Source organism: Uloborus diversus, chromosome 1, assembly GCF_026930045.1.
Source record: "Uloborus diversus isolate 005 chromosome 1, Udiv.v.3.1, whole genome shotgun sequence".
In the NCBI taxonomy this organism is placed as follows: Eukaryota; Metazoa; Arthropoda; class Arachnida; order Araneae; family Uloboridae; genus Uloborus; species Uloborus diversus.
Window position 1 is genome coordinate 172,639,551 of NC_072731.1, and position 72,089 is coordinate 172,711,639.

The following is a 72,089-nucleotide window of genomic DNA, read 5'->3' on the forward strand; positions in this document are numbered from 1 at the left end:
TTAATTTAATTAACCATCTCTTACAGCAGCATTTAGTTGGAATGGACGGTATGCAAAATATTTTTTTGAACATATTATCGTAGAACAAAATGAAAAATGTTTCACCAAAAAAGAATTTACTTTATTCCTTTTATTCTCAGTTGAAAGGTCTCGCCAAATTTGTTTAGGGTTATAGTTTTAGTATTGTGCGAGCAAAGTAGCCTTGGCGAGATTTCGCGTTTTTAGTTAAACCATTTTTAATTTTTATCATAGTGGAATAAAATGGTAGTAAGATTACAGAATTCGATAAGTAAAAAGAAATAATGGTCAATCAACTGAAAAGAAAACTACCACCATACATCCGTAAGAATTCTGTAGATGATTTGCATAACTTGACATAATTAAATCGTAACTCAGAAATTAGAAAAATCGAAACAGAAAAATTTTAAATTAACCGATTTGGGAATTCGAGAGAAATAACTCAGCAACAAATGCAAAACAATAAGCGCTAGCCAAGCAAGGCAAAGAAGTATCATCTTCTTTCGATAATAATTTGTAATGTCATATTGAATTTTCTAGCATTAATTGTTGTTCTTGTCAGGCCACAATTATTATTTAGTTTTATCAAGTATTGATAAATATCGAATTCAACATCGTGGAAATAGCTGCTTAGAACTACGAACTACGTAGTTTGCATTAATCTTTGACGTTTGGTAATGCTTCTTGAATTCTCATTTCTTTCTACGTGGGCCAGAATATCCACAAGACTTTGAAAATTAATTTAAAAAGAATAAGGCGAAAAATATCATACATACGAACAAAAATAACAACACTTTTAGCATTTTCTTCGTTACCCACATGCGTTTGTTTTAGTTTTTAAGTCGGCCATTAGACAGTGACTGCAGTGCCCCCTGTAGTTCGTTGGAGTTGCGAATTGAAATATTTACATTTACACTAAAAAGAATGAAATAAAAAAATTTTGAAAAAAAAAAAATAGAACCGACTCCAAAATTGCTCTAAAAAGTGAAAAATAATTTTATTCTTTAAACACCATCGATCACACTTTTAAACATAATTTTTGAAGTTGGCGCAAAAACGATAGATAAGATCATTCACAGCCATAACTCAACTACAACTATAAATTTAACCAGGCCTAGTTTCTTCACTACCACATACATTATGCATTGATGACAGCATATTTGAGTAACGATATAAATGTTTCGTTCCTAACTTTTGGATGATTTTCTGAAAAAAATATGAACGAAGCATCGCTACACTAGATTTTACTTTTTGTTTTTGCGCCAACTTCAAAAATTATGTTTAAAAGTATTATCGATGGTGTTTAAAGAATAAAATTATTTTTCACTTTTTAGAGCAATTTTGGAGGTTGGTTCTATTTTTTTTTTTTTTTTCAAAATTTTTTTTTATGTTCACTATTTTACGAATATGATGACAGACGATATTCAGTCGTCTGTGATGAAGGAACTTTTCAATCCTCTGTCCTTGCTTAGTTTCAGTTTCCAATTATTATATTATTTCGAAAACTTTATTTTATCTAGCAATTTATTTAAAGTAATAAAAATTCGTGTTCATTACTCATTAAAAATGTGATGATCTGTTGATTTTAGCTGTTATCAGAGAAAAACTTTTGCTTTTCAGAAGATAAAGATTTAAAAAGTGTTATCGTCTGGAAAACAATTATATTTTTCATGGATGTATATTATCAGTGTTTGATAAACATTATCTGATGAATAATACGTCATTGCATCAAATCAGCTAATTTTTTTTTTCCACCGGAAAGGCATGTTTCAGATTTTACTGTCCATTTCATCTGTAAACATAGGAATTAAGGCATAATTATTTGCAGTATTAGTTTGATTTCATCGTCCATAGATTGAATGAAAAAAATATTTGTTTGCTTTTATGCCCGAAGTAGCATTCGATTCCATGAAAGATTTGTGTTTTAAAAATAATTATTTTAAATGATGGCAAACAATATTCCAAGGATTGTATTTAAAATACTTATCATTGGGGATGCAAGTAAGTATTTCTTTAATTCATTTCTATTATTGAAGGTTAGTTGGGATAAAAAAAAACAGAAGGGGGGGGGGGGGAGGTACATTGAAACAAACTCTATAACTATATTTGAGATAATTTTTGAGACTGAACTGTTAATGAGTGAAGACTACATATCATATAGTAAATATTCTAATAGTGCCGTATATTTCCACAGTTGTATAAAAGTCATTCTTTTTACCTGACTGCGCGTGCGCGACGCAAAGGAAGGTAATGTGTTCATGAGTCTATGTATGTATGTTTGTTTGTTTCTCTGTGGCGTTGTAAAGGATAAACGCCTAGACCAATGATGTATCTTCCGTCAATCGATTTGTCTTAACCTTGGGAGTGTCACTAAACACATATTTGTAATCAACATTCACCATATCAACTGTCAGTCGCCATTTGGTCAGTTTGGGATCGTGTCGCAGGCTACCTGCGTGCGACAAAGCGTTTACAAATGCGGGTGGCGTTTTCGCTGCCTGAATTTTTTGTTTTACTAAGTTTCATAATTCGATTTTCATCTCTAAACATTTATGTTGCATTTGTTTTTGTCGTGATTCCGGGAACTGAGTTTTGCGACAAGTGTTTTCGTGACTGGCTTTTTAATTTTACGAGAAAGATTTGTCTGACGACGTTTCCGAGCTCGCGTCATCATGAGTTACAGACTGTTTATGTAGCTGTGGTTGACTTAAGTTCGCGCATTTTTGCGAAAGGTCAAGCATATGTATCTTTAAGCCGAGTTGGGTTCTTAGAGGGAATAATAAAATCAGCAGTTTAGACCACCGCAAGTTACTTAATAATTCTCACGATACAAATTATTTCGATGAAATGACAAGATTGAGAAATTTACCAACTGATAATCATAATAACTAAATCAATGAAAATTAAGTAAAAAGTGTTAAAATAATAACTGAAAAGGTAAAACTATAAGCCCTGTAGTTTGGAATGTTATTAAGTACTACTGAATAACTACACCACTGAAATAGTTTTATAATCGATACACACATAAGTCAAATCATAAATTCAAAAGCAAAATAGAAATATCAACAATCGGGGCCCATTCCTTTTTGACCCATCAAGGAACCCCGTAAACTTTGAATGTGCCCCGACTGTTGATCCTTCTATTTTGCTTTTGAATTTATGATTTGTCTTATGTGTGTATCCGTTATAAAACTATTTCAATGATGTAGTTATTCAGTAGTACTTAATAACATTCCAAATACTACTGGGCTTGTATTTTTTTCTTTAATTTTTTTTTGGTTTTTACGCAGTCAGGTTTTTTGTTCTTATTTAATAATTATTTTTTATTTGAAGATGACACTAAAAAAAAGTTGCTTCTTTCAGTTTAGTGTCTTACATTTTCCTTTCCAGTAAGCTTACGAATTTCGAGGTAACTGGTTCCAACTGGTTTTAATTGTCACGTGGGAGGTTACTAAAAACATTTATTTGTGAGTTTTCGACTTTCCAGTTATTTTTAATTTGACAATCTTCCATTTATACCATAATTTCAGTAGTCTAGAGTATTAAAAGCAAAGATGATTTTAATTTTTTGGAAAGTTAAATATTGATGGAAAATATTTTGCATAAATTCAGGGCATAAGTAAATTTTTCGTAGGACTTCTCTTTTCAAATGATTTCAGATTACATTTAGAGGATTTGGTTTGTCGCATGCAACCTACGGGCCGCAGATTGAGTATAGTTGGTATAGAACTTCTTATACTTTTAAACTGATTGTTGTGCAGTGCAATTATCTTCCTACATCAACCTCATGGGGAAATAAGTGTGGTGTTTTCATTTATCCCCCAGTCTCTGCAGCAGATGGAAACATTATTTCGTTCTCTAACAAAGTCATAATTTCAAATTTTTCATACTCAGTTACTCTCAGAGAGTGTAGTCTCAGACACAATTCACAAAATTTTATCTCTCAATAAATCCAGAAGAACGAGGAGGATCTAAAGCTGAAACATATAAATTATGTTTCCTGTTACTGAAACTAATTCTTCTGTGGGTGAAGTTCCGTTTATTATTAAAATGAGTTAAATCATCTGTTTACTTACATTACAAAAGTTATATACTCTCTTTGAGTAGAATGACCACAAAAATCTTTAATTTATTTTTCAACGAAAATTACACACGTTTGCGACAACATTTCCAGCAGTAAATTCTTCAATGACTAAGGGTGAAGTTAACTGTCAGAAAGTCGTATAATAAACAAAACTTTATTTTCGTAAAACCAAGATGGTTTCCTTCGGAAATTAATGTGAAAAAAAAAAAAAAAAAAAAAAGAAAAGAAAAAAAAAAAAAACAAGAAAAACAAGAAAAAAAAAAAAAAAAAAACGAAGCATCATTTTTTCTTTTATAACTTAAAGTTGGAGTCACGGTAGCAGTTTAAAAGTCAAGGAAGTGTATTTTAAATTGTTACCAGCATATTATATATATATATATATATATATATATATATATATATATATATATATATATGTATATATATATATATATATATATATATATATATATATATATATATATATATATATATATATATATATATATATATATATATATATATTATCTCTTGGTTATTTACAACTGATCAAGGTTTTTCTTTTGATAGTTAGTTTACCAATCAGTGCTAAAATATTTTTGTATAGTTTATCAGTATCATTAATTATATTTAAATTAGCAGATTTTTCTCAATACGTTACTTTTGTTCCACATTTTGTTGCAATATATATATATTAAATCATAATAGGATGGACTTTGCCCAGAAACCACTTCTTCTATAAACCTTTCAAAAAGGTAGTTTTAAAACACGAACTTTTAACCGCAAAGATGTGTAAAAATGTAACATTAGCGACAAAATTAAAAAATAATATTTCGTTTCGAATGAAGGTAGCTCGATTTCCTGGACAATTTGAAATTAGTCTGTGATCAATCAAGGAAATCGGTCTCTTTCATTTTTTTCAATAGGGCACAACCTGGGAATTTGCACTTATGGAGAAAGCTCATTTTCTATGCATTGATAAAATCACGCCCTTTTTTTTCTACATGAAAAATGCATAAAATATGAATAAATTTAATAATTTAAGTTTTTTTTTGTTGCAATTTTGTTGAAGTTTTGTTATAATGAAGCAATAATTTGTTAACCTGAAGTGATTGCATTACATATACTTTCCCGATAATCGAAAATACTTTTTCAACCGGTTATAGTATTTAGACAGAAGAATACGATAAGTTTTTCTTAATAACATAAACGTGTTACATTTCACAAGTAAAAATTTTGAGCTCCCTTTTCACTTCAGATTCATGACAAAAAATCAAAAGAAATAAATGTAGCCATGAATAATACGTGTATTGGTTAAAAAAAGCTACATACCACAATCACTGAATAATTGATAAAAACAACAATCAGTGGTGACTTCTATGTTTTATTTTATTTGATTCGATTAAAGACGTTGAGACATGTTCCAAATGAAGTGTTTATGACGTTGTTCCTGCATCCCAAATGAATTTCATGCCAAAAACCTTTTTCTTTTAAAATTGCCCCCCTTCATATTTACTGCACCAATAAATAAAGCAATACTATAACAATAATAATAAAAAAAAACACTCAACAAGAAAGAATTTTAGTTACTTTGCTTAAAAACGCACCCTGGTCATAGGGGTGCACGTTTTATGTATGAAGAGTAGCTTAAATCGCAACAGCGCCACATATCGCACCCCGGCAAAGAAACAGAAATAACTCAGGAAAAAAAAAAGTATCATTTTTTTTTTTACCGGGGGGCAATATGTTCGAAGAGGTTTCGTAAACATGTTCAAGGTTCAAGACACTGGAATTGTTATACACTGAACGCAAAACACTTCAAAAGGAGCAGATCACGAAAATGACTCTGCATGTATGTCTAGTGGAAATGGGGGTGTTAATCATTGAGCATTTTTTTTTCCTTTTGAAGTTTGGGAAAGAAAAGGCGAACACTGCCGTGGAAACAAAAGGGAAATGTCGGAGGGGTTTTTAACGGTTTAAATGTTTTCAGCGGAAACTAAACGAGCAAGCTTTTGCTCGTTTTTATTGCAATGAAGCTCAAGTACAATAGATGACCAAAATGCAAAACAATGGAAACTGAAAAATTTACAGATTCTGCCCTTTACATTCCCACGGCAGAATACCCTTCAATTGTTTTGGACAAAATACACATAGTGACCATAAAACAACAGCATTCTTAAAACACAGATATTGCAAGAAGAGGAAAATACTATATGCTTGCAATATTTGGTGCTTTGATTAAGGTACTTGTTAATTTCTTATTCAAAGTGGTTCATAGTTGGAGCAACAACTTCTAGTTGCGATGAAGTACGCCCAGATGACACGTAAGTTGTTGGAAGAGTGCCAAATCGGAAAAATATGAGAAGAACAGCAAAAAGTATAATTTTCATTGCATCTTGCCTTTAACACTTGTTCACAAGTTCACAAGTATATATATATATATATATATATATATATATATATATATATATATATATATATATATATATATATATATATATATATATATATATATATATATATATATATATATATATATATATATATATATATATATATATATATATATATATATATATATATATATATGAAGTGTGTGTGTGTGTATATTTGTTAAAACAGTCTTTTTCTTTTCCAGATGTTGGAAAAAGTTGTGTACTACATCGTTATGCAGAGGAAAATTTTATTGGTAAGTAATCATTTCTTGCTCAGGAAAGTGTTAATCAATCCAAGGAGAAAATCTCTCTCTCTCTCTCTCTTTTATATATATATATATATATATATATATATATATATATATATATATATATATATATATATATATATATATATATAAATATCGTGCCTCGATGTTTGTTCGGGGTAAACTCAGAAACTACTCAACTGATTTCTATCAAATTTCATACCTATGTGTCATTTGGTCCAATTTAAGAGATAGGATAGTTATTATTATTTTTTTATTGCAAATTAAACATTAATTATACAATAATAGTGTGAATTAATTGTTTAGTTCTAAAAGTTCTTAATAGTTGGCGGTGTAAGTTAATTAATCGACACAACCTTATCATCGTTTGACCTCTACACTGTAAAAAAAAATGCCGAAACGTTACTGATTATTTCCAAAGAATATTTAAGGATTTTACAGGTTTTTATCCACTTCTTGAGAAAATCAAGTACATTCATCAAAAGTTTCCTGAATTGCTACAAGTTTCACAAATGCAGACTTCTCACTGTTGTGAAAAATATTTTTCGCCACCAGTACAAAGATTAGCTGGGCGTATTTAATAGGTGTATCGGCTTCATCTCGATAATGATCCGCCCATATTGGCTAAACTCCCAATGCAGGCGAGTATGTTTTTGGGTTGTATCAAAATAATGAGTAAAAGATGCTTTAAATCCAACTACTGCGCCATAGCAACGCGTTCCTGTATCAGCTAATAATAAATTTAAAAACAAGTAAAGAAATCCACAATTAAAATGTTTGAAAAAGTTTTGTATATGATACCGCAGTCACAACACAGAGGGACGCTAAATATGCTCGTGGTCAGCTATGGGTGCCTCATGGGGCGCTGGACCAGGGATTGCTCGTCTTCTGGTTCTAGATCAAACAATCAGAGCTGTCTTAAATGTCCCATCCGACTGGTTAAACCACAAATAGTGGTAGGTACGGGGAACCCTGGAGCGAAAAGCTGAAAAGTCACAACACAGATTAAATATCTTAAGTGTATTTTGCTTGCGTTCATATTTATTTATTAAATAGGTCCTGAGGCTGGCTATTGTTACATAATTACTTTTTTTTTGTTGGAAAATTCTTAAATTACGGAAAACTTTTCTGCTCCATCGAAATCAAGAATCGTTGCCATTCTTTATTTCGATGGAAACAAAAGAGGTCTCATTTTCTATTTCGTCGAAAGAATTGAAATAATACTATGCATTTCATTGAAAACTATTTTCCTTAATTTTAGTTTGGAGCTTTAAAACTTGACTATACTGTACAGGAAAAAGTAGTATCAAACGGATAAAATTCTGATTTGTAACTCCTTTTTTATGAGAATATCAATTAAACGATGTTTCTTGTATTGAGGGGAATATGGAAGTTCCTGCCACATAATTTGTTTGTCTACTTTCAAGGAAAATAGGAAGATTAAATACAATCATCGTTGAAGTTAAGCAAAATATATATTTCCATTTTCTTTACAAAGAAACAAACTACATTCATTAAAGAAAAAAACATATTTTTTTTTTAAACCAGACCTAAAGACAATATGTTGTAGGTTCGAAAAAAATTTAAAACTCATTTTCATCAGCATGAACATTTTTCCTTTTGTCTGACTATGAGCACACATAGTCAAAACAAAATACATTAAAAAAGTTTTCATATCTAGTTTAAACGCCACTGGAAAATTAGAACATTAAAACTCTTAAATATTTTTAATGTATTTTTTTCCGAGTAAAGCACATTTTAAAGGAATAGGGTTTGGTGGGGTAAAGTGGTCATAAAATCGTAGGTTTTCAACTTTGGTGGATAATAAATACAACAAAATATTAAAACACTTCAACTTTTTTTGTTGTTATTTTACATTGCATTATTAAAGAACACAGTACATTGAAGTTTAGAAAAAAAATATATTGATTTAATTAGTTTTTTAATTTTCTTTTCCCTTTGTATTTATGACCACTTATACCCCATGGGATTGGGGGGAAAGTGGTCACAGCATGGGGTAAAGTGGTCATAGTTAAAAATAAATGCAAAACCATATTAAATAACCCTAATGTTTGTATATTTCAGTTATTTTTATGATTACAAGTATATGCACTAATATATGCGTGTATTCACGAGTATATACTTGTCGTGTAAACATGAGTAATCACGTTCATATATGAGTAGATACCGTGCATACCTGATACGTGTATAGCAGACGTATATACACATATATGTACAAGTGTACATGCGGGTACATACATAAGTGTACATAAATGTATATACGGGTTATACATTTATGTACACTTATACACGAGTTAATTCGTGGATGCATCCAGTGCGTGTTTGTACGTGTCTACTCTCGTAGATACATGTATATATGGAAGCACGAGTATATACGTATGTATACGTGTAAACACAATTATATTCCTGAAAAAACGTATAATACGTACATTTATGTGTATACGGCAGTATATATATGTATTCACGAGTATATACGCTTATATACATGAATGCCTACAGAGTGAATCCAAGCTCTTGCGCAAAAATCTAAGGGGTGTGAGAGGTGAGGATAAAAAGCAAAGAATAATAAGGAGCTTATGGTCGCTGACGCGCTACATGCACACAAAACCAGAAACTCAATGGATGCAAAACAGGTCACAAATTTTTTACACTAAGATGATTTTACTCAAAATTTTAGTTTTTAAGAAATATTTAGAGCACTTGTTAAAAGTTACGACCCGTAGTAGTTCTAATACACGCATCGCAACCAAGGCTCAGCGACGGATGAAAGTTTTTCAAAAGTCGCGTTATTAAAACAGAGAGTGCTTTGTGATTGCGACGCATGTATTACAGCTGCAGGCCGCAAATTTCTTCAATCACTTTAAAACTTTCTTACGACCTAAAATGTTGTGCAAAATTGTCTTAGTGTAACAAATTTGTGACCTGTTTTGCATCCATCAGTCTTTGGCTTTGCGTGCCAATGTAGCGCATCAGCATTGTATTTGTGACCATATGTTCTTTACGATTCTTACTTCTTATCCTAACCTCTTACACCTTTTAAAAATTTTCCCAAGAGTTTAAACTCACCCTGTATACTTGTATGTCATATGCTTGTATGTAAGTGTCTACCCGAGTACGTACGTGTATATACGTGTCTACCTGAGTATATAAGTGTTCGTATACATACAAGTAAAAGCAAGTATATACGTGTATAATCGAATGTATAACTGCATAGATAAAAAATGCCCATATCAGATACCCATATACGTATTTATTGGTGCATTTATGTGAATACGTTTATATACGCGCCTACACGAGTATATGCGTATGCATACGTATATACTCGTATATTTAACCCATTTACTGTAAAAAAAAATACATATTAAGTGAAATTAATATTTAATTTATACATATATGCTTTATAAATAAGTTTTAAGTGACATTAGAAGAACAATATTCGTTAAGCCTAATATTATGACCACTTTACCCCATCTTACAGAAATTGTTCTAAAAAATGATCTAAAATATATTCAGCTAACTGTTAATGAGTAAGCGAGCTTAAGACATGTAGGAAGCTTCCTGTGCCCTCAATCTGTTCATAATTCTAACAAAAAAAATTTCCCAAAGAAGTTAAAAGAGGTGTTTAGATTTTTAAGATTTTCATATTTACACAAAATATTTTTTTTTACCAAATAAAATTTTTCCAGTTTTGAAATTTTGTATTCAAAATGTAGTTTCTAACTTCCCAAACCTAAAATAAAATTTTCACATTCATTTCCAATCTATAGTCACTTATTTGACGTATGACCACTTTACCCCAATGACCACTTTCCCCCCACCAGACCCTAATAATTTTACTAATATTTTTACTTCTATATACAATTCCTTCATGCATGAAGCACCTAAATATATTAGTTTATAATTATTTTCAAGAAGTATGATTTTTTCGTGTTACAGAAACTATACAGCCAACAGTTGGTGTGGATTACCGACCAGTGTATAAAACATGTAAAGGGAGAAAGACGAAATTGATGATATGGGATACTGCAGGTCAAGAAAAGTTTAAGTCCATTACTATGTCGTAAGTACAGACGAATTATTTAATCAAGAAATTAGTCACGTGTATAAGGTGTTTTTGTAGAAGAAAGAGATAACAATAGTGTTAACTGAAAATAGTTTGCAAGGTAATATATTATTTTAGGTTAAAGGGTGGACCAACCAATGAATGAACACTACCCAGTGAATAAACACCTCGTATTTTTTGTAAAAAAAATTAAGTTTTAAAACTTTTTTCAAAGATGAATTGGAAATAGTAACTCCCTTTTATCCATCTTTAGAAAGAAAACGACTAGACAATGCTGTGTGCCTACTGACTGGGGTGTTCATTCATTGGGTCGGACCACTTTTTTTCATTTCAATCTCTCAAAAAGTTTTATGCAGAACTATGAAAATTCTGGAAATTTTTTTTTCAAATAACTACATGCATAATTAATGCCATTTTATTGTCATGTGAAAATTTGATGATTATATTTCTTTCTTTTGCGAAAAAGTAATTTCGTGATCTGTGTAAAACCCAATCCGTCTCAACACCAGTGGATCCTGAACTTAATTCATGCAACTATATGCAGGATAAAACTGTTGAAGGACGATTGAAACATGATTAGATCTTGATTAAATATGTGTCAGATATTTGATGGTGACCTCCTTTAATTTCATGTTAGATTTTGGTTATCATTGACAATCTTTGTTATCTATACTTTTCAGAAATGTAGATATTAAAAAATGCAAAAGAGATTAACGATAAAGATAAGCCAAATGTTTTTACACTCATTGTTGTACTTATTGTTGGTTGCAAAATATGGCATAACCAGAACTACGAGTACATAAAATAAATCCAGATCGTAAGAGGATGTAAAAATGTTTTTTCCTTTCAAATATCATAAAACTTATTAGGAATATGAAAAATTTCATAACTTCGTAATATAATGCAAAGTCACTGGTTTTCAACTTGGTTTACTTATCACGCGGAAGGTTACTAAAACATTTGTTTAGGAATTTCACCATACCGGCTATTTTTGGTGTGCAATTTTGGTGCTTCCGTTCACCCTACAAATACTGCACTTCGGAGTAAATGGAAACAACTACGTTTTTCATTCTTCTTATTCTTTGGAAGATTAAATTTTTATGAATTTGACACTTTTGCGTGTGTTTTACAAAACTTCAGCGTATAATTTAACCGTTTGCATATTTATTATTTTAATCGATTAATTAATGTTAGTACATTTGTTGGATTTAGCTTGTCGCAATTGACACACTGGCCACAGATTCAGTATCGTTAGTGTAGAACTTCCTGAGCTTCTTAACTGATTGTCTATAGAGTGATTATCTATCTTCATCTACCTCATCTTTATCTTCTTTACTAATAATAAAGTTGAAAGTCTCTCTGTCTGGATCTCTCTCTGTCCGGATCTCTGTCTGTCAGGATCTCTATGACGCGCATAGCGCCTAGACCGTTCTGCCGATTTTCATGAAATTTGGCACAGAATTAGTTTGTAGCATGGAGGTGTCCACCTCAAAGCGATTTTTCGAAAATTCGATTTTGTTCTTTTTCCATTCCAATTTTAAGAACATTTTCCCGAGCAAAATTATCATAAGATGGACGAGTAAATTACCAAGTTATCATAACGTGGAACCGTAACATTGGCAAGCCGATTGGCGAGAAATTCATCATACATTATTTGTAAATATACAGGCGAACCAAAAGACATTTTAATTTTCTACTACGGGCAAAGCCGCGAGGGTGCCACTTGTAATTACATAAAATTCCTCTTTTCCTTTCCTCAAAATGCTTATCATCTTTTTTTTGTTAATTTCATTCATTCATGATAATTTTTTTTCGAACTTTAAAGTCAGCAATTTTGTCTAATATTTAAGCACACAAAAAAATTTTTCTCACAAATGCAATTTCTAATTTAAATAGGTAAAAAACAAATAAACGTTCGAATAAAGTAAGAAGGGTAAATGCCTAATTATGAGCATGGTTGAGAGATTTTTAAATTTGTGCTAATACTTAGAAATTTCACTTTTACAGCTGTGAAATTTTCATTAATTTTTATCTATTTTTTGCATTTATTTTTAGACATAAATTGGAAGACACTGGTTTGATCAGTCATGGTCACACTCGCATAGTAATGTGAATACAAAAAAAAAAAAAAAAAAAAAAAAAAAAAAAAAAAAAACTATTAATACTTTTGTATTATAATCAGTTCTAAATAATAGTTCGAGGTAAGAATTGCCAAAAAAGTAATTATGGTCATGTGTGCCCATTAGGGTGGTTCAAAAATACATGTAAAAAAAAGTTCTCCTATATAACGGGCCATCCCTCAATATTTTTAGACTTGTAGATAGTAATATACTGGAAAAAATTTAGCTTCCGATTTCAACTGAAAGAGGGTGCTCAACCTCCTCCCGCAAACTTTAAACGTATGGGGAGGGAGGTAAAAAAGTTACATTGAACTGAAAAAACAATGCTTAAGTGCATATTATAATATACGCTAGTTGGGCAGTAAATGGGATGTTTTCATTTTTACCTTGGTCTCTGAGGTCAAAGAAAACATGATCTGATTTGCTAACAAACAACTATAAAGTCAAACTTTTCATACCCAGTTGCTCTCAGAGTGTGTAGTCTTGGACACAATGCATAAAATTTTATCTCTCAGTTTATCCCGAAGAAAAGGAAAACCTAATAGTCTAAGATCCCATTAGGTTTGGCTTACCCTCATCGAGTTTCCTAAAATTGTTACCATAATGAAGAGTAAAAATTGTAAATAAAACGTGAAAGAAAGAATTTCTACCTCTTTCACGTGAACTAATTAGGGTTGCCAGAGGTTGAAAAGTGCCTAAAAATGAGTAATTTACCCTCATCGAGTTTCCGACAATCGTTATCATAAATGAAGAGTAAAAGAGGGAAATAAAACGCTAAACTAAGGTGGTCTACCTTTTTCGGCTCCCTAATAAAGGTTGTCAGGGGATAAAAGGTTTTCAATGAGGGAGATAATTTATTCCTCATCGAGTTTCCGGAAGTTATTGTTACAAATGAAGAGTAAAAGTTGTAACTAAAACACAAAAGTAAGGTTGCCTACCTTTTTCCGTCCCCTAACCAGGGTTGCAAGAGGCTTAAAAGTGCCCAAAAATGGGTAATTTACCCCCATTGAGTTTTCAAAAATTGTTGTCATAAATGAAGAGTAAAAGCTGGAAAGAAAACGTTAAATTAAGGTTGCCTACCTTTTTCCGGTCCCTAACCAGAATTGTCTCATCGAGTTTCCACATAAGCTACATAAAGAAATGTAGGTAGAAAAATTACAAAATCGATGGTATAGGGTTGCCTAAGCAAAAGTGCTTCAATCATAGGGTTGCTGCTATTCAAAGTTTCAATACTGAAACTTCGAACAACGGCAGCCCTGTGATTGGAACACTTTTTACGTTTTATTTACAACTTTTACTCTTCATCTATGGTAACAGTTTTTGGAAACTTGATGAGGGTAGGTCAAGTCTAGTGGGATCTCGCCCTATAAAGTTGAAGCATTGAAGTTTTGTTACTTCAACCTAAGTAGCAGAAACAGTGCGACGCTGCGTCCCATATTAAGAAAGTTTGCAGACCATTTCTTAGTTAGGGAAGGAAAAACCTAACATTTTTAATGAAAATACTCTTAGTTTCTGCTAATGAAGATTTGTACCGGATTTGCTGAGATACAATACACAGGTTTTTAGTTCTAGTAATAGTATCTTGTTTTAAGTATTTCTCGATCTATCTTGATTTTATAATCTTCAAATACAAAGTTGAAAAGATAATAGTTATGGAAACTCATAACTGCTTAATATTAAAAGCGTTAGTTTGTACACATGTTATACGTGTGTGTGGCGAGGGGGGGGGGGGGGTGAGGGATGTAATTGAGCTTTTTCCACCCTCCTCCTTTAAATCTTAAAATTATGAACAATTTAAAGAGATTGGAAGCGATCTTAGTTAATAGAAGTAGAATGTCAGCATTGTTTCATCTAAAACATACGGCCAAAAAACATTGTTTGTAATGAGTTGTTTAAAATATGATATTTATTTCTAGATTTTACCACGGAGCGCACGGTGCTCTTCTAACATACGATGTAACTCAAAGGCATACTCTCTACAACCTTCCTAAATGGCTGTCAGAGCTCAAGAGAATATGTGGAAACATACCTATTATAATCAGTAAGTTTTTAACTTTTCCCATTTTACAATTTCGATCCGGAAATGTGCAGCACTTCAACAGGGCTGTATGAAGCTACATTCTACCCATATTACTGTGCGTAGCATCTTTATTTATATCATATTTTCCTAAACTAGAGTTTATTGTTCGATTATGGTTTAGGGCAGCTTTGCAGAAATTACTTGTAGTACGTACATCATCGGCACTTTGTGGCCCTAGATTCTTATGTATGTGTGGCTAAATTCTGCATGTAATGTGCACTTAAAATCCAAGTTGTATTTTAGTTTTTCGTAAACGTATAACGAAAGAAAACAGTAAGTTTAAAGATTTATGGTCTTTTATTAGTTCAGCATTTTTTTTTTCATATAATTTACTACCTAGCAGTAAGTGACAGTAAGAAGTAATTTATTTCCCAGTTATCCGACTGTACTTTCTGGAAAGGAAAAGGAGGGACAGAGAGAAAGGCAGTAAATTCGAAGTTTAATGAAATTGAGAGATATGGTAGAATTAATGTGTTTAAAATACAATTGTTTGTTTTAGGTTCTGTAATATGGTCTGTCTCTCCCCTTAGCAGTAAATAATGTGGTTCAACTTTTAGTCCTTCAATGGGATTTGTCAACATTCAATAACCAGAAACATTATTGATGCAGTAAAATAATAATAATAAAAATAAATAAGAAATAAATAAAAGAAAAAAAAACAAGCACACAACAACAAAGAAAAAAAAAGTGGAAAAAGTTTAGAATAAATTGAAAAACAAATATGCAAACGTTCACAATTCAATAATTTTCTCCTATTTTTCTTGTTTATCTAATTCAAGAAGATGCTTGAGCTCCAAATCATTCATTACCAATTTACAATGAATTGATAAATTAATAGATAAAGTTAAACACGAATTATCGAGTGTGAAGCGAATATTATTTTTCTTTTAATTTTAACTTGTTAGGCTACAAAATTTCTGCGAATAACGTTTATCATGAGTTTTGTTTCGTAATAGCGGCAGAATATTTAGTGATAAATATAATAAAGTGCTATCGTTAAATTTCTGCTTAAAAATAATAATAATAAAAAAATCCATAAGATACTTTTGGGAATCAAATGTAATTCTTCAAAATGATACAATTCCTTGTATTGTTTTTGGGTCAAAATAAATGAGAAAATGACTAGATTTTTTTAAAACTATTCTGTTTCTTAATAATCAATATACTTCAGAAAAAAAAGAAATGTAAAAAAGTTCAAGGAAAAACATGTAGAAGCAATTAAATTCTAAAATTAAAAAAAAAAAAACAATCAAATATCTGCCGGTAGTTTAACAAATTAGTCACGCTTTCCTTGCTTAGTAATTATGCTCACCAATCCGCGAAGATCTTACTTAATTCGAGAAGATTTAAATCGTCTGTTAGAAAAAATTGGACTGAAATACCCGTTAAAGTTAGAACAAAGTGTAATTAATTCACCCCTTTCTGTACGAAAGATAATTTAAGTTAAGAGCTCATTACAATTAAAACATAATGAAAATCTCGCCCTCAAAAAAAGAACTTGATAAAAATACGAAAGATAAAATTATTTTTAAAAAAAATGCTTCAAACATCACTTCTTCGGAATCCAAACTAACTTCTATCAAATGTCGCTACTATAGTTGCTAAAGTGCTCTCGAGTAAAGCAAAAACAGCTAGTTTGTAGAGTTTCAATAGTTGTTTTCAAATTCGGGTTCTCAAGTTACATTTTACTCTTCAACTCCAAGCTTGAATAGAGTTCAGCCTAGGTTTACCGCTTAATTGAAAACTCCTATATCTACTGTTATAATTAATAGAACTCGACCGATGGTTCAAAAGTTTAGCCATCGGCATCGGCATTGGTGGCCGATGCTAACTTGGATAAAACATCGGCTTATCGGCTTTGAAAAACACCTCAATGCCGATGTATTGCCGATGTTTTTGGGAAAATTAAAAAAAAAAAAAATCTAACCTTTAGTGATCTATTATTTATTGCTTAGTTAAAAGTAAGTACAGCTTCGGGCTCGAAATCGGACAGCAACAGAACCAATATCGTAAACGCGGGCTACTTTGGCCCAGATTTTTTTTCTCATTCTTTTCCCAATACTTTTATAATTATTCATATTTCCAAGCTGTGGAGACTTGTTTTACGCATCTAGAGGTCTCTTTTTTAATTTAATTTTTGAATAGTGATCAATTTATTTCCGAGTATTTTTACTCTTTATTAGTGTTTTTAATTTAGGACAATGTTACCCTTGCGTTTGGGTTACTTTGGCCCAAAGTGGTTTTCTCTATTTAAAACCTCTGTAGAACTAACTAGAGTCAAAGAAATACGATTGTTCATACGAAAAACTATTTATTGGAATGAAAAATACATTTAAAAGAAGTTTGAGTCACACATATTTGTTTTAAGGAAAATCATTATTATTATTATTTTAATATGTGTGAGCATACCCAGCTATTGTCTCAGAAATTACCGATGGAAAACAGTCATCTTTTCATCAGTTTTGGAGGTTGAATAATTTTACTAAGACACCACCATTCGTTAAACAAAAGATTCTAAAATTTCGGTCACTTCCAAAATTTTTTGGTGCATTCCATTTGCTCTCAACATTCGCTCTTTCTTTTCTCGCATCAACATCTAGTTCAGCTTGAACTAGATGTTGATGCTGAGTTCATTCCATTCTACAATAACAAAATACCATTAACATTCCAACAACTTTAACAATATTTGTAATATGTAGATGCAACTGTGTAAACCTTTTTCTAAACCTCCTGCAACTTTTAATTCCTCTTCATCTTCCACTATGAAAGCAATGTAACTGAGCCCTAATGAATTGAGTCTGCAATCTCCCTATTTATCCGTTGCTGCATATTCCAGGTTTTTTCTTGTGTTTTTCCTGTTTAGAGTCTTAATTTTAGCTATTCTTTACTTTTCCAAATCTCTCTGGTGGATGTTTTCAAGTTTTTATGCGGGGCTGAATTAGGTCGTAATTTTTAGGTAAAGAGATATGTTGTCATTGTCAATTTTTAAAAAGAAAACCTAAACAAAAATGAGGTGTGCAACTATACTACGGCATCGAGTATTAGATAGTACTCGTAAATAGGTACTTAAAAAACTCTTAGCTGATGTAGAACTGCTTCTACATGGAGAAGTTTGAGAGGTTATGAAGGCACATGTTAGCACAAGGAATGCAGAAACACTATTGTTGCTTCTTGAGAAGAACTATAGAACTGTTTGGTGGGGGGGGGGGGAGGGGTTAAGGAGCCCTTCAACAGAAATTTAAAAATACTGAAGTCCTAAAAAGAAGGTTTAGAATGATGTTGGTGGCGGAAGGGGTTTAAGGGGTGCCCCTCCCTCGGAAATCTTCGTAAAGTGAAGTCTTAAAAATATGATTGTAGGCCCCACCCCCAGCTTTGGTATCAAATGCAGAGAAGTGGAGTTCAGGTACTAGTCCGGAGCAGTTTTCGGAAATTGAAGTTCTAAAAACGCAGTTTTAGAGGATCATCGCTGATATTAGTAGAGCTCGCCCTCCATAGGAAGTTTTTCAAAATAGAAGTTTTTAAAATGCGATTGTTAACTATTTGCCAACATTAAAGGAAGGGATTGGGTTCAATATGAATCTCGTGCAGAAGTCTTTCGAAATAGAAACTTCAAAACACAACTTTAAACGGTATCCAGAGATGTAATGAACTCCTAAAATAATTTTAGAAGAGCTTTAATGATGTTTAAAGGTGTAATTTGGGGACGCTCCCAGGATTTTTTTTTTTAATTGAAGGCTTATAAACGTGATTGTAGGCTATATTTTGGAAGGAGCCAAAAGGAGTTCAGGGAGTCTCCTATACCAGTTTTTAGAAATTGAACTTCCAAAAACACAATTTTAGACTTTTTTTGGAAGAGAGGGCAGTATGGGGATTTGTCCCGGAAATTTTGCTAAATTGTAGTCTTGAAAACGCGGTTGCAGGCCATGGATGGTAACTTTAGAGGAAGGGGTGGAATTTAAGTACTCAATCAGTTCCAAAAATGTAATTTCAAGCCACGATTGGGGCCACTAAGGGAAGGATTGAGTTCAAAAAACTGCTTCTCTGGGCCCTCGTTTGCTAGAGTTCTATTTTTATTTATTTTCGATAAAAATTTTGTGAGGAAAATTTCGTTAAGGTTTTTCTTTTCCAAGAACATTTAAAAGTTATGTTTTTGATAGTAGTATTTTAGATTTCCATACTAATATTTTTATTTGTTAAAATTCAATAAATATCTAGCTTTTAACTACTAGTGCAATGGAGTGACTCTTCATTGCAAGCTTTTAAATTCCAATCTTTCTCTTTTATCTTTTCTTCTGTTAAAAATTTTTTTCTGCGACCCTTGTATTTTTCTCTACTCTGCTGTAAAATTCGAGATAACAATTTCATTAAAAATATAAGAAATATAAATATTTCAGAGGCCTTAGCTATCAAATTTATTTATCCATTCGTTTTTTTTAAGATATGATTTGCCATCGGTTTCTTCAACGTACTGAATATTATTTTGTTACTTAAAAAATGTTTGAAGCCTATATTTCGGCGGTCCTTAGTTTGGCTTTTCCATCGACCTTTTGAAACAGAAAATAATCGACCATCGGCCATCGACCCGTATTTGAACCATCGGCCAACAATTGACATCGGCCCATCGGCCAAAAATTGACATCGGTCGAGCCCTAATAATTAAAAGAGAAAATTGAAACGAACTTTATTATTATGCAGAAAAAAAGGCTCTTTTGAATGACATATATAATGTGAAGGGATGCGGAAACTTTCATTTCTTTGTTATTCTCAGGTGAAATTTTAGCTTAAAAAATACCCCAAGGTGAAAATTCCCGGGATCAAAAGTTATTTTATACCAAATTTCAAGGCTGTAGGTGCTACAGGATTTTACACATGTGGAACATTTACAGACACAATTTCAATTTCTCTGATGTTAGATTTCTTACACATGCATAGAGAAAATTATATAAACACTTAAGTGTTATTTTGCTATTATTATTAATTTTTTCCTTCTATAAAAAGCAAAATACTTTTTCTTCAGTTGGTAATAAATGGGATTTAAGGTCAAAGGATCGAATTCCAAAAGAAGAAATTGAAGCATTTATCGAAGAGCTGGGCTATACCCAACGACATTTCCTGACAAGTGCTTATACATCAGAAAACATCGAGGAGGTACGTAGCAACTAATTCCAAAAAAGAAAAAAAAAAAAAAGAAAAAGAATGAAAATCTGTTTTTTTTTTGTCCCCCCAAGCCCCTTCACTATATTAAATATCCGCAATCAAAGATTGCAGTTAAGTTTTGAAACTTTTTTTTGGTTTTTTTTTTTTTTCCTTTCGAATTTCTAGGCTTTACAACCGGTTGCTCTTTGTTAATAAAAAATTATACTTTCGTATGAATGGGCGCTTAGTTTTCAGTTTTATTCGTACTAGATTGAACAGAAATCAACTGTAATATTTCAAACTTTTAACATAATAAATAAAGCAATCATTAAAATTAAATAAACTAAGCAATATTAAATGTGCGCAGTTGTAGTATTAAGTAGAAAATACTATTAACAGATTGAAACATTTAAAAGGGTAACTTTTTATTTTAAAGCATTCAAATGAAGATTTTTAAAAAAATGAAAAAAGAAAAACTTTTAATGAACCCATTTAAATGTCTTTGGTATGAGAAATTTCTAAGTTTGATCTATTAGTAATTCGTAACTCAAGTGCAGCAGTCTCTATCTAATGGCTACTGATAGAAGTAACCATGACCGATACATTTACGTTACCTGTCTAATGAGACATCTGCCTTGTCCACGCCAAATTGAAATGTTTACCTTTTTTGACTAATTTCCTAAACCACAAGGTGGCGTTCTGTTCAAGAAAAAGCATACATAATTAAAGGTAACCACCCCGCCCCAGGCTTTTCAGCTTGAAGTTTTGCTGGGTCCAGTCGTAAAAGTTGGATAGAGCCTAAATCCGAAAATAATTTGAAAACTTTACAACCATTTTTGGTTACATTAATATTTTTCACATTAGATTTTGTAGTTTCAAATTACAGATTCTTATTCATCACTAAAGAAGTTCTATGCTATATATATATATGTATGCTATATATATATATATATATATATATATATATATATATATATATATATAGTATTTTTTTTTTCATGACGAAATCTACTTTTTATGCATATTTCATTGTTTTTTACATGATTCTTAAGTAGAGGTTTTACATTAAATTTCACTCCTAATTTTTAAAAATCGACGGACTATTATAGCCGTTGCATAACTATACAAAAGCCATTTCTCTAGTTGTTTTTCTCTTCTTTGAATTCGTTGCGTGAGATTTGATAGCAGACACAAATTAAAAATATGCGAAAACAAGCTACGTTAAATAACATGCTAATGCACACTGTGCTTGTAATTTCTTTTTACTTTGCAATTTTCATCATTTGATTAGCGCACAGCTACTTGAAATACATTGAAATATAATTCTAACTCGTTTTTATATTTTTTTTGTATAAAGTAGCTCACTATATAATAAGTTGATAATTTTTTCAGTCATTTGAAGCTCTTACATCTATATTGATGGACAGTCTTAAAATAGTAAATATGGATGGAGAAGAGAAAATTATTTTAAGAAGTCAAAAGAAAACTTTTTCTTGTTCTTGCTGACGACGTTGGGTGTAGAAAACTATTAGTTACTATTCGGTATAGCTAACTAGTTGTTAAATTTTGCGACTATTTCTGTCATTGTATAAAACTTATCATCATGGAAAACTCATCAATGTATTTATATAGCTCATATTAGCCTTATATTTATTTACATGTGATCAATGTAATTTCTTCTCGGAGAAAGTACTGAATGTATTATTGAATGAAATTAATATGATATACCTAATATTATGTCTTTGATTTTTTGAAAATGATGTATATGTATTTGAAAATATTGAGTGTATTTTATTTTGTTTCAATACTTTCCCGCTCTCTTTGGTGATAATTAATAAATGAAAAAATCTATGTATAATCAAGAAAACGTGAATTTAACTTTGACTAGTTTAATGAAGTTACTCTCTTTAAGAATGCATTGCAAATGCAATATTTCTTTCTTCATTTTTCAAAGAACAATTTATTATTTATTATTAATAATTTGTAATTTGTTAAACTTACAAATTCCAAAACCCAATTAAGTAGTCGGGAATAGAAAGAGAAAGCATTAGATCGTCTTAAATTTAAATTTGGATGCTGATTACTTATTGCTCTAAAATTATATTTAACTATTACTCATTAATCCAATCAAGAACAATAATCTCATCTCAGTAACGCAAGTCAAAGAAAGGAAAAATAAAGAATTAAAAATGGCAACGAAACTTAGGTGACAAAATACCGGAAACTCAATTTTTAGTTTAAATAACTATAGAATGAAAAAAAGAACAAAATAAGTAAATTCCGGATTTTGTCCTACGTTTTAAAGCAATTTATTATTAATTTGTAGGACAGAGCATGAGACTGGAAAAACTACACCACCATTAACCCACATCGTAAGATTTTTAACGCATTTTTTTTAAATCCAGTTTCATTTATATTTAAACATTGCATGTAATAACCTTTGCTTTTATTTTAAAAACATACAGGATGGTTCAAAAGTCTGTAGAGTTTTCAAAACTTTTATTGAACTTTTACAGTGAAATGAAGCGGTTTGCACAGAAATGCTAAGACACATGGGGGATATTTCCTTATAATGAAAAGTGCCCAAAAGGTGGCACAGAAGTTGAATTAATGGACCCTTTATCTTTGACGAACTTCTTTGTAAAGCATTTCAAACAGTTTTGTCACAGGTGAAATATATAATGCGCTATTTAAAAAAATAAAGTCATCTTCTTAACATTTGTGCAGAATGGAGCTCCTCCGCTCATAGCCACTCCTGTTACGACACTTTTAAAGGAAAGAAATGTCCTTAGTCGACGTTTTTTAAATAAATGGTATCCATGGTCTCCTGATCGTACACCTTGTGGCTTCTGGTTGTGAGACTATTTAGATTCACCTGTTTATAGATATTAGTTTACTTCTTCGGCTGAATTAAAAGAAACAACATGCTATCATGTGTCTGGTATATCCTCTAAAATTCCATTTAAGACTGAGCAAGGTGTTGTCTACCGCCAAATGACTGTACTTCTCAGTGATTGGAAACACATTTAATAGTCGTTATATTCAAACTTTTATCGAAAAAAATGAGCTGTACGGTTACATTATTACATTAGTTCAGCTCCAGTGCCACTTTTTGAGCAAAACTAAAACTGATATATGTATAAAAAATCATTAAAAACAAAAATCTTTAGGTTTTATTTTTCTGTAGTAGTTAAATAATTATAAGGCTTTAAAAAGTCAATTGTCTTTCGATCATTGTGTATTTTGACAGCATTATGTATTTTGATTCAACAAGTTCTGTTAAATCATTCTGAATTGTTACTGTTTCTAAAAGAGGTCTTTGTTTCACTACTACAAATAAAAGTCGATGGTTAATAAGAAACATGATAAATGTACAGAGAAATAGTTTATATTACAGATCATTGCATTAATAAAATGAATCTAACGTGAAATGTAGGAATTAATTGAAATAGCTCTAATACTCATGATGCATCTTAATTTATTACTAAAGGTATTTTCGGAAAAATAATAGCTTATTTTCATGAAAATTAAGGGAAAAAAATGTTATGAAAATAAAAGAAGTTGGGCATATTGTGTTGTTTCTAATATCTGTACAATGCACATTTCCATATGAATATAGACAAACAATTCCAAAACCGTTCCACATAAATATACACTAAAGTATATTACATGCATAAAACGCATGTTTTTTTTTAACATTCTGAATGCATTTCAAGCTCTAAAGTGTTTAAACAACATGTGCTTTTGTGTCTGATGATTCAAAGCGGTTGCAACATGACTTTTTCTGTTGGGGAGGATTTGGTTTCAGAAAAAATGTTCGAACGTCATAGGCAGAGTCGTTGCTTCTCTCAAATAACCTCGAGCTCTCGTCAGGTTCTTCTACTTTGCGTCTGTCTTCCAGCATCATAGAAGCCATTTTTTGAAAAACCTGATTGTAGAACAAAAAATATAATGTAAAATTTATTACACCCTTTACACAGATATTTTATACAATAACTCGCGGTGTAATACTTCGATAAATGAATATTGATATCATGGCTTTTGCCATGTAGTTGCTGTGGGTTTTAGAGGAGACAGACAAGGCTAGACATTTTATTCTTGGTTAGCTTCTGGTCACATTAGGTTCCCTAAGATTCTACCATGGCACTGAATTTTTCTCGAGATGTATGAAGTGCAATGAAAGTGAGGCCACAGCGGTGCACTTTATCTATTGTGTTGTCTTATCGCATGAGGACATTCTAGATAGACATGGTTTGGTGTTGGAGAGATTGAACGAGAATAGATTTATGAATCTGATCTGATTTCAGATCAGTGAGGGTAAGCAAGAAGCAAAAGATAAATATATTTGTCCCCACTTCATAAGGCTCTGGCGCCTTCCTCCATAAGTTTCCTTGCAGCCCAATAAAGTTTACCCTTGATAAAGTTGTCTGAGGTAAAATTTTTAAAGCTAGAGAGTGCATAGCAGCTCGTTAAATGTAAAAGGTTCAACACTTCCTCTGATGAACACAATGGGCAGCTACTGTTACTTGCTATAACGATATGATGTAGGCGTCCATGAAGAAAGTCATGACCTGTTGTTAATCTGAAAGTTATGACAAAAATTGCACTTGATAAGTCCTTTGGAGCAGGAGAAAGGAACAGGTCCAATACCCTTCCATCAATATCTCCATTTAAAAGCCGCGTAAATTTCTGCTTCAAGATCTCTCTCATTAACTTTTTAGTCTGAGACCAAAATTAGTGAAAGGATAATGCGAAAATCAGTTTTTGTAATTCAAAATCAATTTTGGTATATTGTAAATACTGGGGATATATTGAAGAACTATCCTCTAGCTAGCGGTGATAGCGTTGGAACAGTATAGTTTTATCTCCTCAACAAAAAAGCAATCGTGAAGAGAAGGCAAGATAGTAGCCATGAGCTTTCATAAATATTAAAACGAGAATGCAAATTACATTAAATGTATTAACCCAGATTAAATTCATAAGCCTTATTGGTGCTGATCGCACATCTGTAATAGTGTAGGCTATCATTTCGGTTACACACGAGTTAAAAATTGGCTGTTACGATGGAAATGGAGATTGTCTTCTGAAAATGGGGGTGTTTCTGTATTTGATGCTTTTATCGCTACCACACAGAAACTAAATTGCCTCTGTTTAACAACAAACTTTCAGAGAAACACAAAAGTAAAGCAACCAATTGGCTGAAAGATGGACTGCAAAACTCGCCAAATATTTGCATGATTGGAACCCGAAATGCGTTCATGTTCCTTAGAAAAAAAAAAGGAAAACAAAAACCGCATCATTATAATGCTCAGTTTAATATATCTTTGGATTGGGGACTTGAAATGACACCACCACAAAAGGTCTTTGGTCTTAGTTACAGTCTTGGACATCTTCATTGATTGGATTGCTGTTTTTTGTCCAACATCAGTATTCAGCAAGTTTCTATTTTGCGCCAAGTTAGCGAGGAACTATTAGACGTGAGCAATCTCAAAATTCGTTTCGAAATTGAAATGTCATTAGAATGCTGGCAATATATCAATAACATTGTTCAAAATTTGTTCTAACAGTGACAATGTGTAAAAAAAAAAATACTTACATACTGTAACAATAAAAATGTAAAAGTAGTATCAGTGCTTTTAGTAATTAACAGTAATAATAATACGTAAAAAGTAATAATGAAAATAAAAATGGTATAAGAAAAATCTAACGAAATTCAAAATTTTTCGGACGAAGTGAGAGTTTTTATAGTTTTACTGTGCAACACTTCTCGAATATTGCGCAAGGGGAATCAATACGTTAAAATAATTGAAACAAAGAAATTCATTTAAAGGAAAAGAAATAGGGAAAATTTTAGGGAAAAAACGAATGTGAACATTTTTTAAAATAAAAAATTAAGAATCAATGCAAACAAATATTCATAGTTTATGATCAAAACAATTCTCTAGCAAAAAGTTAAACCACTATAAATGACTTTTATACTGACGTAGTTACGAACTGATTTTATTTTATAATGTGAAACAGTATTTAAGGTAAGTTATTGTACGTTTTAATTAAATGTATAAATAATGACATTTTGGAAAACATTATGAGCTCTACTTCCGACTTACTTCTGTAACGTTCTTGTTGTCTAGAGCACTTGTTTGATAGAAATAGAGCCGATTTTCTTCAGCAAAGTCTTGAGCTAATTCTTCTAACACTTCGTATTGGGAAAGATCGTCTGTTTTGTTGCCTACTGCCCTTATAGTAAAAAAACGAAGCATAATTACTTATTTCACTTTAAAAATGTTGTTATTTGAAAAAAAATATTGTTCAACTACTCTTGTGTTTCTCCATCTATTTCTTGTCATAACCAGGAGAAAACATAAGCTCGAAAAAATTAAACCAAAAGTTTCATTGATCTTTAATGTAACGTGGACAATGTAATGCAAAAAGACAATTAAATGCTCAGAAGGTTAAGAAAACGTTTTGTTGATGTTTAATGTAATTTGACCTGGGTAATTCCTAACGATAAGTAAATAGCAATATTATCAAGAAATAGTTTTATTAATCATTAATGTAACTTGAACTAGGTAATTTCTAAAGACAAGTAAATCTCAAGAAGATCAAGAAAAAGTTTTATTGATCTTTAATGTAACGTCGACTAGGTAATTCTTAAAGACAAGTAAATGACAAAAACATCACGAAAAGTTTTATTGATTTTTAATGAAACGTGGATCGGTAAATTTCTAAAGACAAGTAAATGGCATTGCAATCAGAAATTGTTTTATTGATCTTTAGTGAAACGTGAAATAGATAATTCCTAAAGACAAGTAAATGGCAATATTATCAGAAATAGTTTTATTGATCTTTAGTGTAAGGAGAACTAGATAATTCCTAAAGACAAGTAAATGGCAATATTATCGGAAATAGTTTTATCGATCTTTAGTGAAACGTGAAATAGATAATTCCTAAAGACAAGTAAATGGCAATATTATCAGAAATAGTTTTATTGATCTCTAGTGTAACGTGAACTAGATAATTCCTAAAGACAAGTAAATTGCAAAAAGATGTAAGGTGGACTGTGTAATTCCTAGCATTTAGAATTATTAAGCGTTTCTTGTTTAGTGTAGAAAGTAAGTTTAGGTGCTACTGTTTTTTTAAAATTACTTTCTTATTTGCAAAAGCTACCAAATAATTAAGATACCAAGTAAAATATTTCAATTGATTCGTGATAGTAAAACCTTACTCACCTAAGAAAATTGGGATACCAGACAAAGTACTGTTCACCTCTTTCAGCCACCACGGCACTTCATCGAACGTTATTTTTTTGGTTACATCATACATTATGATTGCACCATGGGATGCACGGAAGAACCTGTAAAATGCTTTAAATCAAACAAATCAATCTTTACAGACATTACAGTGGTTGATTCATTTAACTACTAATTCAACTTACCGGCGCCCACTGTACTATTTTTTTCCCATTACAGAATTCAAAGGATATATTCTATTTTTACAGAATTCAGGAAAAAATTAAAATGAGAAAAATCCTTGGAAACATATACTTATACCATTAATATAATATTTAACAAAATATGATTTTATTTTTCATGCAATCAAAAAAGTTTGTTTACTAGCACAAACTGCACACGGTGATATCTCAAAAACAATGTTTAAAAAAATGGCAAGGTCAAATAAGTTCATATCTTTTTTACCAAACTAATACTAATCACATTAACTCATAATTCGAAAGAGTAAAAGTTTTATTTCAGCTATTTTTATATTAAAAACTGCTGTTTGCCCTTATGCCATTCACACGTAAGTAAAAACTTTTGCTGTATAAGCCCTAACTACAACAGAGTATCGATTGACTATGACGATATAATATTTATTTACAAAAGGGGAGACAGGTTTACACATAATTTAATGCCTGGCGATTAAAGTTGGTAAACGTTTTTGATGTTCAATGCAGCAGATAAATTGAAGGCTGCACATAATTTGAAATAGTTACGATTTATTATTACATCATGATATTTGTTGAATGTACGGCATATTTGCAGAAGAATATTTTTTGCAAATTACACAGTTTAACATTCGGATGAAAAAGTTAGATTTAGAAACCTTGTTATAGAAGTTATATTTTTTTTATTAATTCCAGAAAATATTTACTTAAATGTATTAGCAACCTGTTTATAATACTTTTGAATCTTTCTTGTCCGGCTGTGTCCCAGATCTGTAGCTCGACAGGTGTTCCATCGATGTCCATTTTAACCTTCTTGCAATCAACTCCAACGGTGCTCTCGTAAACATCTTTAAAGGAAAATAATGGTTTTGTGAGTTATTCCATTTTCAAGTTAAAAATAAAAAATAAACTTTCATAACTTTCTTAAATTTTAATTAAGATGGGAGAGTCGTTTAAAATTACAACAGTATTTGCGCCCGCAATAGAGTAATTTTTAAATAAGAGTTTGTATATAATGAAAAAAAATATATTACATAAATTAGCTTTGAGGCTATAAATTAAATATTATCTTTACACACATATTAGTTGATAGTATATTTCAAACAATGTAAAATAAATTCATTGTAATAAATTATCCCCCATAGTGCTTAGAAATCTCGGAAAAACTCAGCCTCTAATCCCGCAAATAGTTTATTTGTTCAATGATAACGATAATTTTTTGGAATGCAAAAATGCTTGCAGAAATTACATTTTTAGTCGCAAAGTAAAACTTCAAAACCTAATTGAAAAGCATAAAAGCATCGTAAAATATGTATCCAAAATAAAAGTTTTGGATACATATTTTACGATTTAGAGTTTACGATGGAAATAATACGAGGTAAAAAAAGTAGGTGAGGACACATAAAATGCTAGTGGGGCATAACACGCGAAATTTGGCTAATATCATCGACATTCCCTAGCTATATGGAGTTGTAGAGTACACGAATTGAATTTCAGTTGTAACGCAGTCAAATGCAATTAAGTGCTAACAAAGTGTTTCTCTGCATTATCACATGAACTTGAAATTACTTTTTGTAACTTATATTCTACAATTTGAAAACAAAATTTATTTTATGAAAATTAGTTTCAACAAAAGCTCTTTTTTTCTTATACACATCAAAAATTCTTGTCTCTCTGATTGACACTAATCAAATGCACTCTCGTATAAATTCGAGACTAGAACACTATCCCTTTCAAACTACTTGTAAAATACACAATTGAAGACTTTTATGCAAGATTGTTTTCAATCTAAGTAACCTCATATGTGAACATGTGCAAACCTGAAGTCCTTTATATACACTGGTGGACAATTGCTAAGGACGGATCCCAATTTGTTATGTAGCGCTTAAAAAAGTAAGTGTAATTCGATGCCAAGTGAAAGAAAACTAATGCCAGAACTCTAGAACATTGCAATGACGATAATTTATTGTGCTCTAGGATCCAAAAGGTGTTGAAAAATGTTCAGAGGACAAAACGGACATTTTGGGCTGAATACGCAAAAATGAAAAAATGTTATTACCACCCCCAGGCGTTTCGGCGTAAGATGTCAATATGGGATATGGCTACCATGAAGAGCGATGCAAGCTTCTACATGTCATGTGATGCTTTACACAACATTTTCCAGCAGCTTTTGGGGTAATTTATTCCATTCTTCTGTCGGTCACAGATAAGGGTGTCCTTGCTTATTGGAGGGCGTAGTCGACCAGCAAGATTGCTCCCCAAAGCATCACAAACATTTTCAATATGATTCAGATCTATAGAACGTGCTGGCCATTCGATGGGTTGAATATTTTGAGTGAGCTAGGCCCTCCTGGACAGCGATTGTTAGATGAAATAGTGAGTTGTTATCCATGAAAACGAATTTATCGGTCACGACGCCACGGAACACTTGAACATGAGGCAGCAGAGCAACATTAATGTATCGGCAGTGGTCATAGTCTTGTTTGGGAGCACATGAGCAACGTATGGCCATTGATCAATATCTTACTCATACCATGACACACTAGTCCGTTTCTTTTATGTTTGCCGGCTTGTATGCTGTTCTACTCTCATGCCAGGTTAGTTGTCGTTCACAATTAGACGACAGATTGACCCTGCTTTCATCTGAGAATAGTACACAAGCCCAGTCGACTTCTCTCCAATTGCGATGCTGAAGACATCATTACAAACGAGCAAAACATTGACTTGTAGACAATGGGATGTACAAAACAAGCTGACGGGCGTATAGTCTTACTGCAAACAAACGACTGGCTACAGTTTTTCGGGATATTTGCTTGCTAGTAGCAGCAGGAAACTGCTTTACTACCTCAGTAGCTGTGCTGCGCTGGTTCCTTTTCGTTGCTAGCACTAAGTACCAATCTTCTTCTGACGTCGTATTGAGTACACGACCTCCCCCGTGACATTTGCTACAAATGTCACGGAATTGAAATGATTTCCAAATCCTCGAAACAACCCTGTGGTTGACGTCGAACGCCCTGGAAACATCTAAATTTTTCTGCCTTTCTTCGATGTTGCCAACCACATGATCACCCATAAAATTATTTAAAGAATGTCGGAAAGACATACCGAAAAATACAAGTTTTTCATTTGACTCTTTTCCGTCAAACGTTGCCTTTGAACAACAATGTTCATCAAGCGTCAAATCCTTTACATCGCTTATCAGCGCTATCACGTGACCAGCAACGTCATGAATCTAAAATTTGAGTACTCACAACACGTCTCACTGTGTCCCAAACTTTTGCTAATTTCCATATTTCCTTGCCTTGCCATTTTGTGGTTGCTAACGCTGCTATTGCCATCCGTCCTTAACAATTGTCCGCCAGTGTACAATGCTAATGATTTAAAACATTTTTGGATAGTGCAACACCGAAAAATAAAATTTCATCTTTATTTTCATCATTAAAACAAATTTGTGAAAGGCAATCTCCAAGCCAACTAATTTCTACTTCGTGTTTTCCGGTTTTGCTTTCGTTTCCTTTTTCAGTTTACGGTTAGTAACGTTATTGCGGGTTATTCACCCACACTTTTTTTATTTTATCTTAACCAATCAACTGTCTATTGTAATTTCCGTTGTTACTGTACTGTTTTCTGTTACTGTACTGAAACTTCGAAAAAAAAAAAATCCAGAAAATCAAAGAAACTCGATCACTGATGTTTTAGAGCATAAAAAATATTCATACATTTACGGCGTGTAACGTTTATGCAAAGATTTAAAACCACGCAATATGTTTGATAAAAATGAGATACTTAAAATAGTGATCATTTTGTCGTCTGGAAAGGCCCTAAAAGATACTTGAGCTATACAAATGTTTCTACGGTTCCGGCAATAAAGATAATTTAAAGATAATTTACTTTCGGACTTTCACTTCTAAGGATGCTCGTGATAAAAATGCACTCTGAGAAATAAAGAGAAGATAAAAATATGTCCATAAAGTCATTATTAGCTTACCTGTGCGTAAAATCCGTAAATTAGAGAGATACTTACACACACATATGCCCGCAAACACATACATTGACATATACTTGCGAATGTTATTTCAAAGAATGATATCTAGTAAAGGAATGTAAACAAACTTACTCTGAAAACGCCCTTCTGCAAATCTAATTACAAAGCTTGTCTTTCCTACACCTGATAAAAAAGAAGAAAACAAATTATTTTAATGAATACAATGTTTTGATCTTAAAATGCGGTTATCCGCCTAATCACGTTCTATTTCAAAATATTTTTCTGCTTTTTATACAATAAAAATAGAAAAGTTCATTACAATTTCTATACACTGTGAAAACGATTTAGAAACGTTCCTGGAAAATAATGGGCAGCTGATGAGCCCAATATCTGCCAGTAACATAGCTTGCAAATTCCAGGAACTTCTTCCGCTGAAATTCAGTAACCTTCCTGATATTATCCTGGAAACCTCCTAAAAATTCAGAAATCTTTAAAACCAGTGGTGTCTATGGAAGTATTATCTTGGCATCATTCTGATTTATCAAGGAAGTTAAAAGAGCATTATTGCAAACATGGTCAAAGCTATGTCAGAATTGCAAGTCAGTAACGAGAATTTTACTTGCCTGAAAATCTTGCAAAGCAATGCAGTTCACACTTTTTCGCTCCCTTTGGGAGCTTAATTAGCATGGAAAGCAGATACACTTTATAAATAGGCACAGTTAATCTTTAAACTGGGAGCTAAAAATATTTTTCACAACAGTGAAAAGTCTGCATTCTTGCGACTTGTAGCAATTCAGGAACCTTTTTGTCAAGAATACTTAATTTTTCCAGGAGGTGGATAAAAACCATTAGAATCCCGAAACGTGACACGGAAATAACCAGTAATGTTTCGGAATTTTTTTACAGTGTATCAGTGATATCATAGATCGTGTTTTACTGGTTGGAAATACTTTCAGATTTTTCTTTCCTTGCTAAGAAATTTTCTTGAAAACATTGCTATATGACCGATAACGTGCCTGGTTATCAAACTCCGGAAATAAAATACAAAAACTGCGATTTTTGTGTCTGAGAATAAGTAATTTGTGTGTTTTATGATCGGTAATAGAAGCGGATTTTAACTGTTGTTTTTTTTTTCTGCCTATGCTACGTTTCATTTTATTTCTCACACTTTTCTTATTCTTAGCGCTACATTTTTTATGTTATACATTTATTTCTTTATTTTACACACATTTCTTCTACACTGTTTATAAGTAAAGTATCAAATAAATAAAAAGTGTTAAATACACTTTTGAAAAATTTTAATTTTGACTCTTCCGACTGATGTTATTGATAACATCTGATTGACACTTCACTCATCTGCACTTAACGTTAAAATGCTACAGTTAATGACACTGTGCAGAAAAAAAAAATCTTCAATATGCTTCTGACGCCCTCCTTTCAGAGCCACCATTTTTTAAAAAAATGACCATCTGAATATGAAAACCGTTTCTCCCATTACTCCCCTTCATTTTTTTTCCGTTTTCGATAGTTTCAAAGCCATTATTTTTATTTGAAGCGGAAGGAACGATTATATTAACCATTAACATTTTCCCTAAGGGCTAGACAGGTTGAAAATTATGAACATTTGTAGCAAGTTTGTAGACTCATGGAGTTATTCCCGCCTAAAATATGAAAAAAAAATCATTAAAAACGATCTTTTCCTATGGAATGATTTTACAGCGTTTCACTTATTTTTTGTGCAAAACTGAAGAATGGGCCACATTCTTATGAGACCATGTCCGAAAAAAATTCCACGTTGCAAAAGATCCTTTTAAAGAATCTTAGAAACACCTCAGGTTGCAATACGAGTAGCAGGGGCGGCATTTCAGTATTTCATTTGGGGGGGGGGTCGAATTTCTTAAATATGAATTATACCTCAGTATGGAACAAAACATATTGGCTAACAACAAGTAATCATGATATGGGTTTAGAATTAATAAAATTAGTGTTCAAAAACAATTTAAATTTTTTTGACAAAATTTGTAATTTATTTTATTAAACAATGTTATGATGCAGAGGACCTTGATACTACAGTTTTTATCTTCTAATAAAGTTTTAAAGCTTGATTTTAAAAATACAGAATAACTGGAAATCTTGTTCCTAATCCAGCATTGTCCAGTGTCATGCTCTTTTTTCAGTAAGTTTTTTTCCCCCATTGAGCTTCGAAAATAATTCTCTAACCTCCTGAGACACGAAAATGAATTTTCTCTACTAGATGAACTGATTGGAATAGTTGAAAAATAATTGAAGTAACAAAGTTGCGTATGAAAACACACCTTTCACATCTTGCGCTTCAAAATCACCCAGGTAACTTTAAAAATTGTGATAGTCTTCATTTTTCACCATTGAATAGTCCAGCCTCTGACAATTCTTCTTGCCTCATGCTATAAATTTTACTCATTATTGAAACATTTTATTTTTTGTTTTCAATATCCAATCCAGATAATATAGAGCCAACAGTACAGGATTATAGAGATAACAATACAGGGAAATATTTATCATCAAATCTTGTGTTAATTTCATTAGAAACTTGATCTATTCCTTTTTACAATAATGTTAAATCAATGTTTGACTACATCGTCATGTGCATTATGGTCACCTCTTCTAAATTCATTTGAATATTCTTTGCGCCTCTTTAAAATAGTTTTGAGTAAGAATTTTTTTTTTGAAAAGATCCACGCTTGGTTGAAATATACATCTACGCGAAATTTATTAATAGTTTCAATTGCAGCTTGAACTAAAGCTTGAACAGTCCAAAAATTAAGGTTAGCTGGTTGAAGAAAGCATTGTTCAAAAACGCTCCTCAATACAAAGAAAGCGAATAAAAATTCAAACAAAGATAAGTTAAAGGACATTAGCTTTTTAACTATTGAAAGAGTCGTTTTCCAAAATCTCTGCTTTGAAATTATCGAAAAGGGTTTTGTGGTTTAAAAGACTATCTTGTGTTGTCTCCTAAAGACCCTCTTGTGTCACTCCGAGATTGCGTAGTCCCCCCCAAGTGCCCTCAGAAAAAGTTATTTGTTGATGTAAAATATTTTTTTTCAAAAATAGTATGTATTTTTAAGAAATATTTATGAAAGCATACTATGCATTAAGTAGTTGAAATGTGTTTCTAGCAGAAGAAAGTATAAACACTAATTAATTAAACACACTTAAAATATGACCGTAACAATGAACGGCCTTTTCTTGTGAAAATCATGCAGCTACACCACTGTACGGGCCTCTCATAACCATCGATCTCATAACCATCGTTACAGAGCACACAAGAATGATATATTTAGCCTCTATGAGGAAATTACGTATTCAGTTAAAATTAACCATGATTCTTCATCATTTTTTAATGTTCTGAAAAAGCCAGTAAAGGGGCTTGATGATTTTCTAATTAATCATTCAAAAAACGGAAAACACTTACTCATGTCTGGAAATGTGTCGAGTTTCATTAAACATTACGTGGTGGAACCAGCAAGATTACTTTTTCTAAACATTGATAACATTGATTTGCTATTTGCGTAAATTGAATTTGCTCATTTTTCATCATTCCTCTCAAAAAATTTTGGGGTGCGACCGGCCCCTCTTGACCCCCCTATTTGCCGCCCCTGACGCGTAGCACCGCAAAATATCAGTTAAGAAGTTTCCCGTATAATATTATATTAATTCTAGTTACAGCCACAGATATAACTAAGATTAGAAAGGAAATTAAGTATGCTTATAATATAGACTCTGGTGTTGTAAAGTGGTCTTAAAATACGTGTTTTTCAACATAGGTAAATAATAAATACAGAAATTTCTTTTAAAGCTTCAATTTTTTTTTTTTTTGCTTTTTTTCTATATTACATTAATAAAGAACGCGCTGCACTGAATTTTCGGATGAAAGAAATTGATTTAACTAGCTTAATGGCAGTAAACCATCATAAATAACCGTAATTTTTTTAATGTTCAACATACCTAGTTCTTTTGAAGAATTCAACTTTATTTAAATAGAGTTTTGAGGATTAAATATGGTCAAAAGTTGGTTCACTAAGAATTTTAATCATATTTCTCTCCTGAATTTCATCAATATCTTCAGAAAAGGTGTGATAATTTGCAATGTTTTTTTTTTGGGGGGGGGGGGATATATTAAAGATAGCGTTTTAATTATGTCTAAACTACCTAAACAACATTAAAGGAAAACATTACATTCAAAAAGAGTCCGAAAAAATATTACTTAATTAAAAAACAAAAGAAAAAAAAATCAAACTTTACCTATTTCTTCAATGCATGTAAAATACTTCTAGTTCTAAATTTCTACTTTTTACTCATATTTAACAGATGATTTTTTTTGGAGAGGGGAAGGGGATAGCATAAATTATTCTAACCGTATAAATTGAAAGCTGTGGTTGCTGAAAAAATTCTATGATTTGTTTTCAAATAATATCGGCTTACAATCTTGCTTTAATTCAATCAATATGCTATATCAAATTTAAACTCAGTTGTATTTAATTCAATTTACCTTAAAAACAGTAAATGGTTAGTAAACTTAATATTTAACTGATATCTGCTTCATAAGTGAAGATTAAATTATTTTAAATGAAGGATGTATATTAAACTTAACCCCATCTTACTTAAGTTGTTCTAAAATATTATAAAAAAATGAATCCAGCTTAGTGGTTTATACAGACGTGTTCTAGAGACACCCGGGAAGCTGCCTGCTCAACCAATCTGCAGAAAATTTTAATGTACAAGATTTTACAAAGAAATTAAAAGAGGTGTTCAGATTTTAAAATGTTTAATACGCACACAGAACAAATTTTTCCACGAAATAAAATACTGCTAGTAACAAAACTTTGAATTTAGAATATAGTTCTTAGTTGTCAAAACCTAAAATAAAAAAATGACCCTCATTCTTTCATTTGTTTCGAAAATATAGCTGTTTATTTGATTTATGATTACTTTACCCCATTGAACATTTTTCCCCACCAGGCCCTAGCGCTAATGCGTTTTTTTTCCAGGGATGCACCATTCCAATTGTTTATCACTTAATAACAAAGTGATAAACAATGGAGGCGGTGTACCTCCAGAAATACGAAAATATATAAATGATTATTTGAAGCACTTAGGGGAAGCTGCTGCACCCACGGACTGTTGTACCTACGGACGTTGGTCGGGAAATTCCGGGTATCGTCGAGAAAGATCCTAATTGGGGTTCAATGTATGTGTCATAGTCCTCTCTAGTACCCCAGGAAGTTTCAACGCCATCACACACGCAAACAAATATTTAAAACTCTATGACATTTTTTTTTTGGTTTTAGTAGGATCTAAGTAAAAAAAAACATGAGCGATTTCTTTTTTTTCGCCCGTCGTGCATTGTATTATTCTTTTTTGTTGTAGGTATCATGTTTCCCTATATTTTAAAGGTTTTGCTTCTGATTTTTAATGTTGTGCAACTGTGGTCTTGTCGATGTGACTGGCTTGCAAAACCAAAATGGCGTACCTATGTACCCTAGGACACATAACCATGTGTACCCACGGACGGAAATTTTTAGTATCCTTGGGTCACACCTGAGTTTTCTTACAATGTGAAGTACCTCAAAATGGTGCCTTGTCATCAACGTCCGATATTTGCTATCAACAATGATGATGAATTTGAAGTAGGGCTTGAAGATATAAACTTGAAGTAACCCCCACCTGTTGTAGGATCTGCAGACCGTCAATCCCACCTGTTTTCATTTGAAGTCGACTTTTCTATTTTTGTTGCTTTAATCTAAAGTGAATTTTTTTTTGTAATAGGTTAATTTTGTTAAAGGTTTAAATTTGCATATAAATTGAAGTTATTATGTAGGTACATAGAGAGCCACACTATCGTGAATCTAGTTATTTTTTTTTTTTTTTGTTGTTAAAAACATATTAATTATTCATAACATCATTAACTCTCTTAAGAGCAATAATGTTTTCAAAGAGTTCACTGAAGTTAAAAATTAAGGAAAATAAATAAATGGAAATAACCTTCGATTAATTTTTAAAGTTAATTTTCTGTTGGATATTTTTGTAGTGTTATTTTCAATGGATGGTCGAAGTATTTCTGTATAAAATGGCTTATGAAAATGTTTTGAGTATAATTGAGTTCCTTAGATCTATTTATGTATTATTTTTTTATATGTTCATGGGTACAAAGGCACCTGTCCGCTGGGTGAACGGGGTGTTATAACCACGGAAAAAAGATGGTTTTTAAGAAAATTTTTTTGAAGTTGAAATCTTTGAGATTTTTACCTGATAAAATATCCCAAGTTAGATTGTAAGTTGTAGATTCTGCCAGAAAATTTTACCGATCGATTATCCATTCCCAGAGGCCAGCAAAAAATTAAAATTAAATTTCGTTCGTGGGTACAGCAGCTTCCCCTATGTTCGTTTATGATCTTAATTACAGCTGTGAATGCAATTTGAATGTATTCCTATAAATAATACGGGACTCGTATGCAACATGCGGTGTTTCCGTTACTTTTTTAAAAACAATTTAACAACGTAAAATTATTTTTTAGAAATGGATATAAAAGGAGTGAGTTTGATACCCTGGGAAATTAATGAAACGATTGTGAAACAAACCCATAAAAAATGTAGTTTTCGTTGATTGAAAAAAAAAAAAAAAAAACATTTTAGTGGTGAATACCCGGCTGAATCTTCTAATTTGCCACAATTGTTCATGCTTCTGAAATTTTTACTACTCTAGTCCTTGAGGAAAATGTTAATGGTTAATATAATTTTCCCTTTCCCTCGAAATAAAAATGAGGGCCATGAAACAGTAGGAAACCGAATAAGGGGGCATAGAGCCTTTCCAGAAAGGGGAACGTGATTGTTTTACATAAGAATCAGAATGAATAATCACAGAAATATGTTGAAGTTTTTTTTTTTTTTCTGCACAGTGGTATCAAACGATTATTGTACCATATGAAGACACAAATTACTTTACCAATTAAATCTATAGTTACTTTACGATATCGTTTGAGGGATGCAGGGTATTGAGGCATAAACTCCTCAACCGTTATATTAGTTTTATGATAAGAGTTTTATGTCTATAGAGTAGACACTATTGTATCTCTGAGGCATGATTAAATGTTTACATCAGAACGCTCTTTAACGACATTCGGCGTTGTGTAGTATAACTGTACAGCCATTATTTATTACTTTTAACAGAAAATAGAGAGTAAATTAGTGGAAACCAGGACAAAGGAACAAGAAAGTGAACATTAAATCACATGAACGTGCATAAGCTCAACGATTACGAAACGTAAAATAAGAGATGGTGTAAAGGTTTGTTGCATCTATACCGTCTGTACCTGGAATAGATACTCATCGTAAACGAAGTACACGAATTAAATTTTTGGGTAGATGATGATTTTTGACTGTATTATCAGGACTCTGACGAAAATCTAGAGATTTTTTTGCTCTTCTCATTAGTAGAAATTTTAGAAAATAATGGTTTCTATTTGTAATGAATAACACTTTCAAGGAGCGCTTCGTTGTGATGAACTTTGGTTGACTTTACTTTTATCAGGAACAGAACGGCTCGATAAATTCAACCTAGGTGTTGATGATCTGGTTACACTAGGTTACTAACATTGATTTGACTCATGCCATTGAAACGTCCCCCTCAAAATGAGCTCCGTAAAAGGAAATGAACTCGTCCAACATTAGATCTTTCTTTACTGGAGTCATTTTTCTCTATGCGTATCTAATTTGAATTTACAGGAGATTTTTTTTTTAGGATGAACAAAAAATCGTTTCAGCAAATTAATTTAAACAATACTTATGAAATAACCGACGGAAATACCCAGGGCTTCAAACCTGAAAGTTCGTCGTTTGCTCGATTGAAAGTGAAACGTCGTTGACGACTTCTTTTTAGAAACTTCGCTGACTGTGTACTTTAGCAAACTTAACTTGCAACACTTCTAGTTAAAAATTAAATATTTTGCTAACTTTTAAAACAATTAAAAAATAAATTATAACCCTTTAAAAATTTAAAGTGTACTTTTGTTCCAACTGAATAAATAATCTGGCCTTTTTTTAAAGCTAAATAGTCTCAAAATAATTTAGAAGAAAGGGCGGCCAGTATCAGTTTAAAAGTTAAAAATATCGACTGCCTGTATGGAAAATATAATTCTTATATAACCCATTTAGAAACTGAACTTTTCGCTTTTTTTTTTTTCATTTATTTTCTTTTTACGTTCCTAAAGTGCCTCAAAAAATCATTTGTATTACTAAAAACCGCCGTAACTTAAAGAAATAAATAAATAAAATAAAATTTAAAAACAAACAGCATAATTTCCTGTATAGAAGCTAACATTTTTATTCTTGCATTTTCTGAGCTCTTCATATCGTATTTGAAAACATACAAAATGATAAATTCTGCTCTTGCACTACGCAAAAATTAAGTTGGTCCATAAAAAAAAATCTTATTACTTAAGTGTGAAAGCTCATAAAAATTAAACTTCACCTTAGCACTGTAGAATAAATCATATTCTCCATTCTATCTTTAAAAACAAAACAATATCATCAAAATCTTAAAAATTCAACCAAGTTGCAATTCATTAAAGAAACAAGAACTTTCTTCCCCTTCTTTCATAACTAAATACTTCCACAGAACAGTTCAGGAAAAAAAGTCACTGTTGTTCTTAGGAGCTAATTCCTTTCGTAATCTTTTCTTTCTTTTTTCGCAAACTCAATCTTTTAACCTAAACTTTCTACATCTTATCATTCCTTTTAGAGAAAATATATCTCTTCGCTTCTTTCAAAAACTATACGTAGAATCCATATCAATTCAACGAGGGGTAACATTGATGGTCTAAGATTTTTTTGAATTAACATATACTAACAATGCATAAAGAAGCAAGAAATACATTGTACGTGTTTTTCGGATTTAATCAAAAAAATTCTTGGACCTAGATACAGGGCACCAAAGATGGCGGCCCTGTAATCATTTCTCACTTCGACAAAATCTTTAAAGTACATTAGGGTAATTCGCTAGTAGTTGACCATTTAGTGGAAATTTCTACAAGTTCTATTTAATTTCACAGGGAAAAAAACTGGAAAAAAATTGAAAATTTTTCTATGTGTCGATAAAACTATCAGGATCAACGGTTTCTAATCATATTTATGTTTTACTTACTATTTTGTAAGTTATTTCAAATAGAAGTTAAAAAGGGAGATTTCGCCAGAAGTTGACCACTCACTTCCAGTAGTTAACCAGCGTCTGCCAGTAGTTGACCACTTTTTAAACACTGTAAAATCTGAAATCTACAGTATTAAAATCAGACCGGATGCATGCCTGTATGTACTTATGTTCCCTCAAAGGTCGCCTGTGATTGGTTGTTGGGTCAATGATGTCATCACAGATGTCACCTGACTTTGATGGTGGTTACGACAGTGATGACTAATATGTCGTGAAAATAATTTTATATAATAAACGTAATATTTGGCGCAAAACTAAGTCGCCAAAAATGGTGCCAACTTTATATTATATCTTCAATTTCTTGCCAAGCCTATAGACTACAAACGCATATGACGTCATATATAAGACGCCGAAGGTAGAGCCGCTATATAGACAGGCCGACGCATCAGCTGAAGTTCAGCCATTTTGGATCGGATTTTTCATTGTTGCTCTGCTAGGGTAATACAGCAAAGTTTCGGATTTCGCCAAATTTGCCGAAAATTCACGTGCCATTATAATTGCTCACAGTGAACAATCACCAAATGCGATAACTCGCCAGAAAAGACAACCACTCAAACACGCGCTCCGATCCAAAATGGCTAATTTTAAGCTAATGCGTCGGCTCGGCTAGTATATATAGGGGCCTTAGCCGAAGACACCTCAGGTGGAGAATCTAGCCACCCTAGACCGCTCGTATAATGCTTAAATATTAAAACATTGCTACTAAAAATAATGCATTGATATTATGGGTAATCAGTATAAGTACAATAAACTCCAAATTATCTGCAGAATAGGGTGACATGGTAACTACGGATAATAGAATTTCGTGGATAATCCAAAAAATAAATTAAAAGCGATAGCTAAAAAAATCAATACTTGCACATACTTTTAAACTCTGCCAGCGATGACCAATTAAATAAAAAAAACTTCGCCAAATTTGGAGACATTTAGCAATTTCTCGCCAAATTTGGCGCAGAAAATAAGTTGACAAAAATGATGCCAACATAGCGATATCACTTTAATTTCTCGCCAAGTCCATAGCAGCCACTCCTAGCAGATATGACGTCACCATCATGTAAGTCGGTGTCCAGAAATAACTTTCCCTATATACGGAGTCAAAGCGACCTATTTGCTGAACCTATTGATCCAATATTTTATTTGAAAAAATGCGTTTGAGATCGATGAATTTAAACAAGACAGTGATCTCATAGCTGTGGTTACAATGACAGAACCTCAAAATTTTCAGATGACACCACCGACTTTTTCCGTGCGAAAATTGATCAGTGTATTGATGAGCCAGAAATGGCGTTAGATAGATCGACGTGTCACGAAAATTGTTTGTTCGAAAACTTAACCACCGACTGGAGAAACACGCTTTCCACTCTGCTTTTAAAAGATTTTTTCCTTAAGTTTTGCACATGGTTTTCAGAGTGGTTGGTGCTTCTACTACTGTCTTACCCTGTGAGCTATGCAAAATGCTTCTCTTTAATATTGTCACTAGGATAAACAATTTTCATTTTTGCAGTTTTTGTCACACACCACTCGTTACAACGCAATTTGAGGTTTTTGAATACTCGGATCAATTTGCGCAAGAAAAATGTGGGTGTTCCCATTCGAAATCTCCGAAATTAGTTTACGACAACAGAATCTGCGTTAGTACTATATTTTTTAAAATTTTCGCAGTCAGGAGAACATCTGTTCAAATAACCGTGTCACAAATTTTGGTTCCAATGGTTCAGCGGACAGGCGTCTAGTCAATAACTTGCAAAAATACTTTTTTTTGAAAAAAAATAGCATTATATTTTATCTTAAGCTAAAAAATGTTTGTAATCACTTTAGTTTCTAGAAAAAATCTTTAAAACCAACATAAGTTCATTACTTGACCGTTGTGATCAACTACTGGCATTAATCGCATTTTAGACAACCAGTAGTTGACCACCCCTTAATCCCAGCATAAATGATTAGTAAATTGATGCAATTTTTTTTTACTTAGTATAAACATGGATGATCAGCATATATCAGTAAATGAACCCGAAGAATAAAATTTAACGTCGAGGAATACTATTAAACATTTTATCTCATGACAATTCTCAATAGTAAGGAAAGTGATTTTCTTTAAATTTTTTATACGTCTTTGTAATTGTACCGTCCTAACCTCCATTAAAAACTTTAGTTACAACTATAAATTATAAGAGAGCACATCATGAGTTGCTATAAATTATTTCCAGCAATCAGATTAAAAATATCTACTTATTTGTTCTTGTTTTGTACAATGTACATATTAACACTCGAGTAGTCAACTACTGGCAGGTGGTCAACCACTGGTGAATCACCCTATCTCAGAAAAAATTCAACATATTTTGTTGTGGTTTGTTTTATTGAAAAGGTTATTTTTTATTATTAAAAAATATGCAATATTTTGAAATATATGTTTAAGTTTTCTTTCTACAGACTTTTGAAAAAATAATTTTTTTTTATTTTTCTCGAAAATGCTAATTTTAAAAATTTTAATTTTTTACTGTTTATTAGTACCACTCAGCACTACATTCCCTGAAAAGGAGAGCTTTCATTTTTTTCATTTAACAGCTTTTAGAGGCATTTGAAAAAATGAGGGTTTTTAATTAACTATTTACGTAAAAGTAGATCTGGAAATTCAAAATTTTATTTTAGCAGAAAGTGACCAGAAAGCACTTTCAATTTAGTTACACTCCTGTTTGTGAAACTCGCAACACCATGAAGGAAGCATCATTCCACACATATTCAATCGGTGACATTTCCGGGGAATATGCAGGCCAAGGAAGAAGCTGTACCTGCTGGGAATCAAGGTAGGATTTGACAGTCCTGGAGACCTGTGGCCGGATATTATCCTGCTGGAATACAGCCCCTGGCAATCCTTGCAGGAAAGGAATAGCTTGGGGCAGTAAAACTTTGTTTATGTATTGGGTACTGTTCAAATTGCCCACAATTCGTAGCAATTGTGATCGTCCATGATATGCTATGGCACCCCAGACCATAACTCCGGGCGTTCGTCCACTGTGGCGTTTGATAATGCACTCCGGAATGTGCCGTTCACCGGCATAGTGCCTGACACGATTTCGGCCATCACGGTGCCACAAATTGAAACGGGATTCGTCAGAAAAGACGACCTGCTGCCAATCAGCACGCCAGCTCCAATGCACATTAGCTCATTGTAGCTGCAGGGGGCGATGGTTTTGCGTGAGATGAATCCTGTTTTGAGGTATTTTGTCAAAAGCCGAGCGACGCAGCTAGTAGGTATTCTAAAAGTGAATCTAGAAAAATCTACGAATTCACATAAACGAAAATATATATATAGATAAACGAAATGCAATTTTGTCCCACTGACATCTTAGTGTTATTCCTGGGTTTAGGTGTCTTGTTCTGAGGTTACGATATGATAATTTTTCATTTTCAATCCAATTTAGTTTATCAAGCCTGGTACTCATTTTATCGACCTGGGGAAAAGATGAAAGGCTGAGTCGACCGTGGCCAGCACGGAAAATGAACGCGGGTCTGCTTTGTGGAAGCGCGAAGAGCTACCGTTGAGCCATTGGGCTTTTAATTTTACAAATACAATGCAAAAAAGTTGTTTGAAAGTTCTTATGTTTTTGCTTAAAAAGTCTCCTAGATATATATAACAAGTGAATCGAACATTTTTCAAAATCTAGATGTATTCAGACACGTAAGAGGAAGATGTTTAAAACACTGTCAATTTAGTAAGCACCATAAACGATGTTTACATTTCGAATTTTACTTTTGTTTTAGTAGTTCATTTAGTATTAAAAAGTAATGACCATAAAGTTCAGAAATAAAAACAATGCCTGTAAAAATTTACTCACCGCTTTCCCCTACTAAAATAACTTTGAATTCTTCCGTTGTCATCTTTACGTTTGATTTAAGTAGGAGTAGTTTCTTAGGTCTCCGCAGAGAACAATACTTTCCAACAGTTGTTTATCGATGATCCAAAGTTCGTCGAGTTTGCTATCAATTTTATAGATTTCTTGCATTTGATGGTGCTGTTTTGGCATGAGATTAGAGAGATTTAGATGTTTTAAAGTGAGGAAATGTCTTGCTGTATCTTTCTCTTTTGATAGGCACCGGATAGTAGAACACTTTATACCCTCGCCGGCACAATAAATGATAAAATTAGTTTCTTTAAAAAAAACAAAAAAACAAAAAAAAAAAAAAAAAAGTTGTACTGACAGACATTTATATGCTCAGAGTTATTGAACAAAACATGTTTTTAAGAAAATTTTGATCAATTATTGTGTGATGCAATTTTTTGTACTCATTTAGAATACAATTATTACATTTGTTCTTCGTGACCAGAGACTGGCAATCTAAGGCCTGCAAGCCACATATGGCTTACAATTTATGTCTATCCGGTCTGCTGACAAAAAAGAAAGAAACATGCTCAATAAAAGTTTTAAAAATATTAATTATTGTGAATTATTTATTTTGTAAAATGTTGACAATTCTTATAATTTTAGTCAAGAAAGAAAGTTAATATATTATTACTTTTAATTTAGTTACTCTAAATGCAGTTTGGGTAGTTGAACATATTGTTTGTATTAGTTTTTATTTCATATATTCTTCGAATTTTTTAAAGCAATTGAACTATTTAACATTTTTTTTCTGCTTTCAACTCACAATGATTTCTTTCTATGCAATAGAAATTTCTTGTCTAGATGAAACTTGAAATATGATAATTTTCGGATTTCTCGAGCCAAAAAAAGGGGCATCAAATAGGAGGTTTGTTTTTTTCCTTAAAAAAAATACATATATCGTTTCTCCAAAACGATTTTGATACTTCGAAAACCTCATCTGTCCTGTTGAATGTAATCGCTTTCTCCATTGGTTTAAAAGAAAGAACTGTGCTTACATCTTATTGGAAGAGACATTTGCAGCTTTCCACGGAGTTCGCAAAATCTCTTCTTTAATCCACCATCGGACTTTGGAGAAAGCTTATTGCTATTTAAGAAACATCATTGGATGCTGAAAATCTGCCCTCTATTCTATTTAAAGAGCCGCAGTCTGTTTATCAGGGCTTCTTCACTACTTTTGCGATGCTCTCCTCAGATCACAATCCGGTCAAATTTGTTTTCGACATAGGGAGATTCCTTACACCACTCACACACAAGCTCGTCCCTGATTGGACGCGCTTTAAATCCGCAATGAACATCACACATCACGATTTCACAAACATTAACACGGGAGCTGAACTAAATCAAGCTGTCCAAACCCTTACCACCAATATAATAGAAAATTTTAATTCCACTGCAACCAAAATTGAATCCTCTTACCCCAAGCACTATCTTCCTAAATTAATTCAAAATTGTATCAAGCATAGAAATAGACTGAGAAAAACTTTTCAACAAACTAGAAGCCCAGCAGATAAATCTGCTCTTAATTCCTATAACTGCCAGCTTCGAAAACAGATCATTGAACACAGAAACAACTCATGGAACACTTATTTATCTTCTCTCTCTGCGGACGACCGGACCCTTTGGAAGGCGGCCAATAGATTGAAGAAAAATAAAACTTTTATTCCGCCCCTTAAAGGCCGAGCCGAGTACATAGCGTATTCTGATACTGAAAAAGCCGATCTCTTTGCAGATCACTTCGAACATCAGTTTACTGCTAACACCACTTAAAACTTCCAATCAGAACATCACATTTATTCCACAATACATAACTACTTTTCAAACCCACTCACCTCCACAATCCAGATTTATCCTTCCCAAGTCTTAGCATATATCAAAAAGACTAAGAAAAAGAAAAGCCCGGGTATTGATTCCATTACCAACACCATACTCAAAAACCTACCAATTCGCACCATTTACTCAATCACTAGCTTAATAAACACCACCATAAGACTAGGTTATTTCCCAGCTCCTTGGAAAACTGCAGTGATAACTACCATCCACAAACCCAATAAACCGGTCAACTCTCCTGAGGGTTATAGACCAATTAGTCTTCTGCCTGCACTTTCCAAGTTAGCTGAGTATTGTATTTCTATACACTTAAAGCAGTGGATTAGCCACAACAATATCATTCCACCTGAACAATTTGGATTCCGTGCCAAACATTCTACCACACATCAATTACTGAGAGTAGTGGAATCCATTAGAGAAGCACAGTACAACTACAAACAATCAATAGCCCTTTTCTTAGATATTGCTAAGGCATTTGATAGGGTTTGGGTACCTGGACTCATATACAAATTAATACATCTTGAGGCTCCTCAAGCACTCATTTACATTTTAACATCCTACCTCGTAGGAAGGCACTTTGTCGTTCGTGTGAAAAACACATACTCATCCACTCGTGCAATAAGGGCCGGAGTGCCCCAAGGGTCAATCCTCGGTCCCTTATTGTACAATATTTACACGAGCGATATTCCAAAACATCCCACAACAAGTATTTCCTGCTATGCAGATGATACTGCAATCTTGGCTCACGATACCTCCTTCATTGGAGCACTTGCATCAATACAAACTCACATCCATGCACTCGAAGCCTGGCTTAAAATATGGAAAATTAAGGTTAATGCCGATAAGTGCAAAGCCATTAATTTCTTCCATAATAAAATACCTCCAGTAGATCTCAACCTTATGGGTCAAGCCATCCTCTGGACGACTAACTACAAATACCTTGGTTTAACCTTAGACTTAAATCTCACATGGCACAGCCATATTACAGAAATTCATAAACGTTTTATAATACGCAAAATTCAGTTAAGCTCCCTAATTCATCGCCGATCATGTCTAAGCATTGATAACAAATTACTGATCTACAAGTTATATCTAAGGCCTCTACTGACCTATGCATGCCCCATTTGGTGCATGACAGCAGTCTCTAATTTCAAAATTCTCGATACTAGCCAGCACATTATGCTGCGCCAAATCACTAACTCTCCTTGGTACATTCGAAATGATGCATTAGAGAGTGAACTGCGCATTCACTCGATCAAATTTTTTATGTTCAGGCTTTCGCAAAAATTCTACAATAATATCCAATTTGTGGATAATCAGCTCCTTAACGAGCTCCCAACATATGATCAAAGCGATCCAATACATAGACGGAGACCACGAGCTGTTCTCGCGTTTTACCCTCCTCCATTTCATTCCTAATTTACTTTTTCTTTTGTTTCATTTTTATGTTTATTTTTAATTTTACCCTCCCCATTTCAATATGCAGCTTCCCCATTCAATTTATTCTCAAGCATAATTGCTAATTTTCTCCTAAGGGTGCTCAGTTACTGTGGTATCCCCCATATTCCCCATTTCTTTCCTCCGTTGTGTCGGCTCAGGAAATGACACCTTCCGATTATAACCGCCAGGTGGCGCGATGATGACGGCGCTGGTGCACCACAACTCTCCGGATTTGCTTTCGGCCAATCACGACCCTTGCTCCTCGACGGCTTTGCCTCCAACATCAATACACCCAATCAACAGTCAGCTACTTTTCGACATCCTTCCATTGGAGATTACAGACATCGTCTAAGTGCTCCAGAACCAAATTACATTTCCATTCTTCACTACTTTCTCTATTATGTTTTGCTGTATGTGTGTCCCCATGTTTCGTATTAAACGTATTTGTTTATGTTCAGCTGTCTGAATCTCTGCTTTACACAACCTTTTAACAGCAGAGCGTGGTTAGTTCTAAGTTTCACCCAGCTATTAAATCACTGCAGTAGCGGAGTAACATGGGGGACGAGATAAAATATTCCGTTGAGCCTTTTGACGGAAGGAATTTCTCTCTGTGGTGCAGGAGAATGGAAGCGGTTTTCGCAGCAAAGAATTTAGAGATGTTTTTGGAACGTGAAGCGGATTCTTCGAAAGCTAATGAACTTTTGGCGAGTAAGAAGGCCTATGCCTTGATGTTATCATTTCTTAGTGATAAAGTTTTAGTTTCGCTTTCGGAAGAAAAGACTTGTGCTGAAGTAATTGCAAAATTGAAATCGATCTATGTTCGAGAAGGAGCGGTCAGTCAGATATTGGTTAGAAAGAGACTTTCAACTTTGAAAATGAAAAAGGACTCATCCATGCAGGAGCATATTGATGAAGTGAACAGGCTCGTTACCCAACTAAAATCGTGTGGCGTGAAAGTGAGTGACATGGACAGTATTGTCTATCTTTTGATGTCTCTTCCAGCAGAGTATGACGCATCGAAATCTGCAATAGAAAATCAGCCTTCGGAGAACTTGACTTTAGAGTTTGTTTGCGGTCGTCTTCTGGATGCTGAAGCGCTGATGAGAGATCGTCGAGTCTCGGAGCCCAAATCTTGGAAAACAGAGTCATCAAATGGTGCAGCCTTTTCTACAAATCATCGGGTAGTGTGTAACAAGTGTCGCAAAACAGGGCACATTGCGAAATTTTGTAGAAGTAACATAGTTTGCTACCAGTGCGGAAGAAAAGGACATTTTAAGAGGAATTGCACAGTCCAGACAGAAAAAAATACTTCATCAAAGGATGGAGCAGTTGCAGTGACTTTCGTTGTTGGCGAAGTAGAACGTCGGTCATTTATAGTAGATAGCGGATCTACAGCTCATATGTGTGCACATCGGGAATGGTTTGAGGAGTTAAAACCATCCTCAGGAACTGTGTCATGCGCTGCAAAAACCAGTAAACTGGAAGTAAAAGGAATAGGAACTATTCGCGGTGTATTAAGTGACGGTGTGCAAGAGATCCTACTGAAAGATGTGTTATATGTTCCAGAACTAAATGGAAACCTCATTTCAGTGAAACAGATACAAAAAGCTGGATACACTGTGAGCTTCAAAAATGACGAAGCAGTTATTGAAAAGGGAAGTACAAACTTCGTTTTGTGCAAGCTGAATTCAAAAGGTCAATATGCAAGTGATTTTGTTCCCTTCATTTCAAATTCCTTTGTTGCAGAAAAAGATGGAGGTGAACTGTGGCATCGCAGGTTAGGACACTCCGGAAACCATGTTCTGAGCAAACTAGGATTACCAATAAGCGAAAAATTTTGTGAAAATTGTGTGTTAGCGAAGCAGTCCGCGAACCCTATAGGAATAGGAAACCGAAGAAGAGAAAAAGCTCCCATGATGACAATCCATTCTGACCTATGCGGTCCGGTAAACCCACCAACTCAAGCGGGTGAAAGGTATGTGTTAACATTAGTTGATGATTATTCTCGTTTTTGTGAAGTTCGTCTTCTTAAAAAGAAAAGTGATGTTCCCGTGGAAATCAAAAAGTTTCTCAAATTGAATGAAAGCGTTCGAAAAATTCGTTGTGATAATGCCCAGGAATATGTTTCAGGTGAACTTAAAGTGATAACAAATAAACTTGGAGTTACGATAGATCCCTGCCCCCCTTATACTCACGAATTGAACGGAATTTCAGAGCGGATGAACAGATCACTTTTTGATAAGCCCGTGCACTTTTATATGATGCAAATTTACCTAAGAACTGTTGGGGATATGCTATTCAAGTTGCAGCATATATTCATAACAGAATCCCTAGTTCAAGCATAAATGAAATGTCACCCTTTGAACTAAAATATTCCCAGAAACCGGATTTAAATCAAATTAAATTATTTGGTTGTGATGCTTATGCCAAAATTCCTGATACTCGCAGACAAAAATTAGATCCGAAATCTAAACGAATGATCTTCATTGGAAATTTTAGCATGGGATATCGATTAATGGATCCTGATACGCACAGAGTTATTGTGTCACGTAATGTTCGCTTCAATGAAAATAAAGTATATGTGCAAGATAGAAGTAATTCACCAGACGAGCTCCCGAAAGGAGAAGAAAAATACGAGGAAAAACACGGCAGAAATGTAAATAAAGAGTTAGGAGAAAACGAAACCAATGTAAAACAAGAAGTTCCGGCAGCTGCACCCCGACGATCAAAAAGAAAAAGTAAAATGCCAGAGCGATTTGAAGCAATGTACACGTCAGAAGAAACGTTGACCTTTCATGACATCTCAAAACTACCGGAAGAACAACAAGCCCAGTGGAAAGTCGCGATGGGGGAAGAATTGCGCTCCATCCAGATAAACAAAACTTGGGAACTGGTAGATCTCCCTGATAACGCGACCCCCATAAAGTGTAAGTGGGTGTTTAGGAAGAAAAGAGACGGAACTCTCAAAGCCAGACTTTGCGCCAGGGGAGACCAGCAGAAGGAATACGTAGAAACTTATTCGCCAGTCATTGGGATGCCTTGTTTACGATTAGTTCTTGTTTCGATTCTTCAAGAGGATTTAAAGGCTTATGTAATGGATGTGAAAACAGCTTTTCTGAATGGTGAGTTGCAAGAAATTGTTTTTATGGAACAACCGCAAGGATTCAACGATTTATCTGGCAGAGTATGCAAATTAAATAAAAGTTTATACGGATTAAAACAAGCTCCTAGACAATGGTTCTTCAGATTTTCGCAATTTATGTTAAAAATTAATTTTAAGCAGTTAAACTCGGAACCGTGTATTTTCATCAGAATTGTGAATGGAAGAAAAATAATAATTTGTTTATATGTTGATGATATTCTTATTGCTGGATCAGATGTTTCGGAAATAATGATTGTGATTAAACTTCTTCAAAATGAATTTCAGATGTCCAAACTCGAACCAGCTTCTGAGTTTTTAGGAATTCGTATGGAATTTACTTCTACTAAATTAGTGCTAGATCAAAAGAAGTATATTCTTAAAATATTAAAGAGATTTAACATGAGTGAGTGCAAGCCGAGTGCAACACCTTTAGAAGCAAAGTCAACTCCAGCTGACTTTGAGGAAGGAACTAGCTTCAAAGGACCTTACCGTGAACTAGTTGGATCTTTATTGTATCTTGCGATGACAACACGACCCGATATACTGTTCGCTGTGAACTGTCTCAGTCAATTGCAAGAGAATCCAACAGAATCGGCTTGGAATGGACTTAAAAGAATTCTGCGATATTTAAAAGGTACATCGGAATATAAAATTGTGTATAGTAAGTGTTGTGACTCTAATGTTGATTTATCTATGTATGTTGATTCAGATTGGGCATCAGATCCGCGTGATCGCAAATCAGTTTCAGGTTACGTTATTTTTAATAAAAAGTGTCCAATTTTATGGAGCGTGCAGAAACAAAGTTCAATAGCTGTTTCTTCTACTGAAGCTGAGGTACTCGCAGTTGGTAAGTCTTTAATAGATCTAGTGTATTATAAAAATATTGCATGTGAATTTCTTACTGTAAATAACATTGTCATATATGAAGATAATCAGTCTGCAATCAAATGTATAACTAATGAAAATAGTTCTGGTAGATTGAAACATATTGATGTTAAGTTAAAGTTTATTAGAAATATTTTAAATGTTGAAAATATATATATTGAATATGTTTCTACTGATAAACAAATTGCTGATATGTTTACTAAGGCTCTTCCTAAATTTAAATTGCATGAACTTATGTCATTGTGTTGTTTAGTAATAAGCGATTAAGGGCGGGTGTTGAATGTAATCGCTTTCTCCATTGGTTTAAAAGAAAGAACTGTGCTTACATCTTATTGGAAGAGACATTTGCAGCTTTCCACGGAGTTCGCAAAATCTCTTCTTTAATCCACCATCGGACTTTGGAGAAAGCTTATTGCTATTTAAGAAACATCATTGGATGCTGAAAATCTGCCCTCTATTCTATTTAAAGAGCCGCAGTCTGTTTATCAGGGCTTCTTCACTACTTTCTCTATTATGTTTTGCTGTATGTGTGTCCCCATGTTTCGTATTAAACGTATTTGTTTATGTTCAGCTGTCTGAATCTCTGCTTTACACAACCTTTCAACATGTCCAAGAACCCCTTTGACTGAGTGAGGATCAGTCTAAAAAAAAAAGGGTGGGGGGTTTCCGTACTTTAGTAAAATCATCATAAATCACGTAAAAATATCTGTATTAATAAATTTTTGTTTTGATTTTAATTACAAATATTTTGTAGTTAAAACTAAAACGAATGTTGCATTTCAAAAGTAGAAGTCATACGTTGAAAAAAATATTTTACTGCATAAGTTTTCATGTTTTTTTAAGTAATTATTATTATTTAGTTTCCTCTTTAGAAACTAATTTTCAAAATACTGGGTTGTTCTTTATTTTTTCCTTTACATCTTTCTGATTTGTAAGCTGTTTTCTACCCCAATAGGCATGTAATAAAGTATTAGGCAGGATTTAAGAGGTGCTGTGTACATGTACTCGCGGTATCCCTCCCCCCCTGCAAAATTTTCTCTTGGATCATTTTTATCTGTGTGTCAATAAGTGCGTAAACACTTTTTTTTATGGGTACGCTTACAGTAATCTGTATTAATAAAACAAAGAATATATGTGTATATACGTGCATATTTTTGTTTATGTGTGTATGTTCCCTATACTAATCCAGTTTACTTCGGATTTGGACCAAATTTGGCAAGGAGGTATTCGGGCACCCGAGAAGGAACGCAAAATGGTTTTCGAAAGGCAAAAAGTACCGGACAGTTCAAATTTTAATTTTAGGACCCGAAAATGGCGTTTTTCTATTGGATGAAGGCAAAAAAAAAAGGATGGCAAAAATAAGAATAAAATATCCATGAAAACCCCTGATTTTTCTGCATCAGATAAAATGTTTTCCAAAGTTTCAAGGTGTAATTAGCACGTGAATTATAACTGTTTTTAACTAATTTCATGCTTAAATGTAAGTAAGCTTTCAATTAGAAATTCATTGTTGATCACGGTCATTGTTGAACACTGCTTTTATTACAATTTGTTAGAAGAAAGATCTGTTGCCATTGTTTGGTCGAGTAAGAACAAGTAAAATTCTGCCTTTTGTTTTGAGACTTTTCCTGTAATTAGGGGATTTAAAATATTTCCTTTTTGGCTACTTTTCCGCAATCTGTCGGGGAAATTGTACATACTTTTTTTCGTTTAAGCTTGAATGTTGAACACGCGTCACTTGACGTAACTTTTATTTTCTAGGTAGACCGTGCAAACAAAGCGACGCAGCTAGTAGATATTATAAAAGTGAATCTAGAAAAATATACGAATTCACATAAACGAAAAAATGTATATAGAAAACGAAATGCAATTTTGTCCCACTGTTCCCTCAGCAAGTAGGAACAGTGAGGCACATATTTTTTGAATTAATGAACGGATATAAATTTGCTTGAATAAATATGAATGATTTTTTTCCGTTTGGTGTTGGTATGAGCTACTGCATTTGTAATGGTAAATTTCATGTCGTCCTGGCATATAATTCTGGCATAACAATGTTTGGGACTGAGATAGAATGATTTAGATGATCTCGGATTAGTAAATTAAGTTAAATCTTGTAATGTAGCATTTGATAAGGATGGAATGCTTTCACTGTAGTCTTTGTCTAACACTAGCAAAACAACTTCTTTCCCTTGTTTTAGGAATCTTCAAAATAGTTAATCCGAAAAAGCTCCAAGCTAGCTGGACTTCCTTTTCAATAAGCCAAAAGTGAAAGTGTTGCCACTTGCCCTTTTTTTTTTTTGAACTGCCGGCGCCGCAGACGACTACCTAATACCTATACATAAAAGAAACGCAAGACAATTTGTAAAATTTGTTTATTTATTTTCTTTTATTATGCATATTAGAAAGGGACGCTTAAAGTATTTCTGGTATCATAACCAGCACAAAAACATCAGCAGCAAATGGTGGTTTGATGCTTGAAAACCTGTTTTATTGGGTTTAAAAAAAATCGGAACTCGAAATATTTAACGAATAAAGAGTAGCTAAAGGATACACACACAAAAAAAAAAAAAAAAAAAAAAAAAACGAACACTAGCTCGTGTAACTCATTTATTTAATACTAGTGGTACCTGCACGGCTTTGCCCGTAGAAGAAAATTAAAAGGTCTTTTGGTTTGCCTGTATATTTACAAATAATGCATGGTGAATTTCTCGCCAACTGGCTTGCCCATGTTACGGTTGCACGTTATGATAACTTGGTAATTTACTCGTACATATTATGATAATTTTACTCGGGAAAATGTTCTTAAAATTGGAATAGAAAAAGAACCACATCGATTTTTCGAAAAATCATTTCGAGGTGCACACCCCATGCTACAAACTAACTTTGTGCCAAATTTCATGAAAATCGGCCGAACGGTCGGGGCGCTATGCGTGTCACAGACATCCAGACATTCAGAGAGACTTTCAGCTTTATTATTAGTAAAGATAAATAAGATAAAGATGGAACGTCAAACATTATTAAACGCTTTTTCTTATTACAAATTTAAATAACTATTCTCGGTATTTGAAAGCATACTTACAGTTTAATAATTTTACCATTCACTAAAAAAAAAGACTTCAACACAGCAGTTTTTATATACGCTCCAAGATTGTGCATTAAATAGGTTGTTCCTTTTATTATTTACAAATTTACAAAATTTGTCTTGATAATAACAAATCTCGACAATCTGATAAAGGGAATACTGCTAAATCTAACTCGTATATTTGTAGTCGTATAGGCTTTGAATTTGAGGGAATTTTGTAAATAAACATTCTATTGTAAGTTCTAACAACATAAATCTATTTTTATCCATAATTTAAAGCAACATAAAAGGGTTTTAAACTAAATATTCAAGCGATTAAGCTAATTTTCAAAACTGTTCATGTAATTTTTGATAACTTTTTATTTCGGTTCATCGACTTTTTATGAACTTGCAGACTTCATCCAAGAACCTTTCTGGATAATCATGATGAATGAGATGTCCAGCACCTTCAACAGGGACAAGTTTGGCACGCGGGAAATACTCTCGAATTTTCTCATCTTTGTCCCTGAAAAAAATAAAAGTGTTTCATTCTTAAAGTCATAAAGTGCATAAAAAACGATCATAAAATTGAATTGTTTCTGACAGATTGAAGTTCTTGCAATCAAGTTAAGAAAACATGATAAACCCAGATTTTGAAACACTTTTTTTTTTTAATTTTATACTTTATAGTTGAGTAATCAGTACTTGTAAAAATTTTTATTTTACGTAAATTTTAATAGATTTTCCTGATTTTTTATTTTTACAAAATATCATAAAAAAGAGGCCTAGTAGCCCATTTGAAGGCCATGTCCTAATAAAAGCAGTTACCAAAAAATAAATCGATTGTGCTAATGCAGAGTCGATTTATTTTGAAATTTATTTATTTATAAGAGACTATAGATACTGTCAAAGACTTCGCTGCATTATAAAAATGTTTTAAAGCAGACAAATGAGAAATAAAAATTATGTTCTGCGAAAGCATTTTAATTTATATTTTATTATTTAAAGAACTATTGAATGAAAGAATTTGAGGTAGGTGACACGACATTTACGTGATTAAGGTTCACTCTTCATGTAAAGCAATGAATTACATGATTTGCTATCTATCAAGTTCTTTCGAATAACAAATTTAAAGTATTCTAGGTCAAGAAGATATTCATGTTCCTATTATAATTCTTTCTAACAAGCAATTTTGGCTAACTTTTTGAAGTATAATAAATTATTTAAATTCTGAAAAAAGTTTTCCCGCAATTTCTCTTTTGTTTGCTCAGAAAGGTGGCTTGACCGCTAAAGCGTCAGATTCAGTAACTGAATGATTCCGGGTTAGATTCCAGCCTGTAGAACAGAATGAATTCGCTAATGGAGGCTGGGAGACGTTAAATGTGTCGCAATCACAATGTGTTCCAAGTTAACATTCCAAATCAGTACCTCTGGTTGTGCTGAACTAGGAGTTGTTTGACTTCTGGTTTGGTTCAAAATTATCGAAACATTGATAGATAGTGATAGATGGAGCTTCCATCGAGTGGTACTATGCAAATTAATTGGGACAAAGATATTTTTAAAGAAAATTGTTCCTTTCTCGGGGAGTTTCTGCCTCAAACCATTTTCAACTGCATTGTCTTAGAACACGCGACTACCCTTGACTAATCTAAACCAATTCGACACAACATGATCATGAAATGTCCAAGATTTCCCTTCAGTTGCTGTATTAAGTGGTCGATTGTGTGAATTGTCTGCTTCTGACTAGTTCATTTAAAAGATGGATATCACTCTAAGGAAAAGGACTAGAATTGTAACCCTAAGCCATCATATACTTCTATGATTGCGAGGGATATTGCTGCAGCTGGTGTTGAAAGACAGAGTATTTTTTAGATTATTAATCAGCAAAAGAAAGAGGGCAGCATTTTGGGAAAACGTCTCCAAAGCAGAAGGGTAAATATCTACCTAAACGTATCTATCAAACGTAAGACACCTCTAAGGGATAAATTTCTTGCATGGGATAGAAAAATATATCCTTGAAAAACAATTAAAGATCTTCAGAGTGGATTATTAGCTACTGGTGCGAGCATGGCTTCATCGACAATTCAACGAAGGCTTTTTAAATTTGAGAAATTTGCAAGAACACCAATTAAAAAACAATTATTAACACCAGCACTGAACAGAAAACGTTTTGACTGGGTTAAGAAATCAGTCTAGGACTTTACAAGACTAGAAGAAGGTTGTATTTACCGACGAAAATTTTTTTGTTGTGCAAGGGTTTCGACCAAGATTTGTCGAGCGAAGTGATAGAGAACTCATCACGAAAAAACATCTTATTCAAACAGTTAAGCACCCTCAGGAAGAGATGTTTCGGATTAGGGTAGACCGACCAGTGAATGAACAGTTAAGCACAATTTCATTTTTAAAAAATCCTAGTAATTTTAAATTCTATATTATACGGATCGCGATAGCTAAAACATTTTAATTGATCTATGTAAATATCTCTAAAAAATCGCGGGAACTTAAATGGTACCGCTTCCGACTTTTTTAGGTATTTAAAGAAAAAATGGCACAACGACCCAGTGAATGAACACCTCGACCCAGTGAATGAACACAAATTGATCCAGTGAATGAACATGATAAATTTTGATTCAAAAAGGAACTAAGTATCTTTGAGATCTATCTATCTATCTATCTACATAACTATCTATATCTAACTAACTTTATCCAGCTATCTATTTCTATAACTATCTATCTATCTATATCAATCTTTTTATATCTCTATCCATCTATCAATATACCTTTCTATTTTTCTATCTACACATCTATCGGTCTATCTCTATGTCTATTTACCTATTTATTAATGTAATTATCTATTTTTTTATCTATCTATCTATCTATATATCTATCTATATATCTGTCTACTTATCTATTTATCTATCTATCTATGTATATATATATATATATATATATATATATATATATATATATATATATATATATATATATATATATATATATATATATATATATATATATATATATATATATATATATATATATATATATATATATCTACTTATCTATCTACCTATCTATCTATCTATCTATCTATCTATCTATCTATGTATCTATATATCTATCAACCTATCTACTTATTTACTTATCTATCTACCTATCTATCCATCTATATATCTATCTATCTATCTATCTATCTACTTATCTACTTATCTATCTACCTATCTATCCTTCTATCTATCTATGTATCTATATATCTATCTATCTACTTATCTATTTATCTATATATCCATCTACTTATCTATCTATCTATCTATCTATCTACCTATTATCTGTCTGTACATCTAAATATCTACCAATCTATTAGCCTAATCAATCTATTTATCTATCTATATACCTATTTATCTATCTACCTACTATCTATCTCTATATCAGTCTCTCTACCTAGCTATCTATCTCTATATTTGTCCCTCTATCTACTTATCTATCTATTAACCACTACCTATCTATTTTTCTATCAATAAATCTATCGATCTATCTACCTACCTACCTATTCTATCTCTATATTTATCTACCTATATATCTATTTCCCTCTTATTTTTTATATATCTATCTCTATATCTTCCTCTATCTATTTCTCTATCTCTCTATCTACCTGTCTATCTATCAAGAGAGATAAAGGTATAGAAAGATAGATGTAGGTAGATAGGTTAATATACAGATAGAGATATAGATAGATAAAAGATAAAACTCAGTAAAAAGTGCATTGTTTACAAAGACAAAAATTAAGAAGTTATAAAATATATAATGAAATACATAAATAAATAAGCATATAAAACTATCTGCATTACAAAAAAGAACGAAAATGAAAATATCTCAAAGAAACTTCAAATTTCTTTTTAAATCAAAAAAATTTTGCCATTGTTCATTCACTGGGTTTTCGCAATTTTTCGTACCCAGTGACTGAACGCCCCTCTACCTGAAAATCTACGCATTCTGCATTGACTGAAACAATTTAAATCCATAGCCCAAATATGTATACTTAATTTTTCTTTCGTAGAGTTAAAAAATAAAATTTATCGATAATAAAAAAATTTTGAAAAAAAAAATAGAACCGACTTCAAAATTGCTCTAAAAAGTGAAAAATAATTTTATTCTTTAAACACCTTCGATAATACTTTTAAACATAATTTTTGAAGTTGGCGCAAAAACGATCGATAAAATCATTCACAGCCATAACTCAACTACAAGTATAAATTTAACCAGGTCCAGTTTCTTCACTACCACATGCATTACGCATTGATGACAGCATATTTGAGTAACGATATAAATGTTTTGTTCCTAAGTTTGGATGATTTTTTGATAAAAATATGAACGAAGCATGGTTACAATGGATTTTACTTTTTGTTTTTGCGCCAACTTCAAAAATTATGTTTAAAAGTATTATCTAAGGTGTTTAAAGAATAAAATTATTTTTCACTTTTTAGAGCAATTTTGAAGTCGGTTCTATTTTTTTTTTCAAAATTTTTTTATTTCATTCTTTTTAGTGTAAATGTAGATATTTCAGTAAAAGTAAGAAGTTACCTAGTAAGAAGTGCGGCTTTATATCACTGTATTGCTTTAGAAAAGCCTTTATTCAAAATTATCATTACAATTACTATTAATGTTACAGTTATATGGTACCAAACTTTTATAATAATGAGTTTCATATTGTCGCGTAGATGAAGATAGCGAAGACAATGTGAAAGCCAAATGAAGCGAATACTCGTTAGTCTCAACTCGAGATCTTTATTCAGAACCACGAATGAACGTTACATCTCCTTATATACAACTTGAAAAAGTGCTGGAATTTTCCAGACTTGAAAAGATACAGAAATTAATAGAACATTCGAGAAAATACGGAAAACAGTAGAAACGAAATTTTAGTAAAATTCACTTTGTCCTAGCCGGGATTTGAACCCGGGTTGCTCGTGTGGGAGACGAGAATTCTACCACTGAGCCACCGTTATCCACGGATGAAAAGAGCGAACTTCGCTACAATATGATTTTAATCATTTAATAGGGAAATTTATTGTTTTTTGCCCATAACTTTTTATCTAAAGAACAAATATGGTCACACAAAGTAATGGGACCTAAGTTGAGCCATCCTCTATCCATTAAAAAAAGAATCATCAAAATCGGTTCACTAGGTGAGACGCTATGAGTGGACAAACAAAAAAAAAAAACATACATACGGTATGAACTGATAACCGCCTCCTTTTTGAAGTCGGTTAAAAATAATATGTATCAAAATAATTGCTAGCACGAAACCAGCCTTATTATTTTGAAAGAGAGAAAGAACGATTCACGGCAGTAAAAATTTCAAGTTTTTTTCCAGGAAAAAAATACGTATCCAAAGTAACCAATCAGGTGTCAGATAGCTTAGAATATCAATAAAGAACGCTTTTGTAGTGAATTTATTCAGAAAAATTTTTTTGGAAGCTTATTTAAAAAAAAAAAATGACGCGCTGTTCATTCACTGGTTGGTGTTCACTCACTGGTCGGTCTACCCTATTTTATTTCCGGAGAACCAAATAGAAAGATAAAATTGTGCGTATGATGCAAAAGTTCGTTGATGGTGTTGGAATCTCTAAACAAGATCTTCCAAAAAATTTTTTTCAAGAACACAAATTAACGGTTTTGTTACCAAAACTTAAAAAGACGTGTGAATAAAATGCACTGCTAAACAAAGAAAACAAATATTGAGAACTTTATAAAAGTTTTATTTGGTGGGGACGAGATGAAAAATTTATGTTCTTCTTTAGTGAAATTCATACCAAACCGTGGAAACCATCTCATTCAACCTAGAGGTGGCCATATTTCGTATTAGATGGCTGTACCGTGCATGCAATTTAACCTATATCAATTGAACAACATATGTGAACATTTTTGAGCTTGTCCCAATTAATTTGCACGGTAATGTATAAAGTAAATCGGACTGCCACCTTGGCGGTGCTCTATAAACGGAAGCCATACTTTTCTTTCCTAAATAGGTTTGCATTCTCTACACGGGCTCATGTATTAAAATGGTTTAAGCAACATGAACGTTAATAGAAAGTTGGCAAAATTTCACAAAAAAACTTGTGCTGAATTTAACTTGGTTGCTTTTTAAGCAAATTTCTGCATTCATTTAAGTTATAAAGGTCGAATTTGAATTAGTGTTAAATTGTCTAGATTTAGGTAGGCCATAACTTGTGTGGAAGCTCACAGGTGCTGAGAGCCTGCCTTTACAGGCTATTTAAAAACGAAACTAATGTCTGAGGGCAGTAGTGCTCCTGCCCTTCTCTTGTAAAAAAAACCCCTGTATTTAGGTCAAGAAATTTTGACTGATGACTTCAACATGAATGAAATAAATGCAGAGATTAACAAGATGCAACGCTTAGTGCGAAAAACAGTCTAGTATCAAGAAGCACCATGCAACTTAATTTTAAAATAAATTCTGTAACCTATATTTTTTACCAGCATTATTAATCTGAGCAGAAACGTACACCATTATTAATAGAATTTCTCAACTTCGTCTTAGAAGTAATATCTTTATATTTATTTCATGACTTCAGATAAACATTGGCAGAAAATTTCGAAACGTCACAGGATATTTTCGGGCAACATTCTGAGATTTCACTTTTTTCAACCAGTTTCCTGTTAAAAACAAGTGCGTTTAATAACGTTTTCTTGTAGTTATACTTTTCATCCATTTAGACTTCTCACTGTCGTAAAAAATATTTAAATCTACCAGTGCGAAAATAAAGTCAATATTTTATTAAGTGTTTCTTCTTCAGCTTGTAATAGCATCTTCCATATCGGCTGAGCTCTAAACGAGGGCAAAAGCGTTCTCTGGAAATCACAGTTTTGAAAAATTCGCTGGTGAATAAGCTGTTTGTTATTTGCTTGCAATTCTGCCTTATCGTTGACCATGTTTGCTGTAGGAGCTATCCTGGGAAATCAGGTTGTCACTATGCTATTGCATTAAATGTATCTAAGTTTCTAAGAGGGTTCCTGATTTAGTCTAGAAACGTGGCTGACTTTTCTTGGGAATGTTTCTGAATTCTTCAGAATGATTTCAGGCTAATTTCACTAAGGTTACTAACTTTTGGCAAAATTGCCCATTTCCTCCTACAAATTACTGGCAGAAACTAGACCCATTAGCTGCCCATTATTTTCTAGGAAAGTTTCTGAGTTATTTTCTACAGCGTAGAATTGTTAAAAAATTTTACATACACTTGAAAAAATGATCTTGTTCCATGAAGAAAAAGAGCATCTCCCATGTATATGCCAGAAAGTTTTTGATCTTTTCCTGATGCCAACATAGTCTCAAGAACATCCAAATTTGCTTGCCAAGCATAACTCTTCCCGTCTTTCTTGATGGGTATGGTTTCTAAATCGTATAAAGAGCGTTTTTTCGATGTATCTTTCTGAAATTAAAAAAAAAAGTTTTAATATAGTTTAATCATGTACACGCAAACAAACAACATAAAATTTTTGACTCAACGTTGAGAAATAAACGACAAAACAACAGATTTAGAATTTTTTTAAAACCTATTCACGCGCATTTCTGAAATTAAATGTACCCTTTCGTTACGCCGTAATGGTAATACTATTGTCCTTTTTGGGCACGGAGGTTTAAATAATTTTCTTACATTACACTAGGGAAAAATTTGTAAAATAATTTCTGCTGAGTTTGGGTTTTGAGTTGTTTCATAGTTAATTAGATGTGGTGATTTTAAAACTGTATTTAGTTTTCTCCTATTACGTCAAGTTTTTTCTCTACAACTTAAGAGAACGTAACTACTCTTTGCGGAATTGAGCATGGCTCGAAGCCTTGATCTATATGGACCCCACTGCAACACGATGTGCAGGGCCTCTCCCCAGAGGCCAGCAAAATGTATATCTGCAATGTTAATAAGTCTTAGTGCGAGTTTTTTTCAACTTTTTTGTCAATTTCCTGGACCGTTGGGCCCTTTTAAGGCGTGCCCCCCCCCCCCCCCCCCCCGCCGCACTGCGGAGTCTGCGGGTACGCAGATCCACATCTGCATGGATCATAGGAAGCACTATTGTTCTTTAAAGTATCTCGTTTGCGCACTTTCTAGCCGGTGTTTCTTCAAAGGCCGGTGTTTTTAATGGTCCACAGATTCGGCAGCTTATTAAAGATGAAACGTTCATCGGAACATTGTTAGAAATTCGAAAGAATGTTTATTTGGCATTCAAAAACATCCTTAAAGATTTTCTTGGAAATATACGAGCGCAAAATTAAGGTCAAAATTGTACAACAACTTGTGGAGAGCTTCATAATGCTTGGTTCCCACATGAGCATCAAATTGTATTTTTTACATAGCCATCTTGCAAACTTCCTGAAAAATCTTGGTACAGTCAGTGATGAACAGAGTGAGCTATTCCACCAAGATTTGAAGGCCATGGAGACACAATATCAAAGTAAATTGGATGCGTATATACTGGCTGACTGTTTCTGGAGCATCAAGTGAGAATGTCCACAGATTAAATACTCCAGAAAAAATTATAAACGAAAAAAAAAAAAGAAAGATAATGAATTGCGTACAGAAACAATTGAATATAAGGAATATCTATTGAACGATGGAGAATCAAATAACCGCATTTTACATTTCCAATAAGAATTGAACATTGAATTATAGAAACAAAAGAAAATTTTAGCAACCATAGCTACTACTTCACTTATTGGTTCATCTCCAACATATTTACTTTTTTAGAGCAATAATTAATGGCATCGAAACAGTATTGCTTTTTGGCACCATATCCACTTGATTGAGAATAGTCAAGACAGGATTATTATTATTATTATTATGATTATTATTATTTATAGAATAAGAAAAATATTAATTATTATAATAACAAGAATAATAGTCATAATAAGGAAAAAAATGAAGATAATAGTAATAATAATAATAATAATGATAATAATAATTATCATTACTATTAATTATTATAATTATAAGAATAATTGTAACAATTACGTAAGAAGAAGTATAGTAATAACAGTATTAATAATAAGAAGAAGAAGAAGAAAAAAAAAAGAAGGATAGCAATAATACTGAAAATAATATTAATAATCATACTAATAATTAATGGCATCAAAACAGTATTGCTTTTTGGCTCCATCTCCACTTAGTTGAGAATAATCAAGGCAGGATTATTATTATTGTCATTATTATTATTTAAAGAGTAAGAAAAATATTAATTATTACAATAGCAAGAATAATAGTTATAATAAGGAAAAAAATGAAGATAATAGTAATAATAATAATAATAATGATAATAATAATTATCATTACTATTAATATTATAATTATAAGCTTAATTGTACTTAAGAAGAAGAAGGATAGTAATAACAATAATAATAATAAGAAGAAGAAGAAGAAGAAGAAAGAAGAAGGATGACAATAATAATAATAATATTAATTATAATAATAATAATGATAATAATGATAATAAAAATAAATTAGTTAACTAACAAGCAAATGAATAATTAAAAGCTTCAATTTCACTTTCTCTCATTGAGGGGACAAAGTTCTTTGCATTTGTATTTTTGTTCTAATGTAATTGATATCGTAGACTTTTTATAAGCATTGATGTTACGGATTTGAAATTATAAGAATGGATCCCAAATAAAATTTTATGTTACGTCTAACTCAGCAATTTTGTATAATACTCACCGGTAAAAGAGATTGAATAAAATTGAAAACTGATTCTTTAGCTTGCAATTCGTCCGCTCCAGGAGGTATAACATCAAGTGCTTTTCTGAGTAACTTTACAAGGTGAAGTACAGAGTTTTTTGCAAGAGTGCTATAATTCTGCGTATCCATGTCTTCAACGACAATTTTCTCAATCTTTTGTGGCTAAAAAAGATTTTTTTAAAGACATAATTATCATTATATATTCCGTTGGATCAGCTGGGATAAATAAAGGCTAAATGGAAGCATACTCTATCATCAGACATGTGCTGCTTTTCGAAACTAAACTTGTGCTGAGGGAAGATAAGACATTTTGAAAGCTCTACCTGTTTCCTGGTGATTCTGTAGATGCCATTCCTGTTGGAAGATGTCACTGGGTAAAAAGTTCTTTAAAGTTTAGTGATTTTATATTTTCTTCTCCAACAGTCTACAAATGTGACGCAAAACTGATTTCAACTAAATTATTTCGAAATGTTGAAGATTACTAAAAACATTTAGTTATGAATTTCACCATCCCTACTATTTTTGGCGTGCAATTTATGTGTTTCCGTTAATCCTAGATATGTTGTACGCTGAGGCAATTGGAAACAACTAAACTTGTCATTCTTTCTACGTATTTACTCATAAAATTAAATTTTCATGCAAATAGCACTTTTGTGTGTATTTATACTTAAACTTTGAGCCTAATTAAAGTTGTGCCTAATTTTTCTCTTTAAATGATTTTAAATTACACTTGGAGGTTTCAGATGTTCGTATGCGACTTATGAGCCACTGATAGAGTATTTCCGGTGCAGAACTTCTTATTTCTAAAGCAACTGAAGTGAAAGTTTTTTCTTAAGTGATTCCTTCATCAACCTCAAGGGGAAAGAAATCACTGAGTCAAAGAATTTCATTGCATTTTAATGTTATAAAAGAACACTACTTTCTTTAATTGTCATTTATCATAAACCGAGCAGTAGACTACTGAGTAGATAAGTAGTAGGAACGTAAACAAATTAGATTTATAGACAGTTATAAAAAAGTTTTTGTTCTTGAGGATGTATTTTTTTTTTTAATTTATTTATATAAGCATTTGTTTTTGACAAATTTTTGTTTACTTTTTACATTATTGATTGGCTTTGAAAACTTACTTATAGAAATTTATATTTCAAATTTAGTTGTCATTTCTGTAGTAAATATGATTTTGCACTACAATTTCCTGCTACTTTTTTTGGTCGTTTGTCATTTTGCTGTAAACTGTTCAGTTGGTTTTGAGATGCCATTAGATTTTAAATTTTCATACTAATAATGCAGATAAATAATCATATTCACTCAAAGCCTAAACTCATCATCAAGCCTGCAGTCTCAACAAAAATGAATTTAGTGAGTATTTTTTCTTTTTATAAGCTTCTTTTATACTTAGGTAGCACACTTCCAGGAGGATATTAGTGATCGGTAATTGCTCCGAAACATATCCTAAAAACTGTACTAAAACGTGTGCCACAAAATGTTTAGCGCAAGTGTTCAAAAACCATTCTTTTACACTATCCATGAAATGTCTAAAAAGTGCGCTGAAAAGTATATACATGTTCCGAACAGTGTTTCTAGAAGTGTTTTGAAAACTGACCGGAAAAAGTGTTCTAAAAAAGTGGACAAGTGTATGTGTTCAAAAAGTATTATGACATGTATTCACAAAACGGGTCTAATAACTATTTTAAAAATAGTGTTCTTAAAAAGGAGACAAGTGTACGTGTGCAAATAGTGTTCAAAAAGTGTTTGATTATTTGCAGTGTAATACATGCAGCTCATTAAACCAACTTAGGAACTCCCTTCCAGATTCAGGATCAACCTTCGAGTCCCAAGATGTTTTCAGTTTGCACAATCTTTGGAGAAGTAACTTCGGGAATAGCATAACAGGACAGGCATATCCTATAGGATCAAATACTTTATGTGTTATTGACAAAATTGTTCTTTTAGTAACATCACTCAGATGAAACTCTTTCAGCCAACCTAATTTCAGGATCAATGTATCATCTTTTCGATTCCAAGATATTCCTAACACTGTACATGGTAGTATATCATTTTCTCCACTATAATGCCAATCTCTTAAATTGAATTTTCCTTCCGCTATTACAGTTTTCCCAACTTCTATGAATTTAACCAGTTCATCTTTATGATCAACACTTGCTACCACGTTATCAACGTAAAAGCTATTTCTCAATTTATGAATTAATTCTACATCCCAGGTCGAATTTTCAGCATTTTTTCTCAAGTGGAAAACTAGAACCGCTGATAAGAGGTAAGGGCTGCTGATCAAACCAAAAACAACTTTGGTGTGACGAAATATTTTTAATTTACCGTCTTTTGTCCACCATAGAAAACGTAAGAAATTTCTGTCTTCTTCACGAACACTTATTTGCAGAAAAGCTTTTTCAATGTCGGAAGTGACCCCATATTTTCTTTCTCTGAACTTCAACAGAAGATTAGGAATAAGTTCTAAGAGATTCGGACCAGAATTCAAACATTGATTTAAAGAGGGCATTGATTTCTCTCTTGCGGACGCATCGAAGACAGGACGAATTTTCGTTGTTCCATACTGTTTCACCACATGTCTGTGTGGCAAGTAATGACTTTGAACTACGGTTTCTTCTAGAGGCACTTCTTCCATCATACCCAGTTTATACCACTCTTTTAATGTTTCATCATATTTTGCGTACAAGTTCTTTGAATTCAATCCATTGGTCTTTTTTTCTAATCTTCTTTTTGCTAAGTCTTTATTCGAGGGCAACGGAACGTGTTCTTCTTTCCAGGGCAAAGCAACTTCATTACGCCCTTCTGCATTGACTGTCACAGAATTCAAAAAATTCATCTTCGTCAAAAAAATCTTCTTCTTTTCTCTTCCGTTGAGTTGAATCTGCTATTCCAATTACATCTAAATTCCATAAATCTTCAATGGAAGCTTCTTCAGTAAATAATAATGTAACAGTCATGGCGAAATTTTCATTACTGCTAAAAAAGGGTAATTTTCCCATCAATGTCCAGCCTAAATAATTTTCAGTTGCGAGAAGACCGTTAGAAAGTTTTACTTGTTCGCCAGTAAAAATATTACTTGCAGCGATATCAGCTCCTAACAGTATCTCAATCTGACCTGCTGGAGCATCAGTATCAGTAATCTCAATGTTTAGATTTCTAATCTCTTTCATCCATGAACCTTTCTTCACAGAACTAACATTACCACATGTTATTGGCTGATCTATATCAATACTTCAAAACTTCCAGTATATCTTCCATTTAAATTTCCTAGTTCAACATCATAAAGTAAGTGTTTCCTTTCATTTGTTTTGTACCCCTCATACAAAGAATGCAGGATTGTTTCTTGTCCCAAAGCAACACAGCCTAATTTTAAAGCGGTCTGTTTCAGAATGTAAGAACGTTCCGACCCTGAGTCGATTAGTGCTCTGAGAGACATACATGAAGAGGAACCTTTAACGTTCATCTTTAAAGTTTGTAAAAGTACATTAAGACGCTTAGCGAGACTTGTCATAGCAGACGAACTTCGGTCCCTGTCACTTTCATTACAAACAGCTTCTCTGTGTTCAACTTTCTTTTCAGTTAACATTTTGCACATCAAGGGAACATGGCGTTTACTTCAAACAATACATTTCAGCTTCGCTTTGCATCTTTTAGAATTATGCCCAATTTTTAAACACGAAAAACATGCCTGTTTAGTTTTCAAAATCTTTTGTCTTTCATCTAATGGCATATTCTGAGCCTGAAAGCAGTCACAACTATTATGCATTTTAGCGCAAAAAATGCAAACATTTTTTTTCTCGTTTTGTATCAGTAGTTCTGACGCAGTTGTGAATTCTTCATTCCTCAAATATTTGTTATTTTTATTCTTCATGTCCTTTTTTCCAAACCCAAAATCATCCATTGCCATAGAAATTCGTTGTTCTGCTTCAACTTCATTTTTTAAGAACGTCATTAATTTCTCCAAACGGCCAGTAGGCATAGGATAGGTATCAACATTTCTTCTATATGTTCTCAAAATGTCTTCTGATAAGCTACTTTCTACAAGTGAATATAATAAAGGAGCACATTTTTCAGAAGTAACGCCTAAAGATTCGAGTGCCCTCATAGCGGACTCTGGCTTATCATAAGCAGCATGAATTGGCAAAGGATTGGCAACATTTTTAATGACTAATTTCAACAGTTCTCGAATATAGACTTCAACCAACATATCTTCTTGGCCAAATCGATCCTTTAAAGCTGCAATTACTTTTGAGTAATTAAGACCGGTTGGCGGAAAACTCAGAACAATTTCTCTAACTTTTGTTCCTTCTTCAGTTGATTGAATCAAATATTGAAATTTGTCTTCAGGAGCCAAACTTGGATCCTCGTGAATTTTAGAAAACTGACTCCAAAAACCAAGCCAATCAATAATCTCGCCACTGAACTTCTTAAGTTCTAGCAAAGGCAACTTAAATCTTCTTTTCTTTAGACCGGATATAGAATCTTCATCATCAGCAATGTTATTCACTTGTTTTGTCTTTAAAAGAAGATTAAGTTTCTTATATTTTGCAGAATATTCATCACTGTACGACTTTCAATTTCAAAATTACCTTCTGTAAATTTTTCATCTTCAAGCATTATATTGAAAATTTCTTCATATAAGGCAACTAATTCATCATACCTTTCACTAAGAAGTTCGAATTCTGCCAACATTTCGCAATTATCTGCATTACTAATGCCCTCAATTTTTAAAGACGCATCAATACTATTGCATAAACGGGTAAATGCAGATCTAATCACTTTACGCTTTTGTATTAAACAAGCCATGATTAAAGCAAAAGTATTCAATGCAATTCTTAGCAAATAATTTTCTTCAAAAATATACCTGTTCTCTTCACTTTCTGTCAAATATCAATACTATGAGTACCGTACAATTTGCTTTTCCAAATACAAGCCCTGTCACGGACACCAAATGTTGCATTCTCATGCCTTATTGAAATTATACTAAAAACCTGTAGCTATACTTAAAAATACTTGCAAAAGACTAGACTCCATAGTTATATGATTAACTGGATAATAATTTTATTTGCTCTTTGAACATTGCAAACTCTGCTCTCGAAATCATCCGAACAAGCAATTTAAACCAAAGTTATTGTTGCCTTGACAACAGGGATGCCGACACACGCGACTCAAACATAACTTTATATAAACTTGCAAGGCTTAACATTCACTGATGTTAAAAATTAAGGGAAATTAAAAAAAGGGAAAAAAAGCTTCGGTTAATTTTCAAAGTTTAATATCTGTCGGACGTTTTATTTAATGTTATTTTCAATGGATGTTTGAAGTTTTTCAATACAAAATGGCTTATGAAAATGTATTGGGTATATTAGAGTTTTTCAGATCTATTTATGGTATTATTTTTTTTTTATACGTCCGTGGGTACAAAGGCACCTGTCAGTGGGGTGAACGGAGCGTTGTACCCACGGACAAAAAAGATGGTTTTTAAGATTTTTTTTTTTTTTTGCAGTTTTAAGCTTTGAGATTTTCACCTGAAAAAAATTGCCAAATTAGATGATAAACTGTAGATTTTGTCAGAACATTTTGCTGTTCGATCATCCATTCACAGAGACCAGCAAAAATAGAAAAGTAAATTTTATCCGTGGATACAGCAGCTCCCCTATCGCTACACAGGCTCCGGTATCGGAGTGGTATAAGTAACAACAACAACGTTAATATATAAAACGCTACATCCCCCCCTTCTGGACCAAAAGCTCCTAAACGTTGTTTTTTTACCAAACTGTTGTTGTTGTTACTTATGACACGAGGGAACCCGAGCCCGAGTAGCAATGCTACTCGATTTTAATGCAGAAGGTTTAGTGCTTCCGTTTTAAATGAACGCCTATTTTTAGGCGGAAGTCCGATATGGCTCAGACAACACGATAGATGGCAGCACCATCCACGGACAGTTCGATAATTTGGAACCAGACCAGAAGGCGAATAATTTTCTGGTCTAGCACCCCCAGAGGTATCTTTTCACTTGGAGGACATTGTGACCACGAGCATATTTAACGTCGTCCAGTCACCATCAATGACGACGGTGGATCTTCGATCAGCGACGTTTGAACCCGAGACCCTCCGGTCACAAAGTTCGATGCCTTATCGATCAGGTCACCACGGCCTCTTTACAAAACTAAACTTTCCTACAGTTTTTTTTTTTTTTTTTTTTTTTTTTTTTTTTTTTTGTAGATTTTACTAACTACAATAAATCATATGCAATTCTTAAGCTTAGTTTACATAAGAAGGAGTTTGAGAATAAAACTCTCTTGCAGCAAAGTTTCCAGTTACAGCAAACTATTTTCAATGATGCAACCAAGTGTTTGTTACTCTTTACCTTCCGCAAAGCCATAGTAATGGATGTTCTGCCTCCTAAACTGTGTCCTACTAGACAAGCTTTCCGAATACCATGATCGTCGAGAAATTCATCCAAATCATCAGCCAAAACATCAAAATCCATTTCATCTGTCCAAGGACTTTCACCATGATTTCTAAGGTCAACAGCATAAACCTGAAGTTTTGTAAAATATAGCATCTAATAATTGAATAGAGTTTAATGCTGAAAATTCATTGCAGTTAATGAAAAATACTTTTGTTAATATAGTATTTTTAATCATTCCTCGCAGTTTTTTCTCTTTTAGGGACCTTTTGCTCCAGTTTTCCTAGTACAGAGGCGTAGCGAGAAGTTTTTCATTCGGGGTTGAGTTAACAAATACATACCTTATAACCCGAAAACACATTCATAAATCGCAGCCCGGCAACAGAAATTCGATTATTATATAAATAAAGTCGATTCTTGGGAACATGAACGAGGAGCCGGAGGAGTCCACCTCCACCATCGTCCAGGAAAATTACCCGCACACGAAGCCGAGGATAAAGTGGAATAAAAAGAGCAATGGGTGCAGTTCGATGATCAAGTGAAACTAATAAACAATCGTGATTGCTTAAAAAACGTAGCAATTATTTGTTTAAAATCGAAATTGAATGCTCTTTCTTCCCAAAATACTCCTTCAAAGTTAGTTTACATTACTAGTGACTGGCCGCACATGAACGAAATAATCAGTAGTGACACATTACTAGCACTTCATAGAGACATTTTCGTTTACACTAGTATACACTTATAGTATATATATTAGGGCTTCCCAAAAAACTCGGAAGTCGATTTGTCAAGTCGCACACCCTCTTCTATTTTT

General features: G+C 32.8%; 3 protein-coding genes across 3 annotated transcripts in view; 1 reads left to right on the plus strand and 2 right to left on the minus strand.

Moving 5' to 3' along the window:
- The first annotated feature begins 1,961 nt into the window (after positions 1-1,961).
- On the plus strand, positions 1,962-23,064 carry LOC129217141 (ras-related protein Rab-13-like). The gene is made up of 6 exons (XM_054851404.1): positions 1,962-2,019; positions 6,720-6,770; positions 10,743-10,866; positions 14,906-15,030; positions 20,087-20,217; positions 22,933-23,064. Exons 1-6 carry the CDS (start codon positions 1,962-1,964, stop codon positions 23,062-23,064), a joined length of 621 nt encoding a protein of 206 aa, XP_054707379.1.
- Positions 22,275-44,835, minus strand: LOC129223039 (ras-related protein Rab-13-like). Its single transcript, XM_054857605.1, has 6 exons — positions 44,709-44,835; positions 31,764-31,814; positions 28,371-28,494; positions 27,435-27,559; positions 26,313-26,437; positions 22,275-24,133 (listed from the first exon to the last, which is right to left on the minus strand). Exons 1-6 carry the CDS (start codon positions 44,749-44,751, stop codon positions 23,933-23,935), a joined length of 669 nt encoding a protein of 222 aa, XP_054713580.1. The 5' UTR covers positions 44,752-44,835; the 3' UTR covers positions 22,275-23,932.
- Positions 44,836-54,621: 9,786 nt separating this feature from the next.
- LOC129217151 (uncharacterized) overlaps positions 54,622-72,089 on the minus strand; it is a 50,028-nt gene continuing 32,560 nt past the window's right edge. Inside the window, exons 8-11 of the mRNA XM_054851415.1 lie at positions 71,234-71,407; positions 64,834-65,016; positions 62,366-62,559; positions 54,622-55,637 (exon numbers count right to left, since the gene is read on the minus strand). Of these exons, the coding sequence (XP_054707390.1) occupies positions 55,502-55,637; positions 62,366-62,559; positions 64,834-65,016; positions 71,234-71,407 (687 nt within the window). The 3' untranslated portion in view covers positions 54,622-55,501. The remainder of the gene's footprint in view (positions 55,638-62,365; positions 62,560-64,833; positions 65,017-71,233; positions 71,408-72,089) is intronic.

Bases quoted from the DNA above. Each gene is read 5' to 3' on its own strand.
- LOC129217141 (XM_054851404.1), top strand. From the start codon at position 1,962: ATGATGGCAAACAATATTCCAAGGATTGTATTTAAAATACTTATCATT. The intron at 2,020-6,719 runs GTAAGTATTTCT...TTTCTTTTCCAG, and splicing joins ACTTATCATTGGGGATGCAA to ATGTTGGAAAAAGTTGTGTA. The intron at 10,867-14,905 runs GTAAGTACAGAC...ATTTATTTCTAG, and splicing joins TTTAAGTCCATTACTATGTC to ATTTTACCACGGAGCGCACG.
- LOC129223039 (XM_054857605.1), bottom strand. From the start codon at position 44,751: ATGACAACGGAAGAATTCAAAGTTATTTTAGTAGGGGAAAGCG. The intron at 31,815-44,708 runs GTGAGTAAATTT...CTTTTTTATCAG, and splicing joins TATTTTAGTAGGGGAAAGCG to GTGTAGGAAAGACAAGCTTT. The intron at 26,438-27,434 runs GTGAGTAAGGTT...CTATAAGGGCAG, and splicing joins TGGTATCCCAATTTTCTTAG to TAGGCAACAAAACAGACGAT.